General features: G+C 36.2%; 1 protein-coding gene across 1 annotated transcript; it reads left to right on the top strand.

The window, feature by feature from the left end:
- The first annotated feature begins 20,418 nt into the window (after positions 1–20,418).
- Positions 20,419–68,534, top strand: LOC145676493 (polyadenylate-binding protein 4-like). Its single transcript, XM_081747296.1, has 12 exons — positions 20,419–20,959; positions 25,675–25,868; positions 28,833–28,949; positions 30,521–30,682; positions 33,546–33,659; positions 39,046–39,456; positions 41,676–41,829; positions 43,227–43,337; positions 54,229–54,377; positions 56,652–56,759; positions 60,527–60,631; positions 66,970–68,534. Exons 1-12 carry the CDS (start codon positions 20,767–20,769, stop codon positions 67,036–67,038), a joined length of 1,887 nt encoding a protein of 628 aa, XP_081603422.1. The 5' UTR covers positions 20,419–20,766; the 3' UTR covers positions 67,039–68,534.
- Positions 68,535–72,089: the final 3,555 nt, after the last annotated feature.

The following is a 72,089-nucleotide window of genomic DNA, read 5'->3' as shown; positions in this document are numbered from 1 at the left end:
AGTTTTTAGCTCTTTTCCTTACTGTAAAAAAACAGAAGACTTTTCCGTCTGATTTTGATCATTTTCTTATGGGAATTTGGATTATAATTATCTGTATTTATAAGAAGAAAATATCACGCACAGCGTTCAAATTGCACCTTTAAAATGAGATGCATCATATTTAGTGCGCTACTGAGACATTTTTGCGAAAGAACGAAATGAAACCGTGATTTACCTAAAAAATGGTTGAGATCCCATGTTAAATTGAACACCAATATTCCGGCCGCTGTGACGCACTCCTTCTCCCTCTTAATCTTATGGGCTCAAAACTGCCCCTAAAATGTTGAATAGAACAATAACGGCACGTTTCTAGCACGACTTTAAGTCTGGCCAGAGTTGCCAACCTCACAGAACAAAATTATCAATTTTCGTTTCTAAAATTATCGTATATCACAAAAAAAATCGTATATTCGTTGTGCACGTAATAATTGTAGAATAATGTATAATAATGTATAATAATGTATACTAATAATGTATAATAAGCTTATTTAGCAATCTTCAGTTTCCCACTCCAAATCGGCGTCACTGTCCTAATTTTTTTAATCCTTATTAACACTACTGTACTTTGAACAACAACAATATTTCCATCCCTTCCCAAAAACATAGTTGAATTTATAGATTGGATGCAGGGTTACCATTTGCCACTTCGGAAATCGTTATCGATTTATTTGATTGGAAATGACTGTTAAAAACCTTAGTGTGTGTGTGTGTTTTATTATTATTTAGTGCACATCTGTAATTTATTTGCTCACTCGAAGACTGCAAAAATGTGTGCGCTCTAAAATTATCGTATATTCACCTATTATCGTAAGGGCATTATTGTATATATCGTTAAGACTTAAATAACCGTATATCTCGATAAATTATTGTATGGTTGACAAGGCTGGGTCTGACCCAATGCGACTCATATACTCTCATATTTTGTACACAGATGCCATTTCGTGTGCAAAAGGCTCAAATACATTTTAGACTAGCTGATTATAGTGTTTTAGTGGATATGTCACTTTACAAATACAATAGAAACGCATTTCTTTATAAGCACGCGTAAACTAGTTGTCATAAATGCAGAAATACCACCATTAGCAACTTAAGCGAGATTTAACTTGAAAAAGAAAAATTTCGTTTCGTTGGTGTGAAATTTGTCTCAGAAATGCCAGGAGCACTGCAAGAGATCAATCACAAACCTCGTAAGAATGTGTATTTTTTATGTGAGAACACACGAGAAGAACCAAAAAATTTCTATTACTCTAAACGTTGAATAAATAAACAACAATAGTTATGAAACAATAATTACATTTTAAAAAAATTCGATTTAAGAGAGAGAGAAAAAATAAAAATACAACAATGTTCCTTTATAACCATAGCGCCATTTTATTCATTTACGTACTTTCATTTTCCCTCATTGCTTACATTAACACTTTCTTTCAAATTTCCTTATTTTATCATTTTCAACAATCCTCTACACACACAATTAGCATTCTTCTACTTCATCATTCCCTATCCCTCTTTCTTTCTGATAACAAAAAATTTTTGGTAAAGTATCGCAGCAAAATTTTTGGGATCGAATGAATACCAAAGGGTTTGCGTCGTGAAATATCAAGGAATTTGTTAGAATTCTTCCCACCCTTCATTTCATCATCATCCACTAGCAAGTTACTTGATAAAGTATCGCAGGAAAACCTTTGGCATTAAAGGAATTGCAAAGGGTTTGCTAAGTGAAATACCAAGGAATTTGCTAGAATCTGGTTCTCCGGCGTAAGATCGTATGGTGCATATGATCTTACGTCCCTCTCCAGTCAAAAGTAGGACCTCACAGAGGTAGAGACCTTGACGAGGTTGTGGGGCTTTCAACCAACATCTACCTGCACCAACCTTCCTACTTTGCTTTGGATGAAAAATAATATCTTGTTCTTTTCTCTGCAGGAGAACAGAAGTCGACAGATATTTTAAAGATCATTACTTATGTATGACACAAGCAAAATATAGAACAGACCTATGCTAAATAGAAGGAATATTACCTGTTTGAAATTTATGGAATAAGAACAACATCGTATGATATATATCTGAAGGCACTGAGACATTCAGTCCTAACCTATGGAATGATACAGCTTAGCCACTTAATAGATGGAAACTTAAGTGCTTGAAATGCTTGGAGAAGACCGACTTACTCACTCAGTCAGATAATTGGATTATATTCATGAATAGTTGATTTTAAGATGTTAAAGGAAAACGTGCTCAAGAATCGATAGTTATCGAGAGAGTGGAGCTTAATCCTCTAATGATACCGTCGATTGCCGTGACTCATTACAAGTAAAATCAGAGTGGTCTTCAGGTTGCCTCAGAAAGCATTTTGTTCCTTCCTTTCAAAATTAAGAATAGTTGATATAGGAGGAAAATTTTATTCAGCACTACGAAGAAATTTACAAAACCAGGAAGGATCATTTTTCCCATTCTAAAGCATAAGGAAAAACATACAAGTTTTCACTCAAGCAGAAGTGTTGACTACAAGGAAAAACAAAGAACTTTCATGGAAATCAAAATTCTTACACTCACTGAATTTATCGTATTAAACAGTTATTTGAGCAATGATTTTCAAAATTTCTCTCCGAAACACACTATATTATAAATGTAACCTAGAAAGTTCTGTCGCTTTTTCACCCACCACCGTCGAACATCGAAATGTCACCTAACACATACCTGGAAGATCAAAAATGGTCCCGAGCGGGATCGACAACCTTCTGCCAACGTTCTAGAAGGCCATGGATTCCATCGCGTTAGAACTTAGTGGGCCGTGAAGCGAAGAAAGTATCAAGTGCATTTTGCACCTTTACTAGGGATTTGAACTGGCGTCCTCTAAGGTGATTGTCCAAGGAATGGAACAGGTGATAATCAGACGCGCAGTGTCCGAGGAGTATGGCGGATGCAATAGTGTTTCCCATCCAATGGATAGAATGGTGTCCCGGGTCATCCTAGCCACGTAGGGCTTAGTGCTGTCCTGTAACAAGAGGACCCCTTTGCGATTCAGAAGTGCTGGCTCCAGAGTTTTGAGTTTTTCTTGAACATGGCTCAATTGCTGACAGTGCACAATTGCATTGATGCTGTGACCAGCTGGTAGCAGTTCCAGATGCACGATGCCGCGAGCAGTCCACCAATCATACAGGAGGACCTTCTTCTTGTGAAGTGCTGGCTTCAACTGTTTCGGAACCGGTTCATGGGATGCTAACCAATGATGACGACGCCGTGGAGCTTCGTACAGGACCAACTTCTCATCACATGTAAACACTCTGTCCAGAAATGGCTAAATGCCTTCTTTCACAGACGAGAGAGCAAAGAAACACAGGTGTCTGCTCGCGTTGCCTTCTGGCCTGGAGTCAAATCATGTGGGATCCATCGACCTAATTTGTTGTGCTTCCCAAGTTGATGGAGGTGGTGCCGAATGGTTTCTCCACTCGCACTGAATTGTAGCCCAGTCCCTCACATGTCTGGCTACTGTTCGCCTTAGTTGCTGCGTGAAGATCATTTTGTACATGTGTTGATCTTTTGTGGTGCGTGTTCGTGTGTTTCGTCACCGTCCTTCAACTTGTTAAACCACCATTACACTGTCCGCGTAGTCCACAACACCCTCACCAAAGGACTGGTATATCTTCCGGCCCGTTGCAGCAGCGTTTGATCTCACTTTGAACTCGTACAGCATACATGCCCTTATTACGCTCTGTGGAGGTCCCATGTTCACTCTGTCCTTACGCAAGTTCACGGTGTAACTAAACTACTACAACCAGGTAGTATGTTGGATATACCTACATCAACAACTGACCTTCGCCTCATCTTCGTTTGTATTCAGCTTACTTCTTACCAATTGAACACAGACCTGCACAAATAGCGACAGAACTTTCTTGTTTACCTTTATATTTGGTCTAGGAATTAATTCGTGCGGTTTTTAATAAAAATTGAAGCTTTATTTCAAAAACAAAGTAAATGAATACGTTAACAAAAATATTGTCCATCGCTAGCCACTACTTTCTCCCATCTTTCAGGCAATTTACGGATTCCGTGTCGAAAGAATTCCTCATCTTTTGACGCAATCTAATCAAAGGTCCATTTTTCGATATTTTCTGAAGAAGTGAACCGCTGTCCAATCAAATCGTTATTCATGCAATCGATCAAGCAGTAGTCAGACGGAGCAGTGTCTGGTGAATATCGCGGGTGGAGTAACACTTTCCATCCGACATTTTCCAAATAGGTTTTGACCGGTTTTGCGACATGTGGTCGAGCGTTATCATCTTGATAAATAAGTTTATTATGCCTGTTATTCCATTCTGGTCGTTTTCAGGCCAGAGCTTGCTTCAAACGCATTAATTGTTGTCGATAGCGGTTTCCATTAATAGTTTCACCAAGTTTCAGAAGTTCATAGTACACCACACGTTTCAAATCCCACCATATATACAGCATAACCTTTGCACAATGAATATCTCGTTTCGGTTGTGAAGGACCTGGTTCACCTTGCTTCACTCAGGCCTTTTTTCGTTTAGGATTCTCGTGTTGAATCCACTTCTCATCACCAGTTACAATTCGATGCGAAAATCCCTTCCTTTTCTGTCTTTGAAGCAGCAATTCGCAAACGGTTTTTCTTCTTTCAACGTCTTTCTTTTCAATTCATGTGAAACCCAATAAGACATCTTTTGAATCATTCCTATGGCTTTGAGACGTTTGGAAACTGTTGTTTGCTCAACTCCAAATGCTTCTGCAAGTTCGTCCTGCGTTTGACACGATTCCTGATCAAGCAATGCTCTCAATTCTTCATCTTCAAATTCTTTTGGCTGTCCAAATTGCTTTTGGTCTTCCAAGCTGAAATCACCACCTTTAAACCGTGCAAACCACTTCTGACACGTTCGCTCAGCTAGAGCATGGTCACCAAACACTTCCACTAAAATATGATGACTTGCGGTAGCACTTTTCTTCATGTTAATGCAATGAAGAATAACTCCCCGCAAAAACACTTTATCAGGCAAAAAAAGCGTCATTTTCAGTTGAAGAAAAAATGTTGTTGTTTCCGCTTCAAGCAACTGACATATACTAAACAAGATGCTCAATGACAGCAGTTTTCAACGCATGTTTGGATCAACGAAACTATGGGACAATAAGCTAGTTACGCCATCTTTTGTAAAACCGCACGAATTAATTCCTAGACCAAATATATTTAGGAATACATCACAAATCGAGAAAAGATTGAAAGAATTAAGAAATATTGCGAATTTGTCTGGAATTGAAATCAATTCTTAATCAGACAGAATAGAACATTCACGAAACTTAACGTTCGAAATGGAGTGAAAATGAAATCTTTCAGTTTAACGTCCCACAATTTAGCCCTTTAGGGTTAGAAAGAGAATGAGTAAGACAAGTGAATGATGATGGAAGATGTGATGGAATGAAAAAGTAGGAGGAAATGGGAGTACACCGAGAAAACCCATGAACACGATGTTGCCAACCACAAACTTATTTGGCCGGGGACCGAGCTACGGCCTCCATGCACGAGAGGTAAGTGCTTTACCACCTTATCGCCCTCGAAATGAAGTTAATCTTAAGTTTAGGCAGTGCATATTAATATATAAATAAGTAAAAAGAATAAACACTAAAGGATATCATGAAACACGAATTCCAAAACACCACCTTAGAAATCTCAGAGTTAATATTTTAATCAAGTACTAACTGAACCTGCGTTGTCTACTCAGCGTATCGTTCTGTTATGATCATGAATCTCCTTAACACTGTGCATGTTTCCTTACTCACACAAGTAAAGGATGGAATTTTGATTGATTTGATTTTGAGTTTAATGTCCCTTTTCAGCAGCGAGGCTATGTGAGACGTGAACCTACTGATTAACCTGGAATCCGAACCACATGAGCTCCCGCCGTGAATCGAACCCGGATCTCCCACGCCAAAGTCGCGTACGCTAACCGCTTAGCCAGGGAGGAGCTCAAGTAAAGGATGTGAATTGCTATGTATAAAGATTGGAGTGAGTTTGTAGCAAATTTGTAGAAGTAACACGATATCAAGTGGAAATATATATATATATATATATATATATATATATATATATATATATATATATATATATATATATATATATATATATAAATCCATATCCGTCAGATACGCCTGATTGCGTCTCTTAAGGCCTTTGAAGTTGCCAGCATGCAGTAGGTTTTGCCATTCAGATTTAAGCAAAACGCCTGCAATTTCCGTCAACCCGCCATACGTAACTTCACTGCTGTTTGAATAGCACCATAGTTTCGGCCTACAACAATGTTAATTTTATGTGCTCAAAACGGCCCTTAAAATGTTGAATAGAACAAAAACGACATGGGTTTTGAAAAATTGAATGAGAACTAGACAATCTACACAAAATTTGGAATCGACCCGTGAAAACGGCACGTTTCCATCAGGTGTGGTTTTCGAGATCTCATTGTCGAAAGGATTGGGGACAAACATATAAACCTAGCATTTTAATATATAGACTAGCTGAACCTGCGCTCTCTACACAGTGCATCATTCACATATGAGCATGAATCTCCTTGCTATTCCTCACACCCGAGCTCCTGGCAGGCTGTGAACAGTGTGCTAGATGAAATGGTGGAAGCGACAGGCAGGCGCCCAGGTGGTCCTCTTTGCACTGTTTTGAAGGTGAACTTTGTGCCTCCTTTATGGGTCTTTTGGGGCTTTCAGATCCAGGTCTGGAACCGGTTCCTAAGATTCGGTTCTGGAACCGGGTTTTCGGGCCGCGAAGAACCGGTTCTTGGAGATCCAGTTCCGGAATCGCTTCTATATCTGGATCCGAAAATCCGGTTCCAGAACCAGATATTGCGAACTGGTTGCAGACCTGGATCCGAAAAACCGGTTCCAGACCTGGATCCGAAAAACCGGTTCTGGAACCGGATCTTCTAGAATCGGATCCGTTCAGACCCGAAAACCGGTTCCACCAGGAACCGGTTCTGGTTATCCCTAGCCCGGACTGGGTATATGTCGAAGAACTTTAATGCTGATAGCTGCTTGATCCCCGCTTCCATTTGTTTGTTAGTAGGGCTAATCTTAAATTTAAATATAAAATCATTGTTAGGAAAATCTAATAAAAGGTATTGTACGAACCTGTGCAATTGTTAACTTTCTTTGACATTTCTAGTACTGCAAACATAATAATCAGATTAAAATATTATAGTAAACTTGCCTTCAGCTAGCTGGAGACTTCGCCCCCAGACCCCCGCATTTGCTCAGCCTCTCACTTCTCGTATCCTAACATATATCTATTTTAAGGGATTTCAACATATGACAATCTTTTTATAACAACTACAACTCCACCATTTTTCTTCCCATCTTATTCTTCTCTCCCAAGAGAAATATCAAAAACTGCTGAAACACCTTTTTAGTTAACATGGCTCTTCTGTCTTCTTTTAAGAGATTTCGAGATATAGCCATATCATGTTAACTATTACAGCTGTCACTTTTTTACCTTTTCGCCTTTTTCTTCCCTTCTACGTAAATCCAACGTACGTTTTGATATTTTATATTTATTTCGTCAGAATTGGTGGAAATGAAGTGAAATGAAATCTTTAAGTTTTACGTCCCACAGTTATGCCGGCTAGGCTAAAGGAGATGGTGATGATGAGAGTTGAATGAAATGGTGGAATGAAGAAGTGGGTGAATCGAGAGAACCTTGAGAAAACCCACGTACTCGGTGTTTGTTCACCACAAAGCTGACTTGACGCGAGCTTGGATCCAACCAGGGACCCCATGCCCCAAAGGTAAACGCTCCACCACTGAGAAACCGCGACCCTTTCGTCAGAATTGGTGTTAATAGAACTGATATAAATACTAATTAAAAATAACAAATGATTGTTTACCAGTACATAGAGTGGTGGTAAGAATGAGTGTGTGGATATGAGAAGAGAGGGGGAGATGAGGACCAATGAATATTAATTATATGGCTGAAGGCCCAAGTTAATTTACTTATCAAAATTCAAATAAATCGGTAGAGCTAAATTAATAAAAGGATAAATTGATTAACTGAACAAAATGAAGATTAAATTTCGATGAGCATGAGACTCTAATTTAGCATGGTCCTCCTGCAGTTTTAACTCCAGGTGTAGTTCCAACGAGATTACCCACTCAACAACGCGAAGTTATTGTTTTTCATGCCTTATGGGCTCTGAGACATACCTTGAGTTTTCCTGGTGAAGTCCAAGAAGACGACTGGGTTCATTGGTGAATACGTTTAACATCCAGCACACTGAGCACATATACAAGAAATGCACTGAACACTGTGAATTTCACTTTAAAAAATAATTTTGAAAATTTTTAGATTTCGAGAATTTCATTTAGGCCTTTACTTTTCAGATTTTATACCGTTCAAATTCGTGCACGTTTAAATAACTTTATTCCTGGTCAGTCTTCCTCCTCTTTCCACTCCTTTGATGGTCCGCATCTCAGAATCCAATGTTGGTCTTATCTCTTCCGTTCAGTGGCGGCTAATGTTAGTGTTGCAGCGTTGCGCAACGACCAAAATATATCAAGAAAAAAATATGATTATCAATAGTAGTAAAGAACAGAAATATACTTTTTAATACTCGCATATATACACTTTAAATAACATATTTTTTATTTCTGTAACTGTCCGTTCCGTTAATCCGTTTTAAAAATCGAAAAATAATCCGTCATAGAGTCTCTAATTTAAATTGTGTTGCAGCGAGCATACAACGACCAGATTCCTTCAGCGCGGCAATTGGAGCAAATGTTAAGTCTCCTTTTCCCTATCTCAGAAGTTAAAGAGACTGGTCGTTGCAGTGCTTCTGCAACACAGCACGGTTTCCAGTGAACGAGAAGGTTTTTCGCGCTAAATAAGATTTCTGAATTTTCTTTCACTAGCAATTAACAAATGGAATTTGTTTTTATGCATTCATATTTTTAAATTACGGGACCATACTGAAGCAAATCAATATAATGACAATTTAAAAAAGTGATTGTAGAATTACAAAATAAGAAAGAAGATATCTAGTAGAGGAGAAAACAAATGAAAGTAGACCAATGCTCAGGGGCGTAGCCACGAGGGAGGTCCACCGGGTCCGAACCTCCCAAAAATTTCGAAACTTGACTAACATTTCTAGACTTTCTTAACGAACTATACTTGTTTAACAGAGAAACGATTGATGTAGGCTAAATATTTTATATCCTTCATCTGGCGAGTTTCGAGGTTTCTTTTCCAGAATATATCACATTGGTAAGTGTTGTTTCGCCTCATGTAGAAGTATATTTGTGTTTATCGTGCATTGCGTAACCACCAAGACGGATAATTTTGAATATAGTTTTTCCTTTTACGCACATACGGGTGTGTGTTGATGTATGAATATGTGACATTCGGAACTCATATACCAGTACCTCTTTTGTATCAGCTGGTTTGGTTTTTAATTTTATTATGTGTGCTTTAATTCTGTAAATAACCTACAAATTCTGAATGAATTGTATACCATGACTTCTGTAAATAACTTACAAAAAACATTGACCAGCTTTCAACCGAGGAAAAATTTGCAATTAAGGCTTAGACAAAACAAGCAAAGAGCAATTCAGGAGAGTGTTCGAAAAAAAAAAATCCAGTTTAATTTTACAGGATATCTTATGGCAATAGTGTTGTTTGCACCAGATATATATCCTCAATTTATTTTAAATTTTCCTGGATAAACTGTGAATAAAGTGTGTTCAATGTGCATTTTTTTATAACACTAATCTCTGCTACGAACTCTCTTCAGTCAACGCTGAAGAAGAATTCGGATCACTGTCAGGGACTGAGTTTGCTAGAATGAATCGTTCGCAATAATCTTAAAAAAAAAAAAAAAAAAAAAAAAAAAAAAAGTGAATCTACAAAGCTTCTGAAATCAATATTAACTGTACCTATGGCCTCAGCAAAAGACGAAAAGTTTTTTTCCACATGAGAAAGAGTTGACACTTTCAAGGAATTGAATGTCCCAAGAAAGGTTATGACCATTGGTTATGCTTTCCATCGAAAAAGACCTGACAATAAGAATACCAGAGTTCAACCAGCATGTATTCGACAGATTTGCTCCAATCAAAGAGAGGATAATGAACTTACTAATTAATTAAGGTGATTAATCGGATAAAATATTCTGCATTTTTTTATTATTTAAAAACAGAATTTTATTAATTTAACATATCACATAGCATTTGCATCTAAAGTTATGCTAATTAGTCAATGAGTCCACTTTATATCTTCTGTCTCTTATTGTTCGTACTTCAACACCCGAAACTACCATCCACTGGCCGCCACTGCTTCCGTTACGGTAAGACGTTCCCGTTGATTGACGAGATTCTTTGGTGTTATTTTCCGTAAATCCGACGTCTCACTGTTCCTGACGATACATACTTAGGGAAGTGTCTGCTTCTCTCAGAGATCAAGCTTTCTTCGTCGTCATCCGGTCTGGTCGTCTATATGTCGCTGTCGTAAACGACCTAGCTGTTGACGGTGGTGTTAAGAAACTGCACTTGCATTCCCGAGCACTTAACACTTGAGCACTTAATAACTATATATATATATATATATATATATATATATATATATATATATATATATATATGGGCGGCGATTAGGGGGAAAAAGGGGGGCAGTTGTCCCCCCACTTTTTTGAAGTAACCCATTAATGTATATGGTTTCATTTGGAAATGTAAAGTTTTTGTATGTATTAGTGGGTCATAGAAAAAATGGTGCCATATAATATTCGGCGTTGCGTGAGTACGTGATGGTTGTCCTTAAGTGGAGTTAAGAAAGCTGCAGAAATTGCGTTTCAATTGCCACGGAAAATTACTCAAAAATTAACCTATTGGAACACAACAATTCCAGCATACTTTCACTTCTTACAAGGATTCAATATATTAATCAGGCGCTTTGAATTTTAAGATGTTCATAAGCAAGGAATCAAATCTTTGTTTAAGGGTACAAAGCGCTAGTACCTAATTGCGTTGGTCTTGTCAATTTACTTAATAAAATATGAAATACGATATACGGTATTTTAACCAAAAAAAGATAGTATCCTATTAGTTATACAACCTCCCGTCAAGGCTTGCCCCCCACTTTTAACGTCCAATTGCCGCCACTGTATATATATATATATATATATATATATATATATATATATATATATATATATATATTTATATATTATATATATATATTCTTTATGCGTCAATACACGTCTATAATATGAAAATGGAGATGGAAACTATGCACTCGTGTTCTCTCTCAGAAAACATAGCTCCTGTACAAAACAAGGGTTTTGCGTTGAAACTCTTTTTTTTTTCTGCGTTTACCCAGAGCGAGAGAGACTGAAGCTATCGTCGTTTTATATGCTTTTTTTGATATAAAAATATTAAATGAGGACTTGATACAAAATCTAATGTACCTAATGAATAAAGTATGCACATATTTACATACTTCACCTCTTGATAAATAACAAAAATAAACATATGCAAATAAACTTAAGCCTAATTAGTACATCCACACCTAACCCTTTATTTATGAATAATTGTAAATATAATTAACAATCTAAATATCTAAATATGCATGTATGAAATGAAACGAGAAGTTTATACGCAAATTAGCTTTGTGAATAATATATGTATGCACTATACAAGTAACATGATTGAACAAATCTGACACATGTAATTATTGTAGATGACCTTTTCAGTTTCAATTTTGGATGCCCCTTCTATGATGAGTTTTAGTATTGCATGCTGGGAATGCACAAGCCCACCAACTGAGTGTCATACGATATAGACAGTATAAATACGTAATTTGTGCTGAGTAGACAATTTTCATTTTACTATCGAGGTGACATATACACAACTCACTTTAATATTTTGTCATTTATTTCATTTTTTTTAAAAAAAATAATAAAATGCAGACATTCACACGCAGTCGTCATTTTTTCATTGAACTTTAGAATAAGCTGAAAATAATAATAACTACGAAAAAATATGTTTTCCTTTTGGATTCCATAGCAATTTCTCTTCACTATTATATATAATATTTAGTTCTATAATATTTAGTAATAATCATGAAATATAAATTTTAAAAAATTCTCGAATAGAGAATAGGTACGTATATCAAAAATAATATTTACAACAAAACTACATACCGTCCTGATTCCTCTATGAGTCCTTGAGTTGATTGATTTTTCCTGCTGTTAATTGTGTTGTTTTACCTTTACATTTAAAAACGGGCGCCTCTAATTTTAGCAGAAAGAAAACGACTTATTAACTTCGTGAGTTACCGTACTGTGTGTTTTTAGCAGTATATAAAAATAAATTTGAGTAATATCCAGTTATGTTGAAAGGATAAAACATATCTCGATGTGACTCCTTTTTCTAAAGTGTATTCTGATTTTTTGTGTAACTCCTTCTGAAGCAATTGACTTAAATGTTGAAGAAAATATTTCTATAGTGTATCTATTGAAGCTTTCCTGGCGACGTATTGTGAACAGGTCTTCTCGGGCTAGTAGCCAGGTAAATAACGTTATATTGTGCGACGTTTCGAGGGCTGACATCGTCCTCATCTTCAGGCGAATATGATGGTGCAATGGAGTGTATGGAATATATATACTCATGTATGTATGATTGGACCTTTCTGATTGGTGGTTGAAATGGCGGCTTCTGATTGGTGCTTGAAATGTGGTAAGTCATATATTGGACAAACAGGACGAACCATTGAAGCCAGATGCAAAGAACACAACAGTTACATCAGACTAAACCAACCAGAAAAATCCGGATTGGCTGAATATAGCATCAAACAGCAACATAAGATTTTGTTCACAGATACCGAAATAATAGCAAAATGCTTAAGAGTTTGGGACAGGAGGATAAAAGAAGCTGTTGCAATCACACAAGAAAAAACGAACCTTAACAGAGACACAGGATTCTGGTAAAACATGGACACCAATCATATCCCACCATTTCAAGCACCAATCAGAAGCCGCCATTTCATCCACCAATCAGAAAAGTCCAATCATACATACATGAGTATATATATACAGTTCATACACTCCAGTGCATCATCATATTCGCCTGAAGATGAGGACGATGTCAGCCCTCGAAACGTCGCACAATATAACGTTATTTACCTGGCTACTAGCCCGAGAAGACCTGTTCACATATTTCTATAGCATCTAGTCTAAAAGTATAGTGCTAGTCTAAAATATTATATTTTCCTTACGAGAACTGAAAAGACAATTCTTTTTGATGTTAATATCAGAGGTCACAATTCTTTGTAACTTGAATCACGTAATTTGATTCGCTGAAGTTCCACTCAAGTTCCTCTCTTAACTTTTAACGAAATATATATTAGCGTTTTTATTTAAGCGGTATCGTATTGCAGTTTGCTACACAAAATCATAGAAATGCGATGCAAACGAAAAATTGTATCGCAAAATGCGATGCGTCTATGATCATAATTTATTACCAAACTGGGCTATTTTTGCAAAAGAACACAGTTTATCATAACCTTTCCTTTATGACAGAATGGTACCCTTTCAATCTTTTATGACAGAATGGTACCCTTTCAATCTTACATACAGTTTAAAGCTCAGTGATTAGTCTTCTTGGAAACCCGACGTTTACGTTTAGGTATCTTTTGGCTCTCAAGAAAACAATCTACTACTGACTACAAACCAAATTATTGGAAACAGACGGTAGAACGATGACAGAGACCATATTCTCTCCGACACTTTATTCTATCTGTAAAGGAAGTGCCTCAATCGACTTTCCAAATCCAAGATTCGAGCTTGCTTTTCAATATCTAAAGATTACTAGAGCCTTTCCATTTGAACAGTGCCCCTTCTGGCGCTACTGTCGATGTGTGTGTTCCTGTACCTCCCTCGAAAGAGGAGAGACAAGTTGTTGCCGCCGAGATCTTTCATTTGTTAGATGCGAAGCGTTGTCACAACGAATTATTTCACAGTCTTCGCTGTGCACTGTCTTGTTAGCTATTCTAAGTAGCCTATGATCTTCACTCGTCAACATCAAGCGACTGAATGACAAATCGGCAACACAGCTGAGGTCATTCACTTCTTTCCGTAAGCAAAGGGGGGTTTCCTCCGTCAGAGAGTGGCGGGGGTGGGGGCCGAAGTATAGTTCGCATAGTTTCCGAGGGCACACCTGAGATAGGCAGGCTCTAGCTAAACTGTGGAACCTTGAAATGAAATCTTTAAGTTTTACGTCCCACGTTATGCCGGTTAGGCTAAAGGAGACGGTGATGATGAGTAATGAATGAAATAGTGGAATGAAGAAAGTGGGAGGAAACGGGAGAGCCCCGAGAAAACCCACGCACACGGTGTTTGTCCACCACAAAGTTCACTTGGCGGGGGCTGGGATCGAACCCGGACCCCAAGCACCAGAGACTGTGGAACCTTATCAGTACTATTTTCTGCCACTTATCTTTTTTTGTATTCGTTTCACAGTATTGGCCTAGAAATATATATCTGTTTCGCTTATTTTACATTGAAGTTATGGGTAAAAAATAGTGTTCGTTTTAAAGTATTTAAAATAGGGAAAACGAATTGGATCTATGTAGAGTTGGCTACAATTAGAAATTGGACTTTGTGTGAAATAAGTTATTTTGTTTTATCGCAAAAAATGAAGTTGACTTCATGCTGTGTAATTCCAATTACCCGTTTCTTTGTCATAATGAATTCAAAACTAAAAAAAAAAAAAAAAAAAGAATTTATATGGATACATTCGAAAACAGTTACTATCTTAAATAATCTGTAGAATGTCAAAACTTTTTAGGTTTTCATTATCATACTTGTTTGTGATGCATAGAAAATGTGTACTATTTCACTGTGTGAAATAATAATAATAATAATAATAATAATAATAATAATAATAATAATAATAATAATAATAATAATAATAATAATAATAATAATAATAATAATAATAATATTTTTTGGCTGTCGACAGTGCTATACAAAACTTACAAATTGCGATCCAAATTGAAATTTATTTCGCATTTTACTACACAGTCTAAAGCTTAAAACAAAACCTGGTGTGTGTGTGTGTGTGTATTACTGTATTTTACGGACTATAAGACGTGTAAATGAATATAAACACACCTCAATAGTGTCTAATGTATTACTACCGACTTGTCCAGATCAATAACGCACTTAAGTATCAATGATCACTTTTATTTCTATACCTCTTATTGGTATACACTTCTTACAGAGACTATCCCAACATTATTCATTAGATAAACAATCGCTATTCCCATAACTAATATCAGGGTGTCTACTAAAATTCCAAAATGAAATTTCGTTACTTTTTCGTGACCTTTACCAAATCATAAAATTTCCTAACATTTTCAAGAGCGAATTTGGATACGAATTAGGCTGAATTTTCATCCATGTGATAGAAACGTACTTTGGTTCCGATTTGGTAGCGTCTAAAGCCGACCATACATTTTTGGTGACGAATTTTGACGTTTTATAGAACAAAACCTTCCAATCTCTTTTTACATTTGTACAGTTAAAAAAACAATCGTGACCCAAAAGCTAAATTTCGTGACTTTTTCGTGACATTTGTGGCTTTCGTGACCGATAGACACCCTGTAACATGTATCAAGTAATCTCAAATCATACATCCATTACTTACTTCGTAATCTAGCGATTCTTTTTCTTTCAGTTTTCTCCCTTACAGGAGATTTATAAAGGAAGTCCCAGCCTCAGGGCCTTGTGGACTACGTCACTATATTTGTTTTAATTATAAATTGTTTGAAATAATAAAATGTACTAAAATGGCACGACCAAGATGGCCGAATTTGCCTGTTTTAAATAAAATTATTTATCACACTATTAATGTAATAATAAAGAAGGATAAGCGGCGCATGAACATATTGAGGATATAGTATACGTAAGACCGTCTGAATTCCAGAAGAAGCTGGACGCTCATACTTTTAGGGATTATTCATTGAGTATCTACGAACTTAGAAAGGGGGTAACAAACCCACTTTCGTTTACTTATCCACTGATACGAAAATAAAAAAGAACGTACCTATTTGCCCTTGTACTTTATATGCTATAGCGCATTACATTATATGCAACAAAGATTTTGGTCTGCATCATGATATAAATTTAAAAATATTTAACATTTTTCGAATCGAAATCAACAAAATTTATTCTAGAAAGTAAAAATAGAATGTTAAGCACATATAATGAAGACAACGCAGTGATTTAATTTGGTAACGTATAAATATATAATATGAAGTATCCTCGCGCGCGCGCAATATGGGTAATAGTATACGCAAGAAGTTCTCATGTATACTATTACCCATATTGAAAATGAAATATAGAATACGAAAATCGTAACAAATAATAAAATAGTCCAAAGTAATAAATTTCAAATAGTAAAAATTGAATAAAAAATGAGAGCAAAGCTCCCCAATACTAAGTGTTTACAGCGCCATCTCTTATCCTGGTAGAAATTCTCTTTCACTATGAACAATACACATACTATTTACCTAACAACAGCTACATAATGGCATGTGTACAATTTCATGTAACTTCCTGCCCATACTACATCCCAACAAGACGTACTTTTATTTTTTCGAAAAGTTTCCTCCAAAATATAGGTGCGTCGAAATTAATATAAAACTGTCCAGAGTTTGATTTAAAATTCCCGCCAGTGTTAAAAATGACCATATTTTCGATGCTGAGAGAAACCTATCTCTATCTGGCAACATTGGATTCAACTGGCAGCAGCAGTGCACCGATGCGACGAACATGAGTTGAGGAGATTCACAAGCTTCCTAACACTGTCTCCCTCCTGCGCCGCCATCACAAACTCAGAACTACCAACTACAACTGTTTGTAGAATATACAGACTGTAAACTCTACGAAAAAAAAAAATGAAAAAATGTTACGGTATTTTTTGATTGTTTAAAAATTAAAGTGCTTCTTATAGTCCGTAAAATACAAAATGCAATTTGATTGCAAGAAATCTACCGAAAAGTTTTACTAAGATGACACTTTTTTCTCTTTTCTTCTTAAATTTGTGACACTGTCACTTTTCTTTATTTGATATTGACTATTGTAATTTCGCTCTAAAAGCTATTAGCGCGAAACAAGTTCACGATTCTTAAGTCAGCATACACTATAGGTGTAATGAAGCTTTTATGTTTACAGACCCTTTATTTTCGGAAATGCAATGTTGACTGGGAAACAGCAGAAGAATGTTAGTCCCAAAATCTGAGGAAAACACTCTACTTTCCCTATGTAAGAGTCTTTATAAAAGATATACCATCGAAGAAGGCTAGATCGTCTTTTTATTTATGCACGTATGAAACCAGAATGTAAAGAAGCAAAAAGAAACCGAACAGAAAATATTAGTGAATGCTGTGTTAGATAGTTGAAAAGAAGAAAAACTTCGGAAATAGAGTACGTAGATCCGGAGAGTGCCGCTACTTGCGTGGTAAGATTACTTCTTGTGAAGTCACAGCATTAGCCTTCTGGTCTTTTCTCTAGGTGGTTGAGTTGTAAATTGATTGCTTCTATCGTTGGGGTATGGGCTGACATCATAAACGAGAAATATGAATTTCACCATAATGCGCAACGTCTTAAAAAATATCATCCCGCTTGCATAACGGCTAGCGCGCGCTTCCTCAGGTCCACGAGGCCCCGAGTTCGCGATTCTCGATGAGAGAGCCTTTTGAAAATAACAAAGTGATTCAAGAACACCTTATTCTGTTGATCAATGTCTCTCTCATATAGCCTCGGTCCTGAAAGGAACGTTAAGCTCGAATTCAACCAAATATAGCAACATTTTAATCATTTTGGGTCTTATGCAGTTATTTTGACGTATGATTAACGTCATACTAAAGGTCTGACTACTACAGGAAACATATGTTAGTCGAACTCTTTAGTATGGCACTAATCACGTGTCAGAACGACTCTGCATAAGACCCTTTATTTCCCAGTAATACTTTCCACAGACTATTTTACCAAAATTTGGATTTTTGTTAGTTCTCCCCTCCCCATCGAATTTGGTAGATGGCGGCAACTTAATAGTTTTTTTCAATATTATTAAATCCCCAGAAAAATAATAATCTCAAAAAATTCGTACTGATCTGTACCTTAGTTTGAGTTGAGTTATTTTGATTTTAACGTTCCTTTCAGCAGCGAGGCTATATGAGCCGATGGACCTACTGATTAACATGGAATCCGAACCACATGAACTTTCGCCGGGAATCGAACCCAGGTTTTCCATATACGAGTTGAAATAAATTACAAAATAAAATATTTTTCGTGATACATGTTCATTATCATTTATCATATTAATTTCATCACTATGATACTTTTTGAACATAACACAATTATAAATATTTTTCTGCCCGTCTTCTTTTCCCCTCCCTCTCTCTCTCTCTCGAACGACGAGCAGAGGATCGAAGCTTCATGGAACTCCGCTAGTCACGTGTTCTACGCAGCCAGCCAGGGATGCCACTTTTAGTCATTTCGTACTAGATTTAGTGATTTTATCATTGAACTAGTGATCTAGTACGTACTTCGCGTAAATCTACACAATCTAGTGGTTTTTGGCGTTTCATTTGTCATGCAGATAAATGACAAGGAAATGATTTCTGAAATATCAAAGAAAAATTTGTTTCGGTTCAGAATCTTTTGTTCCACTCTGAGAGCAACCCCTGCGGTGAAATGACCATGGGTAAACAGAGAGTATCTTTGGCCCTCTGCCTCTTTTTGTTCGCCGATATGGGATGAGATTGCGAGTAGTACTTACTGTATCGTGAGCAGGTAGTTTTCTGAAGTAAGTGGAGAAATAATTCTCTGCTTCTACGCTTTGTCACGTACGGAGGCGCTGGCAGTATCTTACTTTGCTTCTTCCCAATGATTTTAAAGGACGAGGAGATCATACTAATATGCGTATTAATAAAATGTACCAGCAAATAAGAACAGCACCGATGAAAGTTCCATCTGTGAGACAGGCCCGTAGCTAGCCCAAAATGTAGGGGGGATGAAGTTAGGGAGGGTCCGATCCAGCCATATTATAGTTTATCACCATATTATAGTTCATTTGCAAGCCTACCGTGAAATTTTAGACTCCAGCCCCCTAGACTCCCATGGATACGGGCTTGCTATGACACACTTGTTGAGCATAAATCTTTTGATATTGTCACGTACAAGCACTCTAAACTTGTCCTATCTTTTCGTATTGTCTGTACAATTTTTAACCTCACTAATGTCTAACGAGAAAACTTTTGGCACATGGCATTTGAAGTCTGGACACTAGTACTTTCTTCTTAAGATAATGAGTAAACAAATTTAGGTTTCTAGGAAAGACATCAATAAACAGGAAGGTCAATAATGCTAACCGCCGCTGTTTGGTACATTTTCACAAAGTAAGATTGTTTATGTACATATACGTACATTTTCAATTTGTTGGGTATCTTGTGGAGTACGAATCCTTCGTAGGTTGTTCGCGTTGATCATAATATCCATAGCGATTTCCACCAGAACTTTGAGTTTTCCTTTTTCTTTCATAAAAAAGATGGATTTGGCTTCTGCAGGTAGGCAGGCTTTATATACACTTGATAGACTTTCGTATTTATTTTGTAATCAGTTCTTAATTTTGAGAAGATATTAAAAGTCACATTTATGCTAATCTTTCAATGTATTCCAAATGATCTGCTTCTATGTAGTATATAATAACAGCACTTCTGTACAGATGTAAAGTTAACTCAAGTAATCCAAAGGCTGCTCTTGAGGGAGGTCCATGGTAAATGTTTAAATTTTATCGCTTAAGCTAAGAGAAGAAATACATAATGTATTTATTCTTGTATACATTATAAGGAATTAGCGTATGGGATAAGCTTTCTTTTCTTAGCTTGTAACAATAAAATTATAGTTATTAACAGTCTGACTTCTCGAGATCCGCCACTGAATTATTCGCCCGAAATCGTTTCGAATATATGGTGTTAATATTTAGTGATTTTCCACTCTTTTCTAAGCTAGTACTAAATGTTGATTGTTCATTGGCAACCCTGCAGCCAACAAAGCACAGGCACCGACGGTTTGAAGTTGCGCCATGCCATGCTGTAATCTTGTCACAAAGAAATAAACAGACAACGCAATATTGAAGTAATTACAAGATATGTAATCAATATATGATTTTAGGAAACACGAATGCTTGAAAAATAGGTTATACATTTTGCATACTGAACCATTCATTGTTATGGAACCATTATTTCAACTTGGTACTATATCGCGTTGAGCATGCGTCGCGGATGAATATTTACGAAACCTATATATATCGGAAGCGCCCTACTTTCCCTGCCTCTTCCTCATACAGAGTAGGGTATGTTCATGTGTGGTTGTGTGTCTCCTATATAGGTCACACAACCCACCTACATTTCGTGATATAAATATTAAAAAACCCAAAAAAATCACAAAACTTCTAAAATCCAAAAAAAATCGTAAAATTTAAAAACATAAAACAAGTTTCTTGCAAGAAAGTGTGAGTGAGAGATCATCGTGTTGTTCGTCGTAGGCCTAACAGTAGCTGTGTGAATTGCGAAGTGATTTGTTCCATAAGAAAAAAAAAAAAAATATATATATATATATTTGCAACGTGTGTAGTTGTGTAATTTGTGATAATTGAAAAAATATCAAAATGAATCCAGGAGGTCCGAATTATCCTATGGCCTCACTTTATGTTGGGGATCTGCATCCGGATGTAACCGAGGCCATGCTTTTTGAAAAATTTTCCACAGCTGGTCCTGTGCTTTCCATTCGCGTGTGCCGAGATATGATTACTAGACGTTCTTTGGGATATGCCTATGTCAACTTTCAACAACCAGCGGATGGTAAGTTTTAAAATTTTTACGTAGCATAATTTGATACTATGCATGCTGGTAGTAACCAGACTTTATCTTTTTCAAAAACATTAAATGTGAGATTTCAAGGGCACTGTGTAGTGTAAACTTGGAAATAATTCCGGACAAGTCTTTACTTTAGGCAAGGCAGTGACAATAACCGATTCATCTGAACGGGCTTCCTCAGTTACAGTTCCCAAGAACGAAAGACAGAAAATAACGTGCTCTGCGGGGCTCTAACCCGCCTTCACTCGCTAGGCAATACTATGTGTATTAGGAACGGCACCGACATTTAGCGACGAATATCCATGTGAATAAGGAACAACAAAGAATCAGTGACAACCCGTGAATAATATTAACAGTGACAGCATATCACTGCCTTGCCCAAAGTAAAGAGTTACCAAATTCCATTAAGCTAGATTGCGATTACCTGTATTATGGTAACCTATGTAAAAGTTAAACTAACCTTGCCTAAGCTAACCTAAACCTACCTTAAGTTTTATAAGGTTGCGAGGGTCAATGTAATTTATGCCATTTTTGTGGTTTTCCTATTTCATTGTCGGTCAGTGTTCCGTTAAGGGGGTCCAGTAATTTCTTCCACACGAAACTTACAATTTATCCACTTCTTTCCATTGATTTTCGTTTGATTACATAATGTAACGTTATATTAGGTTAGGTTAGTTTGGACCCCCTTAACCGAACATGGACCTCTGTCTTACAAAATGATGTGTATGTCAAGTTTAAATTTGTGCTCTTACCATCATATTTATGATCTAATTGTGCATATTGCTACCGATATTCGAGACTGCCAGTGTTGAGTTTTGGTATAGTACATAGAGTGCACAGCATATTGAAATGAATTTTTTGAGTAATAGTGAAAATATTTTAAAGTGTTCTCTTCCACTGTCCTTTTTTATGCATGTGCCCCCCGTCGCTGACGCGCCTGTTCCCTACGGACTTACCTCTTCACTTCTGCCCATGCCCTCTGCTGCGTACCTGCCCTGGCTCGGTTAAATAGCATTCGTGCTTTATGCACTGTAGTTTTGTCATACGTCCGCACTGTATTTATACTAAGCCCTGCTGAAGCCAATCTACAAGTAGTGATGTGGTTCCCATTTGGTGAATGCCTTGCTAAAAGAAATGATGCTCTAATCTAACTTGAAAATGTAAGCTGTGTATCAATATATGCTAGAACCGTCTGCTCGTTGAGTTTTATCAGGTTCTGTTTAAAGCAGTTGTCATGACCGTAATATATGCTTATATATTACTCTGATACAATTCTGTAGGTTTTGTAAGGAGCATACAGTAGTCTGGTCCGACATGTTACATAAGTCTTTTACGTGCAAGTAGGGACGTACGTAATTATTTAATGGAACAAGAGGATGTATGTTACCTAGTAATAATAAACGTTCATCTTTCATCTGAAGCATTCGATTATCGAACCAATCGCAGACGGTTCAGCGATAAATTTTAGCCATCAGTATTTTGAAAAGGCGGCGGCTTGCTCGAGTGACGTTTTTGATAGATCATCTGTAGAGACTATCGGCAGGGTTCTAGAACACAGATCTCCCTTTCCAATAAAGACAGAAAACAAAGTCCTCTGCGGGGCTGTAACCCGCCTTCACTCGCTAACGCTCGCTCGACAATGCTATGTAATTTAAATATTATACTTCGGTACAGAAAGGAAACAGCCTGGCTACTAACCTGTATGGGGAGACCTGTGGGCTTAAGTTTAGAGTTGCCCCTCCAGTCTGAAGTTGCCCTTGGACTTTGCAACATACAAAAAACAGTGCTTAAAGTATTAAACATTAGTACATTTCAATTAATTTCAGTACTCCGTGTGTTTCACAAAAATTTTAAAGGTTTTCTTCATTATTTTTGCGTATCCGTTACACCTGTTCGCCATATTCGTCATATTTTACAACTACCATGCTTCTGAAACCTTCCGCATCCGGCAAATAGTGCTAACATCTACATATCTTTTCTCGTATTAAACATAGCTCTCCTGCCGAACTTACATTCCTAAACATCAAATAAAAACTTCAAATTATCATTTCTTACCTCATTTCTCCTGTAAATTTTCCTGATTTTTATAAAAAGCGGAGGGGTAACTCTAAACTTAACCCGACCTGTGTTCTAGAACCTTACCGAAATGATCCTGGTGGGCTAGTAAAATGTTTGGCTCTTTTTACTAGCATAACCAGTGTTGTCTTTTCATTACCTGCACCTAGACTTTTTTTGTGCGGAGATGTGTAATATATGATACACTTATCGCTTGTTAGATCTTGAATACATGTAACGGGGAGTCAACACGGATAAAGTAAAAGAAGCCGAAAGCATTTTTTTAAACCCGTAACCATTAATTCTATAGAGGTGATTGATCAGCAATGTATTTATCATAGGTGATCAGCAACAATGAGAGAAGTTCTTTAGTTAGCATTATTCAGGATTTGAACTTGATTCAATGAATAGTGACAGGGAGGTGAGGTATATATTTGAAAGACAATCACGAAAACTAAAAGCAAAAAGGAGGGAGAAATATTGTAAACAAGGAACTAATGTGAAGTCGCCGATCTCCGCAGGGTAGTAACACTGCAATGACATAATCATTTTCAGTGTTTTCCTTCAGGTAGGTAAACAACACTACTGTGTCATTATTCAAATAAACCATTTCTACAGTAGTAAAATACTTGCATTATTTAAATCTTGGAATACTCTGCTCTCCACAAACAAAAGGAGAAAAGCATGTAGTCGTGACATCTTCAGTGACAAATTGCATATAGGAGTTGCAACGCCACCATACGCATACGTCATACATAAACAGTATGTCACCAAGCAGCCACGATGCATGTCACTGATTATTACAAAATCGTGGTAATGCTTACAGGAACATGTCGGAGAATAGGTTCTGCATTTTCAAGTGTTAAAAATTATACGTCAGTTGTCAGGAAATTCAGTGTCAATTCCTCGATGCAATTTGTTTTAGGTAGGCTTTGTCCTTTTTCGTCGGGACATGTCCCATAAAAGCTAGTGTAAGAAACAAATCAACCTGTGCTAGATGGCCACAAAAAAAAGTACGAATGCTATCTAACCGAGTAAGGGCAAGATGAGGCTGGTGGGCCCGCAAAAGTGTGTTCCATAGGGAGCAGGCGCGTGAGCGACAGTGGGTATACACGTAAACGAGGATCTTGCTAAGAGCACTAGATTATATTAGGTTCGGTTAGTTGCTTTCATATACTGAATTCATTGCAGTTACTTCTCTCTGGTTTGCACAATTCCAATACCACCTCAACCCCTTGCACTGAAATGACTAATCTAGCTTGTCATGGCCTCCCAGTGCCAAAAATCACACAATGTTTTGAAAGTTATATAATGATAAACCGTTTATAATACACTTTTATACCTTCAAGATATTAGATGCAACGAAAGAGAGGGGGGCAGGAAATTCAGAGAATAAACCGTGGCGAATGGGGTTAATAAAACCATGGTCCATTGTGTCATTTGTTGTAGAGTCCTTGAATAAGTACTCTGGTGAATAACCTTTCATGTGCTTTTTTTCTATTTGGTTTTATATTTTCCGAATAACGGTATTGAGTATTTCACACTACACCACCCATTTCCTGTTTGAGAGTGAACAGAAATTTGCTCACCATTTAATTATTAATTTGTCATACGATTCGCTGCCTTCTACGGTACTGACAAATGGTATCGTTGGCAAGGTGTTTATATCCTTCATGGTTCAGACAGTCGTATGCTTTCTAATAATGAGGTAAGACCTGTTGTTGGATAATTCTATTCTTTATAACTGTGAAAGTAGTTTTGCTTGCGCTTTTCATTTACCGCTAACGCACCAAGAGAAACTGAACTATTTCCTCGCTATACGCCACCAAAAACCCACTCTCGACCTCTAATGCTGTCTTCTTCAGAATTTTAATCAACTATTCCAATTATTTGTCCTACGTCATCTGTTCGACCAGAATTTCTAACCAACCACCCAATATCTTTAGTTCGATCCTCGTAGACAACATCGTGTCCGTGGGTTTTCTCGGGGTATTCTAGTTTCTCATTGCACCAATTCTTCCATCATTCACTTGCTTTAACGATCGTCTTTCTTCGTCTAAAGGGCTTTAGGTTGAAATATTCCATTGTTTCCAGCCTTCCAATTTACACATCCTCTAAAAAAAAAAAAAAAAAAAAAAAATACTCGAATTCATCACTTAACGGCCACATTTAAGCTCGTGCCAAAACGTATCTTCCCGTTCTTTTCTAATTTTGCGCCAATAGACAATGTTGCTGTATCGAGAACTTTTTCTTCCCGAAAAAAAGAAAAAGGCGCATTTTCTATAGGCTGTTGCCAATGACACGTCACATCATCAACAGGATGTTAACATTTATCCTCGTAAAATTGTTGTTCCTTTCCTCGGAAACCGTTCAGTTGTAACTGTTGCCATGACGTTTATTTTGACAGGTCCCTTTTGGTGTCTTATATCCGTTTCTTAATTTCCACAGGGTTTGAACTGTGATTTAGTTCCAAAATTTGCTTCATGTATATAGCTTATATTATTCGAGCTCAATGTCTGAAGATTTTTGTAGGTCCAGTGCACTCAATATTCATATTTTTGCATCAGTATTTATTCAAAATTCTGCTGTAATTTTGTTGTTGCTGCTGTGTTTTACTTGTAATTAATTATATTCTTTCTTTCCAGCTGAACGTGCTCTTGACACTATGAACTTTGATCTTATCAAGGGACGTCCAATTCGAATAATGTGGTCTCAACGTGATCCGTCTCTTCGTAAGTCAGGTGTGGGCAATGTTTTTATTAAGAACCTCGATAAAGGGATTGACAACAAGGCCATGTACGATACATTTTCCGCTTTCGGAAATATATTAAGTTGTAAGGTAAGTTACATTCGTATAGATTAAGCTAATGCTATTCTCTAGGCCAGCGTTTCCCAACCTTTTTCAACCGGCGGCACACCTAATAGATTTTATTATATGTAAATATAAAATACCGTAATCTTTTTCTGTGATTACTGATCTCCTCACAGAGTAGAAAGCTCGATCACTGGTTTTCCACCGTGGTAAATCATTATGCTTATTTTTCATTCTAATTTAAAAATAGAAAACAATTGCAATGAAATATTGGGCTAAGTTTTTAAAAATACGCTTTCTTTTTCGAAAACTATCCAACATTTCACTAAGGAGGAAAATCACTAAATAACGAACGAACAAACAAATCTCTTATTTTTAAAACACAAATGTAAGTAATTCGTATGCTTTTTTGTCAAAAGGATTGAATATTTTAAAATTTCAAGTTACGAAATAGTCTGCAACAATAAAGAAGGAATAATGGTCATAACAATGATAACAAATACTTTTTTCAAAATTAAAAATGTACAGAAAAGTAACGCGGTATGAAACTTAAAATTGTAGATTAATCTTAGAGGTTCATAGTAATGTGAATTACAAATATACATTTTTCCCTAGGTCTTGCAATTTAATTGTTATAGAATTAATAATTTTGTTTCGATTTACTCGCGGCACACCGGTTGGGAAACGCTGCTCTAGGCCAAAAAAAATGGTTCTCAATCTTTTTGGACTTATTGCACACTTTACTCAACATCCACGAGATCGCGACACACTTGTTTGATTTTTGTTATAAATAATATCTACTGTAATAATGAAACCTGATAGTATTTATAAAGACTACGTAGCACTGAGCATTATTGCAACCACTGGAGGTGGTGACTGGTAAGGTCTCTCTCGATTTTAACTAACCATTATTAAATTCTTCATGATTTTTAAACTTTCGCGACACACCTTAGTTAGGGGACTGCTTGACACTAGTGTGTCGCGACGCACAGGTTGAGAACCACTGCTGTAGGCTCTTCTCTAATATCATGTGTCTGTTTTAGTTTTAGGGGTTAACTTACTAAAGAATTACAAACATTTACTAAGTGAGCTGCACAATTTCTGCAAACTGTTATGTGAATTAGTAGTGTAAGCGTTTTTGGCGCGGAAAACCCGGATCCAGTTTCCATCTCCCTGTAGACAGGAAGAGGCAGTTCTTTCACTTGAGTCTCAATAAACAGTAAAAAGCTCTTAAGGGAAACCTAAATAGTGACTTGTGTGTACATAAGCGTGCCACTAATATCGCTAATTTACTTGTTGATCGATGGTAATTTACCGCAAATTCGTATAATTGCCAAATTTTCGACATTCCTTTTTGAGGATGAGGAGCAGGGAAAAGAAACATTTGTAATAGAAAGATGATGTCCATATTGTCTCAAGGAAGTAAAGTATGATCATAAGGAGAGTGTGTGGAAATATTGAAGGATTCATTTCAAATAGTTCCTCGTAAATTTCCAATTCTATTATTACCAAGAAAGTGCTCGGAAGGTAGTAGTAGCTCTGTAGTTACAGTTGTAGTTAACGGGAATTCCATAAATTAAACAGTGGTAGAGCGCTCATGTTTGGTATGTGAGGTAGCTGATTCCATCCCAACTCGAGCAAGATGGGCTCTATTGTGGACGAGCATCTTGTACATGGATTTTCTCAGGGTTCTCCTGTTCCCTCCCACTTTCTTCATTATCACCTCTCCCTCCCACAATTTGTTATAATATTTAATAGTCTCTGTTTGTAGTCGTGGGACGTATAATTGAGAATTTCATTCCATTTTAATAATATACTTTAATTTGATGACGTGTGTGCCATGATTTAGTACATAATGACTGGTTTATTAGATGAATGTAGCAGGATTGGCAAAATCCATGGTTTTTATTTTTAAAAACTTTTTTTTTTGGGGGGGGGGGTTTCAACCAGGTTTTTTTTTTTTTTTTTGGTTGAAATAATTTGCTCTGTATTTATATCACATGTGGACAGAAATAAGTTTGTTTCGCTTTGGTGTTATTATGCAACAACCGGGTTATGCTGAAAGAAGTCACGTAAGCTTAAAGCGGAATCCAAACAGTTTCTCGACTTACATCCGAAAGAAACTGTCCTCCATTTGAACTCGAAACTGGGACTAATTGGCCACAAATGCGATACGTCTGCTGACTTACTCATGAAGGACTCCTGATAAAAATACATTGTACTGATCTTTACATACTTGTTAATGTAATTGTCAAGAGTCATTTCAGAAGGACAAAAAGATAAACAGTTGCACAATTGAAACCATTATACAGAATTACATATGAACAATTTCAAAGTACTACAGAGTACAAAAAAACTAACTTAGTCCAAGTTAGTTAACTACGACTTTTATTAGTCCAAATTAAAGAAATACGACGACTTAATTTGCATATCAGAATTTTTCTTTGATTGTAATTGCATAACAATAACAAACTAAAGAAAATCACAAAGGCAATATTCATAAACTTATAATTAAAAAAAAAAAAGCTGCTTTTGTAGTATAAATCTCTTTAAGTAATGAATGGGGAATTTAGGTCTAAATATAATACGAATAATATACAGGAGTGAAAAATTACCCACAAATGTGTGTTCATTAAGATTTTACGAACATTTTTCGTTTTTTTGGTTTAGACCAGTTTTTTATTTATTTTATTGAAAAGCCAGCTGGTTTAAACCAGCCTTCCCTGGAATGTAGTAATATGTAATGATTTCGTGTTGCTTCGTAGCATTAGTAGCTTCTCGTTACCAAACTTGAGGCAATTGTCATTAAATTGAAAGAATTGAGTGCATTTTATGTTGCCAGATCGTGTTAAGTTAGGAGACTAGCATTGCGTTGTTTTAAACATTTTGTGTATCTTTCCGTTGTACGTTTTGCCTTTCTTTTTGAATATTTTGAACTTCGTGTATCTTCTGTGGCAGGTCGTTGCTTTTAACATGAATTGTGTTTTGCAGGTAGCAACTGATGAAAATGGTAGCTCCAAGGGGTATGGTTTTGTACATTTTGAAACAGAAGAAGCAGCCAATAAATCCATAGAAAAGGTGAATGGAATGTTGCTGAATGGGAAGAAGGTAAGTTTAATGTATTCCTGTATGTAATCTTCTGGAAAAATGTATTGGCTGATATCCGCTGCAGTAGCTTTTCTGGCTTTCTCTTAGGAACTGGGTAATTTCTTCAGATAAATTGTTGTAAAGATAGGAAAGAAAAAAAATTGCTCACGGAACACATTTGAATGAATCAGAGTACTCAACAAGTCACGATTATGCTGCGCGAGGTTTTTTTTTTAAGCAATAAATGTTGGGAGTACCACTATTGAGACACAGGAAGACAATGAAACAACGCGTTGTAGAAAGGACTTAGGCTGTTCTGACCTGGAAGAAGAACGGCCGAGTGATTCATTCGAAATATATGGGTAGTACTATCCTTTCATGCAGGAAGTCTAGATTCGATTCCCACACTAAGCTGTAGGTTCACGTCTCATATAGCCTCATGTTTTCATAGTAATGTTCGTGTCATTTTATTTTCATGGTATTTTTTTCTTTTAAATATGGTGGTTGATATTGATCCCAGCTGCTAAAAGAATTATGTGGCCAGCAATAAATATATATTACAGGGAATAATATAAAGATTCCCATACGAGACCAAGGGAGAGGGCAAAGCAATCGCTGTAAATGGATATTGCAGTACACAAGAGTCTGAGAACCCTTGGACAGTTGTATTTTCTGATATGTACATCATTACCATTTGAGAAGTTTTTCACTCTTTTTCAAAAAATGGGGCCACTAAATATTAATATAATCGTTAGTGTAATATGCATCAATCGTCTGGTGTTACACGTTGGTGTAGCAATGGGATTTCAGTTAATTTTCCTGTCGCATAGTCCCAAGGAATAACAGGTTCCCATTTATTGGAAAGCCACTGTGAATGGAATTCACCGTGTCTGTGAATGGAACAGTTTTGTACATGAAATTGGGGGTCCAGTAGTAAGTTGTGCCTGCCTAGTGCAAGAGTTTGAGGTTCGATTTCCATGTACATATGTTTCTGATTTTAGATCTTATTGTAATTGGTATTTATCGCTTTCCTTTAATATAAATAATGTCTATACGAGGTCCATTTAGTTACGGATTTGATTTTTGAAAATTTAGCGCACTGTTTTGCAAATCAAAATTACTTTACTCAACCAAGTAATGAGTTCATAAGTAGGTTAAGAATATTCCCATCATTGACACTCGATGGTTTGTTACCTAAAATGATACTCTTACTAAATTGAGGTATTTGACACATCGAAGGTTCAGATTGCCCTATTGAATATCAGGAATTAAGGAGAAAAACTAGACGCCAAGCATGTTTCGAAACTTTGTCCGTATTCCGCCCTAAGATGTAGATCCACGTCTTTAACCTTGGTACTGAAAGGGACGTTAAACTTCTACCCAACTAACAATTTAAAAGATTCAATAGAGTTGTGTTAAGGTAATAAAATGTCGAATGACTGTATAAGCACACTCCTCTTTCATATTATGAAACCTGTGAGAAACAGGTACGTAAATGAAAGGTGAGCATTCAACAAAAGATCTTTTGAATTAATATTCAGTGATTGCAGCTATTTTGTTTGTACGATTAAGTTTATATTCTTTACTTACAGGTCTACGTAGGTAAATTTATTCCTCGTAAGGAACGCGAGAAAGAACTGGGTGAGAAGGCCAAACGCTTCACAAACGTCTACATTAAGAACTTTGCCGATGACCTGGATGATGAGAGGCTACGTGAGATGTTCGAGAAATATGGAAGAATCACCAGTCATAAGGTAAACTTTCTTGTTTCTGGATAATTATTTGCCTAGGAATATAATTCCCAAGAATTAAAGGCTTCATTATTATAATTGAGAGATCTCCATAATTGTAGATTTAAAAGAATGTACTGTATCTTAATCGTATTCTCACTCTCATCTACCTACCTTTTCCCTGCTCCCGCCAAGTGAACTTTGTGGTGGACAAACACCGTATGCGTGGGTTTTTCCTTTTCCTCCCACTTTCTTCATTCCACCATTTCATTCATATCTCATCATCACAGTCTCCTTTAGCCTAACCGGCATAACCGTAGGACGTAAATCTCAAAGATTTTATTTCATTTTTCTATCTACCTTTTACACACATTCTCGTGTTTCTGCAGTTCTTTTCAACGTGAAGTTAATTAACGACGTCCTTTAATGGCATTGTTGTAGGGATGGTGTAGCTTGAATACTACAATATTTAGTGCCATAAAGACACGTGAATATACTCCGCGTCACCTGAATTGGCGTGTAGCATCATCCAATAAGCTCGCAGTGCTCTGCTACTAAACCTTCAAGAAGAAGTGTAATCATTTATAATTGATTTTGTTCGTATTTGTGGGTAGTTAAGAATGATTCGATTCGTCACTGAAGGTTTGGTAACAAGCACACTGCGAGCTTATTGGCTGACACCATAGGCCAATTCGGGTGACGCGGAGTATAGTCTCGTATTGGTAATATTAGTCTTTTCGCAGAAATGAATTGCTTGACAAAGAAGTACGTTACATCGTGAAAGTTGAGTCAGCAAGTTATACGTGAAAAATATTTGGTATCTCAACTCGTTTGAAACAAGCAGACATACACCCATGTCCAAAATTATTGTCGCATGTCTATAAATATGTTGTTATAGGAATATAATTTGATGACTTAATTCGCTCAGTATTTATTGTGTTAGTATGTGTATAATCAGCAAAGACATATATGTGGCAAATTTCATGTCAAAGGAGTAATGAATAAGGACAATAACACTTTCTTGTCCATTTAGCAACATTTTATTTTACTCATTCTAATCTGCGTATTAATAATTCTTTTCGTATGAAATTTACCACAAATATACATTTCCCGATTATACACGTATTACTAGAATTCAAAGTACCCTGCAAATTCATCAAATTATATTCTTACAAGAAGACACGTTATAGATAATGCGACAGTAATTTTGGACATGAGTGTACCAAGTTCTGCAGTGAATGCAACTCAGTCCTCTTAGCACTAATCAGTTACTCAGTAGAAATTGTTTGGTTGAGGAATCAACAGTTACTCACTACACTGTTCTTCAAATGCGCGTAGGTGCGGATCATGAGGTGTATGTTCGAATAAAATTCCTATCTATACATCCAGAGAGAGCATGAATTAAATATACGGGATTCGTTTATGTTTCTCTTAGTTTTCATTACTTGATTAAGAGTTGATAGCAATCTTTGCGTATAGTTGTAGAATCTATGAATGCTCGCAGTTTCACTGGCGGTGGCGGTAACAACATATTTGCTGTCTGTTGGATTGGCAGCTTCTGAATAGATTCGGTAAATCCAGTGGTGTCGAAGCTTCCGGTAGCTTGGAATTCTGAGTTAAAACATGTCCTTGCTTTTGATTCAATTTGTTTATAATTATGTATAAGTAGTGGTGTTAGTGAATGTAGTCCTAAGCTTTTGTGTAATGCACTGGTTGCTAACTCCAGTGCGTGTCCTTGGTTCGAATCTCAGTTGATGCAGTACCACAGTTATGTTTCGTTTACTTTCTGACAAATCCGTGATTCATGATCCCAGGTGCATAATTGGTCGGTCTGCCAACCTTGGCTCGTGTTTTTTGGTGCTGGTGCATCAATACCATCAATATAAGGATAATTATGAAAATTACTGAGAATATTGTGGTATTGATGCACAGTCCACTTCTGAAAACTGAAAACGAAGTAGCATATAGTATAGTTGGGGAATGTAATTTACTTAAATCTAAGTATAATACATGTAGAAGTTTATTACTTGATTGATGTTTGGCTTAACCAATATCACTATCGAAGTGATTATATGAGTACAATGGCCAATTAATACCTAATATTTAATATGATTTGCCCATGTTCGATCTCTGATAGGACTGTTTATCTTAATCATATTTCGTTTTAATTATCCAAAATTTCGATGCATGTTCTTATGATTGATTCTGAGAATCATATTTAAGAGGGGTGGGTTGATTTAAATCAAATTCCGAAATAAATTTAAGTGAAAATGAATAAAATCCCGTTTCTGTTCAGTTATTTCGATTATGGAAATAATAATCATAATACAATGAGAGGCAAATATATGTAACAGGGTGTATATCGGTCACGAAAGTCACGAAATCAGAAAACTGTCATGAAAGTCACGAAATTTAGCTTTAGGGTCACGATTTTTTTAACTGTACAAATGTAAGTACAGGTTGGAAAATTTCGTTCTATAAACGTCAAAATTCACCACCAAAAATACCTGTGATCGGCTTTATACGGTACCAAATCGCAAGCAAAGTACGTTTCTATCAAGTAGTTTTTGGACCTTGAATTATTCATTTTTTACAGTGAGTCCTAGTTTATTCATTCATCGCGACAGTAGACTCTGTGATATGTAGATGAACTAAAGTAGTCAGTATCTTATATTGTAGGGCTATAACGTGTGGTTTAGTACCTTGGTATGATGTAGATTTCTTACTAGTAGGAAGGCTGGTTTATTTTCTGAAACCTGATATTAAAAAAAAATCTATGATTGAGGAATTATTAGTACACTAATAAAATCTTCAGTACGCTTACGCATGATCATTCCTTAGAATTACGGTTACAATTTATTCTGCATGTAATGGTTCTCTTTTCCAGGTTATGACCGCCGACGATGGGAAGTCCAAAGGGTTTGGATTTGTTGCGTACGAAGATCCTGAGTCAGCTGAGAAAGCTGTAGAAGAAATGAATGCTAAGGAACTTAATGGCAAGGTAAGTGAATTGAAATACTCTCGAAAATTGATATATAGGACAAACAGGTCGTTCAGTTAACCTCTTGTATTATATCAAATGTGTATAGTAGATAGATCCAGGAAATGTTCATTAACAGTTCTGATATAAATCTGCTTCATTCCCTGCTGTACGTATTAGCAATGTAATTAGTTGCGAGAGGGTTTTCTGTAGATAACATGTAGTCTCAAAATTTACGCTCAGGTTAGTGATAGCCTGTTTTCGCACCCTGTCGTGTATAAAAAGATCTTTTCATTGGGACGATTTCCACCTGTAAACACGAGATAACGTGTTAATGTGTCGACTTTTAATTATATCATGAAGTGTTTCTTTCAACATATGATGAAATTGGGAATTGATTACGGGATCGTTTGGAGATATTGGGTATTAGATAAGAAGTTAATGTCTGGAGGTGGGCTTTTTCCCGCTTCACCCAGCCAGAAGTGATTTATTTGCTTGTTCATAGCCTTTGGGTTGTAACACTACGGAGTTGTCTGGGAAACGGATCGGATGCCTTTTAATAACACTTTGCCTCCGCTTGTCAGCATATACATACACAGGCCTTTATCACGTGATAGGTGACGCTGACACCACAGAAATATAAACACAATCAACTAAATAGCTTCTAATACTTTCTATGACATTTAACCTTGAATTATGACGTAGGTGTAAAAGTCTCACATGATTATCAGAGATGAAAACACGGCATTATTTAATCTACCTCCACATAGGCCTCTGTTTTTCTCTCGAAGAAAGTGCTTGGAATTCCGATTTGCCTTGAGTTTTCCGCGTTTCTGCATCGTATATTACATGTTCTTTCCGTATTTTCGTTTCGTTTTTGTGTATCAGAAGAAAGTGGACACTACCAGCACGAGTGGAATACATCTTTAACCCTCATACACACGCGCTAAATTTTAGGACTTAAACACACGCGCGGGGTGTTTTGCACCCCATCTGTTATATTTGTATTAAACAAAATTTATTGTATGTATTTGGGATGTAAGACTAAATTTATGTAAAATTGACCTTTTCTAGGAGATGTGATCATTGTTTCGGTAGATTTTTGATTTCATCAGCATTTCTAAAACCAAATATTTTTACTCTGTTTTTATGTTTTACTTTTTATACGTTACTATAAAATATTTTAGTCCATGTGTGTAAAGTTTTGGTGTTTCTAGTGTTACGAGGATGAATATATTACACAATCCCGTAATTTTTTTTATATGTTCATTTGAAACATTTTCAGAAAAATAGCATTAAACATTCATTACTTACAAGTATTCAACACAATATGTACTTGGACTTCCTCCACTACATGAATATAAAAAGGTTACTTTAATATCATGTAGAACATAAATAGAATAATATCATATGACATGAAAATAGAAATTTTTCTAATCGTATTACAGATTTGCCGTCATTTCCCACACGCATCAAGTGAAAGAGCAAAGTTTTAATCGGGGCACACTCTTCACAATACAGAAGGATGTACTTCCTGCAGATCAGCTTGTTGCAATTGCGGCATGAAGATTGAGTTTTCGTGTCTTTTTGACGCGGGCATATTGAACACCGTCTACAAGTTCTCTTTTCTTTCTCCATTTTGGGTTTATTTTCAAGAGTAGTGATGCTATTGACTGCTGCTTTCAGACGAAGGAGCAGGAAATGCAGATATAGCCTAGTTGCAATATGGGCCCTGCAAAGTTGCAAACGCAGTAGCTTCTGGCTACTTAGTTTTGCACTCCGATGTAGTATTTGAAAATTGCAAGAGCATTTATTCTTGCAACGTTTATCATGCCAAACAGCATTGTAAGTGGCCAACGCTTACACTTTCTTGAGACAGTATGTGTTCCGCAGAGCTTGTGAATAACATCCAATGCCGCCTATATGTAAATTATAAGCAGTTATCATAACATGATTTTTTTTTTCCCTCACCTGTGTCTACATCAATTTTGTTGTCATTAAGCATTGTTCATGTCACAACAACTCTTTCGGGCTTGAGAGCATAAGAAATGATAGTCATATCCTTAGGAAAGGCGAATAGGCTTGAATATTTCCTCCCTTCCCCTTTCTGTTGTTCCTACGGCTCGTACCCGTACAAGTTAGTACTCTTGTTCAGTATTTGTGGCATGTCCACTTTCATGTGAATCATTCGTCACTAGAATCGTTATGAATCAGTTGTTCATCACTCTCAACAGAATCAAAGAAGTTCCTTATTCCCTCTTCCTCTTGCGCAACACTGTCCATTTTGTGTCCTCTCCCTTACGGTAAATTTCTTTCAAACGTTTACCAGAATAATATTGGCCCATATGACTATATATTAAACACATGGTTTTAGAAAACATAGGTTGAAGACTTGGCAAAAAATTATATTACACAAACACATGCGCGGAGTGTATTTCACCCCATCCAAAGTTTTATTATCCATACACCATGATCGCTTAATAAAAACTGAATGTTGGGTGAATACAATCAGGTGTTCCAGCCAGAAAGGTACCTATAAGCACAGGGCGTTACGACCGTTTGTGTTTGGCTAGCAGAGAAATCAAATGGCTTTGGGTGGATTTTACTCCAGCGCGTGTGTTTAAAGATTAAGCCGCACCATTCTCTCCGTACAAGACAACTTGGAGATAGAGAACGATTGCGCTGTTGTGACAGGTTCAAAAGAGGAAATTTTATAGGTTTCTGAAGAAGAAAAGAAAAAAAAAGTGCCAGAGGAATATTGAAAAAGAGAGAGAGAATTAAAAATAATGACTCCTTAAAGTGTGTGGCTCAACTTCTTGTCACGTATCTCATAAACCTGTTTCGTATAGTTCCTCGATAATCGTTTAGAAAATAGTACACCTATTAAATTATTTCAATACTTCATGTTTGATGAATGCATAAAAAGTATAGTGACTGAGACTAATAAATATATGTAACAACAAATACGAAAGAGGGGGCGAGATTGACTGTTAAAACATCAGTGAAAATGATCACTTAAGTTTGTAACATGCTGAGTCTCGCTACATTACGGTAAGGTACTAATTTTTTAATTGAAAATAGTTTTATCCTTTTTCTAACAATCTGTCAAATTTCATTTAATTATCTTTCAAAACATACGGTCCATGGCTTTTTATTGAAAGCTTTTAAAACTGCCGTCACCAGGAATTTACAGATTTAAATACAGGTTCAAAGTACTGTTGTGATATACTGTATCCAAACTTGCATACACATTTCTCTTTTAACACATTTTATGGATATGAAAAGAATTTTAAAAAGTTCGTTCACAGAATAGTCACTTCTTTAAAATGAGCTTTAAGTAGTTTCTTGACTACTAACTACGGAATATACAGGATGTAGTTTGTAGGATGCCTATCGACATCGTATACACATATCTACATGTTTGGTTTGCGATCTTTGGTCAGATTTTTTTTTTTTTTTTTTTCTTTCCCTGACGGGAAGATAGGTAATGAAACCTGCAAATGGGGTAGGAAATGATAAACAAGCGCAAAAACATGTCCTTTACTTTAAAAGTATGGCAATTTTGGCAAGCTTAAGATTGACGAACATTTCCGTGGCTGTGTTCATTTACTGTTAGTGTGGTATGTACTTCTCCCAGCTAAATTTCAACCCTGCAGTTCAATATTTCAAGAACCTCTTTGCATTATATTGCAGACTGTCGTGTGTTGGTAATCTGTTTAGTTCTGTGCAGAATATAATATATATATCTAACTCCTACGGAAGTCTTTGCAAATAATAAAGATCATCAAATATTGTCACGTGTTGAAGGTATGTTTAAATTTTCATTCATGCTAAATACGTTAAGTTTCCGAAGGATAAAATAGAAAGGGATTGTTAGATTGCTAGAAGTATTAAGAAAAGCAGCCAAACTCAACGCTTACTACACTCATACATTGTATTGTATTTCAGTTAACTAAACTCTTCTAATATTCGATCGTTAACCTTATCGTGATGGAGACATAGCCACGCTGCTGGCATCTCCATCAAATACCCAATAATTTCGAGTATTTTGTATGGTTAGTGTAAATTGCTCTGTGGATACTTTGAAGGAAGCATTTTCTGCCTTAAATGGCAATTTTAATACAGGATTGTCCAAATGTTCGTTAGGGTTACAAACAAGCACTGTATAATTAAGGTACATGGATATAAACTTACGTGAAGTGTCAGAAAACACATTGTTTGATTGTGAACTAGTGCAAACGTTCAATGTGCTCTGCTGCGCCAATACTTTTCTGAAAGTCCTTTCTTCCATACATGGCCTAGCATGTCTCGTGTGACAGCATTGATAGCACTGCCTATGCTCAAATTTAGTTTGTCAATTGTATATCTTAATATTAAACTCCATTTAGTGTAACTTCAGAGAATAAGATCTCAAAAGATTGGGAGAAAATTGCGGCGGTGACAGAAGTCACTATTTTCGCACCCAATCCAACGATATGATAGGCTTCACCTCGCTGTAGAAATGTGGGGCACCATCCAATTGTGGTACCATGTTCACGTTCAGTTGAGGAAATATCACTTGGTCAACATGACAAGAAAATTGAATCTCGTAACTACTTCCTCCAGGAGAAAGGAGGGACCGAGCTAACTTAGTAAGTTCGCGTGGATTTTCCGTTTAAAAAGAAAGAAAAAAAATGCCTCCTTTCATTAATATATTTCAATATATGGACATTGGATTGTCCAAGCACAGCAGCTAGGTTGTAGTACAAGCCACGTGGCCTGAGTAGAGAGCACAGACTTTAGGAGTGAGGAAGTATGTGGCTATTATGGGCAGCGTAGTGGTTAACACATCGGCACGGCATCCCGAAGTCTTGGTTCGAGTCTCCGTCCTGCAGGAGCTTATTTCTTATAACTCCATAAGTAGTGTGCACGAACTTTCTCAATCACATTTCAGACACCGATGGTCTACCACTGCTTGTGTCCTTGCAAATGCAGCTGCTTTCCTTGAACTGTGCATACCTCCTCCTAATGGAATTGTCACGCAGTGCACCTTCGTCCTTACGCGTACGAAAATGTCGTTGTGTAATATTCAAGGACACAAAAAACCTTTTTACTAACAGCATCAACTATACTGTAGGATTGTAAAACTACCTAGCAGCAGAATCTGAAAGTAGAGGTATCGAAACAAATGACGGACAAAAACAGCACCGTTATAGTACACTTACACGCTTTGCCGTTAACTGTATCAATCACCCACATCTAATTCAAGAAGTCGAAATCGCGATAATCATTTTGAAAAATCTTGTGTATGAGTCTTCTTTCGATTAGAGCAAATAATCCCACACTTAGCGTAGCTTACAGTAGACATCAGCTACTGGTTTCATTGCTTCTTGTAATTACTGTTACATTTTATTTCTTTTTTCTCCAGATCCTGTATGTTGGAAGAGCCCAGAAGAAAGCTGAACGCCAGCAAGAACTCAAACGGAAATTTGAACAACTGAAAATAGAACGTATGAACCGTTACCAAGGTGTCAACTTATACGTGAAGAATTTGGACGACACAATTGATGATGAGCGTCTGCGAAAGGAGTTTGCACCATTTGGCACTATTACCAGTGCAAAGGTGATGCTTGAAGAGGGCCGAAGCAAGGGCTTTGGTTTCGTTTGTTTTTCATCTCCTGAGGAAGCCACGAAGGCAGTGACTGAGATGAATGGGCGGATTGTCGGAAGCAAGCCGTTGTATGTAGCATTAGCTCAGCGCAAGGAGGATCGAAAGGCTCACCTCGCTTCTCAGTATATGCAGCGCATGGCCAACATGCGTATGCAACAAATGGGACAGGTAAGTTCTAGTATTTTAGGCAACAGTTTTTCGTAACTTAATTATTGCTTGGTAAGAAGCGGTAGATTTTTCTCTAAAGTGTGTGAAAGAAAACCTCTTGGACATTGTTCACATATTTAAACATACATGATTATTAATTTTATCTTCGCTAACCACTAGTTCACCCATTGATTACATGTGAATTACTGTCATTAATTTTGCTAACTTACCACAAGTGTCAAGTTATTTACCCTAGTCTTAGTAAGTTATTAGTGGGGGAGAATTGCTGCGCCCAGAATTTCCCACCCTGGACTAATCAATAACGAATAGAATAAAGAGCTTGATTGACGAGCTTGTATGATTGTTTAAAGGGTAGGTAGGGGATAAATTTTGCGTTTTCACCAATGTGAATTTTTGTAGCATTTCTTAGATTCCTTTACATACAATTGCATATGTTTTCTTAGCTTTAGCTTCAACTTTAAAAATAAATAACTAACCCATTTTTAGTCATCCAATGAATATGTTTAAAATATTATTGTGAATTAGTAGTAAGATGTTTTTTCTTTTTCTTTCTTTCTTTCTTGACACCTCCGGTGTTTGGGGTCCTTGATTCGATCCCAGATCGCACTGTTTGGACTTTGGGGTGGACACACACCGTGCTCGTGGGTTTTCTCGGGGTTCTCCCGTTTCCTCTCACTTCATTCCACCATTTCTCATCATCACAATCTCATTTAGCCTAACCGGCGTAATCATGGGACGTAAATCTTAATTTCGTTTTTTCTTTCTGGAATTTTATGAAGTAACTGATTGTACAGTCTTTTTATTTTATTTTATTTTTTTATTTTATTTTATTGGCCTCCTCCCACTTAAAATCCATATTTACGGAACTACACGTAGCAAATACATTTGGCGTAAAATAAACATGATAAGCTATAAAAGTTAAGTTTTATTGAAGTCCATTTGCGTATATAAGAACAGATTTTTCACAGAACAGGTTTCAGACAGTACAGTATAGCGAATTTTTTTTTTTTTTTTCTCCTCCTCTATTTCGTCCACGTGTTGAACTGGTGTTCTGTTTAGAAGAAGAAAATTCCTAGATCTAGTTAGTCACATACTACTGGTGTTGTCACTTCGAACCTCTTAAATCGTTACATGTAACGTTATTATAGTATAGTTCTGCAAGCATCTTTAAGATTTAGTCCCATTATACTAAACAGAAATTTTCAGTTTCCTGAGTCATTACATTAGTGAGGAATAGATTAGCCAGTCGTTTTAACTCCAACTTTCAGTATCTAAAAAGTATTTTAAATTGAAATAAATGACTGACTCGGGTATCAAATCCAAGTATGCGATTAGTCTTGGGGTCGGTGTTCGAATAACTTAACTGGATTACGTATGTCTATAATGATGGGTGTTCATGTGGTCATATAGTCCATTGAGCTAGTCGAATATATATATATATATATATATTTCTGTTCTAATCGGGAGATGGATTGTTAATGCAGTGGCAAGGTTACCCAGGCCCGTATTCAATACTTACTTGGTCCCATATATAGCTTCTTGAACTTTATTATTTTTATTTTTGTAAACTTTGATTATTGATTGGATTGGAGATAATTACTTTCAGCTCTGAATCTATTTGAGACATGACCCTACAGTTTAACGTGGATTCCGGATCACTTGAGCTTCCGCCGGGAATCAAACTGGAGTCTTCGCGTTGAAAGCGCGTATGGTAACCATATTGTGAACTTAGAGAATTCTGAAACAGGTGTTTAATGTTAGATTTATGTATTTTAAGAGTCGAGTTCTTGAGAATTTGATATATTTCCAGAGAAAGTGTTTTCATACGTTTTGTTGATTTTTTTCTTTCTTTCAATTTGAAGCTAAACAATGATAGGAAAGAATTGAAGTGTCAGGATTTTCTTGTGCTGTCATTAATAATGAGAAAGAGCTGTTTATACGGTCAAATGAGTTTTAAATATAATTTGGGACAATATAAAAAGATCCTTAAAATATTCCGACTGTTAAGCAGTGATTTTTCAAATTTGAAACTAAACAATGGTAGTTAGAAAAGAATTGAAAGTATCGTGCGATTTTCCTGGGTTGTCATTAAGACTGAGGGGAGAGAGACAGAGAGAGCTGTTTTACACGGTCAAATGAGTTTTAAATTTAATTTTAAACAATATGCAAAATTCTTGAAATATTCAGAATGTTAAGCAGTGGTATTTTTTGGCTTTCAGATATTCCAACCTGGAGGGGCAGGTTATTTTGTGCCAACAATGCCAACACCTCAAAGATTCTATGGTCCTGCTCAGATGGCACAAATCAGAGCGACTCCGCGCTGGCCGGCTCAGCCTCAAGTTCGTCCGTCAGCTCAGCCAGCTGCCGCTACTGGTAAGTTACTGTAAATGTTACAAGTTTCTTCGTTTTGGGAAAGAAAACATCTTTGATTATTTTAATTATGTAAAGCTTCTTGACTGTGCATATTAATCTAGCTTATACAGTAGTTTTCCTTTTTGACTTTAAAGTGCCATAGCGTTTTGTCAGATCAATTTGGTGGTTGTGTTCGCTCACAGTAACAGTGAGTTACATACAAAGTGTTTCCACTTAGCGTCGCATCTTATTTTTATTAAATTAAATCGTTCAATACTGAAACTTTTTCAGATTTGGAAATAAGTAGGGCAGGGATTTTCAGATGGAGAATTGCAAAATAATTTTAGAAGTGTAAAATGAATTTTATGCCGCGCAAGGGGCCTATAAGTCAAGATTGTGTAAGACTATATATACATATATAACTCAGTAGTTGCAGATATCACTCGGGGCAGTGCGTCAAACTTTTTCAGTCACAAACTGGTGTAAATATTGCATAGAAACAATCTAATCATTAGGACCTAGCCAAACGGAATAGACATTTGACCGCGTTGAAAAGCAGTTTCCAATCTGTATCAGTTACATCTGCATACTTTGGAAACTACTCCTTCGTGCAAAAAATATTGCAAAATCGTACTTTTTGTGAAAAACAGGGCCAGTGAATAACGGGAGAACGTATTCTGGATTTTGACGAATCCAAATCTCAGCTTCTCGTTTCTCGACGCCAAATATTTATGCGTCTCCTTACATGCTTCTCGTAGGCTGGACGTAGCTGAGCTGGTTGCTAACAGATTGCGGTGGAGCGCCACAGGCCCGCGAAGGGCTATCACGTTAGTGATCATTATATTGTCGAAGCACTAGCACTAGACATTGTTTACTAGATAATTAAGTAGTTTAACATTTTCATATCTAAAGCACGTAGGGGAGGGTTAAACACCATCGGTCCCGAGGGTTAAACTCTGAATATGCTAGTGTCCTGTTTAATCGAATGTGATGAGACCGATGGTGTTTCGATTGAACGAAAATTTTGTTAAGCCGGGATAAAATTTATATACAGGCTGTGCATTTATATACAAACTTCAACTGGCAGGTCACTTGACGTTTACGTGTACAACACATGTGCTGAAAATAGACGGGGAAGGTAATACAGCTAAGATAGATACTGCACTCATTGTTCTTTTGAAATAAATGTCGCGCGAGAGGTTTTTTTTTTTTTTTTTTTTTTTAACGGGATTGTACTGTATATGTAAATTAGACATTAAGTAATTTCCCTCTTCCGGTACAGTAAAGATAATTATAAGCAGTGTGTTAAAGTGGTAAGATGAGTTGAGATAGTGCATAATTTTAAGAAATTGAACAATAAAAATTTTACTAATATTCCGAACTTTGCCATTGCTTTAAATATTTCCTTTCTGTTGTAGGCTTCCCAAGTATGCAAGCTCCTTTCCGCACTGCGCCGAGAGCTCCAGCGTCACAGCCAGGTTCAATTCGCAATGCTCTGTCTGCAAGACCCATCACTGGACAACAACCAGGTAAGTACAGTTTAGCTTTCCGAGAAACGGGAAACATTTATCTTCGATTATGTATGAAATCAAGAGTGGCCATTTCTTTCCGAGATCGTAGTTAGCTTCGAGTTTAGAAGAGTAGCTGACACTGTTTTTCTCTCATAGTAGATATGTTCATTTGAGAGAGAAATTTTATGATACTGCACGGTTCAAATCCCTTTATCGGTATTCAGTTTTCAAGATTGGTAGTGTATTACCTTGTAGTAGTCAGTTATATTATAACCGCTACCAGGTTATAGAAGGATTTTTTGTGGACACTCTGTATATTTCGTAAAGACTGTGATCATTATTTTCGATTTATACTTTATTCTGCAACGCACATAAGTTCTTTCTTTGGTGGGAATTGCTTCTTTCCCACACAATTGGACAAAGAAGTCTTTCATCATTTTTTCATATATATATTTAAAACGTTGCTTTCGCTGAGAACATTTCAGTTAGTGACTAACCATTTCAGTGTTTCTCCCTGACTCATTATATGCATAGTATATATTCTATAGTTAATGGGAACTGAATTAAGTGTTTTCTTTAATCGCTTATGGAAACATTATAATAGATTGGAGAAATACGGACTGACCAGATGTTTCAGTAACCAAAGTGGCACCAACTGTGTTGTTTCGTAGCCCGTTATCTGTACTTTCTCACGCCAGTGTTATCGCCGTGTCTAGTGCATTATGGGCAGTTGACTAAAATTAACAGAAATTGTTTTCTATATTCTGTTTGTATGTGCATACAGGTGAGTAACTGAGTAATTTTTGAAATGAACTGCCAACACTTTTCTGTTGACCATTGCAACCCGTAGCTTGAGCTTGGACGCTCGAAGAGTTTGACTACAGGTCTGGAAGATGCAACCACGCATCTCGCGTTGAACTTCAAACATAAGTTGTGTTAAGGGGCACAAGCTATTTAGCCGATGAAGGACGATTACTTACGGCTAGCCCCAATCAGTGAAATCCCAGGTCCTCAGACCTTGTGCGTTTAAAATGTTATATACGCGCCCTCCAATATCTGTATTCCATTATAGAGATCTTCTTTTGTGTGTTTACTGAAGATTCACCTTTACGCTGCAGGGCTGTTCAGCGTAACAACTGGATTCATCGTGGGACGATCCAGACAACTTTTTCCCAGTGCTAATCCCCCAAGCGTGTTAATGGTGTGAGCGAAGAATTTATAGTGATATCTGAATTATAATCATATATATATATAAAGGGCTATATTTCCCAAAAAGGGCAAAACGTAATTTCAGCGGCAAAATTTATTAGTGTCCAGTGTTGTATTCATTTCTCTTCGTTATTTTTTTTTCAAAATAGTGTTCTAATAAATAAGTATAGTGTCATTTAACCCAGTGTGTTTTCGTTGTATGTATGAGTGGTGTTTGTGTGCGTTATGGTTTGGATGACCGTCTGATCGTCCGTGAGGTTTTCGAGACGAGACACCCGAACCTCTCGGCGCCTAACGCTCATCTCATTATTGAGACCGACGAGCTTTTTGGGAAACAGTTTGTAATCTTCTTTGGAGAGGTCTTCGTCGTCCTGTCCAGGTAAGTTAAGTATCAGGAGTATACTTATTGGTAATACCACGAGCCAAGGACAGCGACCAGAACAACTACTGCCGGTTACAAATAAATAGCTGCCCGAACATGGACCCAGACCTCTAATCGGTTACAAATAAATGACGCCCGAACTACCGACCCGAATCGAGACCGTTGGTGCTCGAATACTCATAAGATTAATATTTTAATTTACCATTTCTCTTTCAGCTTAGTACCAGTAATCTGAAAAAAAAAAATCTCTTTCAGGTGATTTTAATCATGTTTTTGTGATAGCCTAGTTTATTTTTGTCCAAGATGGCAGAGCAGGAAGTAGATTTTCTTACTAAGATAGATATAAATTTTGATAAATTAAGGGAAAATATTATACAGGAACTTGAGAGATACTTAATAGAATGTAAAGAGTACCGTGCTGAAAATAGAGAGAATTTTGATAGGTTAGAACGAAAACTAGATAAAAATAATGAAAAAATTGAGAGATACATAAAGGAAAGTAAAGTTGATTTTAAAGAGAGCTGTGTTGAGTTTAAAGAGAATTGTGCTCGCTTGAAAGAGAATCTCGTTGAGTCAAAGAGTGGATTAGGTCAAAAAATAGACGCTTTACGGGACGTGTTTCGTGAAAATAGTCAGCAAACGGAAAATGCTGGAAACAAAACACCGGAATGCGAACCCCAGTTACAGTCAGACGTTCCCACTGGATACGAAACACCGGAATTTGAACCTCAGTTAGTGACTCATATTCCTAGTGTAAACAAAACATTGGAATTGAAACCTGAGCTAGAGACTAATATTCTTAATGAAAAGGAAACGCAGGAATCTGAACTCCAACCAGAGACAGGTAGTCTAAACCAACCTCGTAACAAATCTGGCAACGATTTTATCTATTCAGAATCTAGTGACGCCGCTAATAGTAGTAGTAGTGACAATTGCGAACATATGATTGTACACGACAGAGGTCGTAAGCGCACAAGAATTACTACCACAAACCACAGAGAGAAAAGGCGCAAACGAGATTACAGTTATAGCAATAGGCAAAGATACGCAGACCGGAGCGTAAACAATACGAAATTTAAAGGGAATCAGAACCAAGACCGCACACGAAAAGGTAGTAACAGAAACAGAAGGAGTCGTAAATCACGGCCACGTAGCCTGAGTTATCACAAACGAGATAGGAAACGCAACTTGTGTGAGAACATTAAGAGTATTTCTGTACGTAGTAGTAATCACTGTAAGATGTAAGAATAGACGAACAAATCGTGATTATCAAAGTCGAAATAGTAATCATAGGAAAAAAAAAAAAGGTAACCAAGACTGTTTGATTTGATACAAATTTTTCTCCAGGATTAGCGACTCATTTCTAGGCAATAAACATTCATTCATTTTTCTTCCTTTTTGCTTTTAGTTTTGGATCAGAACACCTGGATACGAAAAGGAGAACTACGCATTTCTTTTAAACTCATTTTTGCTTTCAGCTTTTAACTGTTCAGCAAGAGAAGATAACAGTTTTCTTTCTTTATTTTGATAAGATAGTCGCTGCATTTTCGAACACCTGTGTTATGTTACGAATAACGGGTGATACACAGCTGATTAATTCTTTTCCTCTTTTGTCTTTGCTCGTGTAGCACTTCATACCTCAGTCAGCTGTGTATGAGTGTTGCAAACCTTATCACTGACTTGCTATTAGTTTAATGTCATTATTTTTTTCTTGTTTTCATTCAGATGTTTGAATTTAGATTTTTTAGTAAATAATTAACGTATCACATACGTAGGGAGATTGCATTTATCCAAAAGCAATTTGAACTAGTGGCGCAGTTCCGTATTCCTAGCTAGTGGGAAGATATTTTGGCGTTATAATATATATTTTTATTGTGTTTTAAAATTTAAAAAAAAAAAAATCTTTTAGAATCCCTTCCCACTTTCCAAATTCTTAAACATGTTATCATACGTATGACTCACAATTAGTTTGATTTCCCTTTAAGAAAAGTAGAATGTATAGATAAGAAAATTTTAGTTGTTAATTATATATACTGTACACGTGTATATTTGTCATTGAAACTTAGTATGTAATCTCATGCGTAGAATATGGAATTTTACACTTATAATCAATGTTAAATTTATTTTTCAGTGTAATCTTAGATTTTCGTTTTCATTTTGAAGTGTTTACTGTAATTTTATTGAACCTCATTTACGTCATTTAACCCGATTTTGACTTATTTGAATTTCCAGGATGTGACATGATATATTTTGTTCGAAGAGAAAAGTTTAGAACGGAAAGTAGGCTAAGCCTTAAACAAGTGATAACAGACATTTCCTTGTTGGTAATAGAATGTGTAGGAATGTCGTGTGAATAGTATAATTCTCCGAACGAAAGCAGTAATCTTTTTATTGTAGAAGGAACTATATGAACAGATATTCTGATGGTGAACGGTCGTTTTTCCCCTCATATTAATATATATGCGGAAATATGTTTAACTTCTGTATTTTCTTGTAATTTCTAATTAACTTTTTTTTTCGTCTTCTCTAGACCACTGAACGACCGTAGGGAAACTTCTTCGGGTAGGATATTTTATGGGGATAAATATAAATATTTTTTTTCAGGGAGGCAATTTTTCTTGGAATTGCAGATCTGTTGCAAAATGGATGTGGCTAATCCATTGGATATTCCATAGCTAACTGTATTTTCGCCATCAATCGCAAAATATAGTTTTTCATTTCCCTTCTTCTTTATGGTACCCGTAACTAAGCATGCGTATTCTTAGGTTAGATTTTTAGAGTATATTTTAATGTCTAGTAACATTTCAGTGAATATTTTAATGTTTATGAATCGTAACTATATTGTGTACTTGTATGCTAATGAGTTGTAATGTTTATTTTTCATGTTAATTTTGAGAAAGTTATATTTTAGTCACTGTATGTCCCAAAACTATTTGGAATTTTTTTAGTAAAATTATTTTGTTATGGAGGATTTAAAAAAAAAAAAAAAAAAAAATCAACATGGCCAAAGGTTTTGGAATACAAATCTTTAGGTTTCAGCCATACTGCCAATGACGGATGATTTTCTTAAAAAATCGACATGGCCCATTATTTATGAGGTTTCAGCCGTCTCTGAGATATTGAAATAGAGCTTGAAAAATAAACTTATTTTCTTTCTTTCCAACAGCATGAAGCCATAATGTTTTATGAAAAATTACTTTGTCAATTATTTCGTATGCTCGATGACTGAATTTTTTTTGCGTTAATAAGACCATTTTGAAAATTTTGTAGCGAAGATGCCTAAGGAAGCTTGTTACAGCTGTTTTGTAGGGAATTTAATTTGGATGTTTTCAGACCGACCAGAAATTTGTAATGTCGTTGACTATACTCTTGTTTGTATCTCATGTTTTTCTCTTAGTAGGTCTCATGTATTTTGTCTTATAGAGACATATCTTTACGATGCTACGAGAGCATTTGTATTTTGTGTGTTTACACATTTTTTCTAGGTGGAAGACGTATGTTATGTTCCAGGGAACATACGCGTAGTTTACTGAATATTAATGTTTATATTTCAGTTTTGTGCAGAAACAATTTTGTAAGTGCCTAGGGTTGCAGGCCTTCCTCGTTTCTAGTTTTTTTGCCTCGCAGGTGTCGATGGCATATTGTGTGTGTAAGTACGTGTAGTATTAAACATTTTTCCCACCTATGGTTTTGGTCAATTCATGGCATAATGACCATTTATTTTCAGGAATGTTTGGACTAGTGAGTCAACTTCCTTGATTCAGACCTTTGAAAAACTTGGATCAATATTGAATAGTTTTCAACGCTTTATTAACAAATTTTTTGCAGATAATACCCATCTATTTTGATAACCCTACAATGTTTACGTTTATGGAAGTGAACAACGACCATTATTCTAGGCCTAAGCTAATAATAACTTTGTTTCAGAATGAAACCATTTGTTGTATTGAGCATTATTGAATTAAAGTCTCGATTTTCACGACGAGCAGATGGCATTTGATCTTATGGCGTGCCGAATTTTCTTCATACATGTCAACGAAATCACAATCTTTTTCTTTGATATGCAGAATCATGCTTATTTCTTGGAATTACTATGAACGTCAATTTTGACACTTAAGTTTATTTTTTTTATTTTTGAAAAACGATTTTTCGTTCTTTTCTGCCAAACAACACGAGGCACAGTTAAAAAAAAAAAAAAAAAAAAAAAAAGGGACATACAGGTGAAAATCTTATTTTGTTTAAATATTGTCAGTTTATCATGTGTTTACATTTCCATTCATTTTACTTTTTTAATGATTTTCATATTTTTCAAATATATTAGAATGATATCGAAACTTTAACAATAATTTTAATATTTTAGTACCTTTAACATGTTTTGCTATTTGCTTATTCATTCATATTATTATATTTTAAATACAGATATCAGTATATTTACTAATTTTTATTAAGATATTTGATAATTCTTCAAGTCGATGTTTTCATAAATAGTTATCGTGTGTGTGTATTTATTTCATATTACACAAAATAAAGTGATCGAAACGGAACACTTAAACATTTTATGAAAAGAATTTATTAGTGTTAAAAAACAAAAAAAAAAAAAAGCATTTAAATAGCCCTATAACGTATTTACTTCATATTATATCAAATAAAGTGATCGAAACGGAACACTTAAACATTTTACAAAAAGTATTTGTGTTTTTTTTTTTTTTTTAATAAGAATTTTAATAGCCCTATAAACGCTTTCTGCGAACTTAAAAAAAAAAAAAAGTTATCATACAGGTGTTATAACCATGTCTCGTTTCTCACACCAGTGTTAAAAAAAAAAAAAAAACCCTTCTCCCCTCATCAACTCATCGTTGGAGAATCGCGGAGGATACTCAACACAGGAAGACAGCATGGTTTCAACATGTGAAGAAACGGAAGATAAGGACACTCAACTGCACCAATTGTTCAAGAGGATCTTATTACTTTATGGAACATTCGGATTGGACATTGCTCATGCAGGAACCTCATCATGTTGTAGTGAGTGAACAAGTTATTTAACTATTTTAATAGCCCTTTTTCAGGTGAAAAACCATTCAACGTTCATACACGTAAGTCTCACACCATATGACAGTGTTGCCAACTAACCGATTTCAAATTTTGGTGAAAAACCTAATTTTATTCATACTTCGGCATACGGCCAAGGGTTCTCAACCTGTCTACGTGTGCACTTGACAGGTCGTTCCACGTTTCAGACGCCATATATAACCGCTACCAGGTTATAGAAGGATTTTTTGTGGACACTCTGTATATTTCGTAAAGACTGTGATCATTATTTTCGATTTATACTTTATTCTGCAACGCACATAAGTTCTTTCTTTGGTGGGAATTGCTTCTTTCCCACACAATTGGACAAAGAAGTCTTTCATCATTTTTTCATATATATATTTAAAACGTTGCTTTCGCTGAGAACATTTCAGTTAGTGACTAACCATTTCAGTGTTTCTCCCTGACTCATTATATGCATAGTATATATTCTATAGTTAATGGGAACTGAATTAAGTGTTTTCTTTAATCGCTTATGGAAACATTATAATAGATTGGAGAAATACGGACTGACCAGATGTTTCAGTAACCAAAGTGGCACCAACTGTGTTGTTTCGTAGCCCGTTATCTGTACTTTCTCACGCCAGTGTTATCGCCGTGTCTAGTGCATTATGGGCAGTTGACTAAAATTAACAGAAATTGTTTTCTATATTCTGTTTGTATGTGCATACAGGTGAGTAACTGAGTAATTTTTGAAATGAACTGCCAACACTTTTCTGTTGACCATTGCAACCCGTAGCTTGAGCTTGGACGCTCGAAGAGTTTGACTACAGGTCTGGAAGATGCAACCACGCATCTCGCGTTGAACTTCAAACATAAGTTGTGTTAAGGGGCACAAGCTATTTAGCCGATGAAGGACGATTACTTACGGCTAGCCCCAATCAGTGAAATCCCAGGTCCTCAGACCTTGTGCGTTTAAAATGTTATATACGCGCCCTCCAATATCTGTATTCCATTATAGAGATCTTCTTTTGTGTGTTTACTGAAGATTCACCTTTACGCTGCAGGGCTGTTCAGCGTAACAACTGGATTCATCGTGGGACGATCCAGACAACTTTTTCCCAGTGCTAATCCCCCAAGCGTGTTAATGGTGTGAGCGAAGAATTTATAGTGATATCTGAATTATAATCATATATATATATAAAGGGCTATATTTCCCAAAAAGGGCAAAACGTAATTTCAGCGGCAAAATTTATTAGTGTCCAGTGTTGTATTCATTTCTCTTCGTTATTTTTTTTTCAAAATAGTGTTCTAATAAATAAGTATAGTGTCATTTAACCCAGTGTGTTTTCGTTGTATGTATGAGTGGTGTTTGTGTGCGTTATGGTTTGGATGACCGTCTGATCGTCCGTGAGGTTTTCGAGACGAGACACCCGAACCTCTCGGCGCCTAACGCTCATCTCATTATTGAGACCGACGAGCTTTTTGGGAAACAGTTTGTAATCTTCTTTGGAGAGGTCTTCGTCGTCCTGTCCAGGTAAGTTAAGTATCAGGAGTATACTTATTGGTAATACCACGAGCCAAGGACAGCGACCAGAACTACTGACGGTTACATAGATAAATGGACGCCCGAACAGCGACTTGAACTCCAGCCGGTTACAATATAATGTCAGTAAATTTGTTTTTCATGTATACTATTAGATTTTTTTAAAAAAAGGAACAATTTACACTAAAACCTTCTAGAAAATAAGCTGGCTATTGATATTTTCATGGTCTTCTGTGCAAGTCATATTTCTATAATTGTTTTTCTTTCTTCACAATACATGTGGAAACAAATTTAAAACCAGAAAATTATGTTTTTAACCAATAAGAAAAATAATGTAAGTGAACTGCAGAAGGAAATCGTTATTGGAGGTTTTTTAACTGGGCTCTTACAGCAAAAATCTGCTTCGACTACCCCTATCTACCTTAGCCAGAGTGAAAGAGAAACATGGTGGTTTCATTTTACAGTTCCAAGCAATTGCTCATACCTCGAAGGAACTTAGAGTATTTTGATAGATTATTGCAATATTTTGATTATATGTTATTTCGGAATACAAAGTTGAAAATAGGTCCAATTGGCGAAGAACTAGTGAAAGGCGAACTCTTGTGAACGCGACACTCAACCTTCAGGTTCATAGGCCAAAGACTTACTTGGTTAATATGTTATTTCAGTAACCTGGACATCTAGGTCATAAACCAATGGAGAAGCGTCTTTAAGGATTCGAAAGAGCAAAATGCTTAAAATGCGTAATGTTGAAAGTAATTAAGCTCTAAAAAGGTTTTAATTGAACAATGTGTGATCACTGACAAATTGTAACGAGCATCACATCTAGAAACTGTTTTCGTAAGATTTCAGTACATTGTCAGTCATTTCTTAATATATGGGGAACATTAGTGTATGTAGCATTCCTCGACTTGCTCTTAGTTGTTTATACATCCATCCTTAATTTACACTACAGTAATTAAAAAAAAAAAAAAAAAAAAAAACAGTAATGGAGTAATATGGTGAAAACTTATATTAATTCCTTCACAAGTGGTATGCATATAGGCGTCTCTTACATTCATAGTTTTAGATTATACCCTGGCCGGCGAACGATGATTTCTGACAGCTCAGCTTGCGAGGACGATTGAGGAGTGCGGTGTTGCCATGTGCTTCTCGCGCAAGGGAAGAATCGTCTGCTTCCTCGTTGAGGTGGAGAGGGGGTGAGTGAAAGTTTGGCAGTGTGCAGTGGTTACCATGGAGACGCGACAGATTCTGAGCGTAAGGTTGGCTGACCTGCTGTGTTTGGTCGCTAGCCGTGGCCTTGTGCAAAGCTGTCAGAAATCCTCGTTCACCGGCCAGGGTATAGTTTGTTTCTCATATGCGTATAGGTTTTTCAATAAAATTCAGGAGATACATTAAGAAGGATGTAAAAGTCTCTTTCGATACGTATGTAACGATTTTGTACATCTTGCATAAATCAATGATCTACTAACAGCCTTATAATATGGTATAAGTAGTTTATTATTAAGTGAGTTTTAATTTTCGGATTTTGCTCAGACGATTTTGTTCCCATTTCATAAATTACCCTGTCCACAAACGGTAGTTACTTTGAGGCGAGTGTTTTTCGCCCGGAATTTTCTGGAAACATAATTTTGTTAGTATTTTATAAATGATTGCTTTAGCATAACATGATTTAGTTCAAAAAATTAAAGCGAGATTTAGTGAGGTAGTCCGTGCGTTTTATTTTCATCTTTCAGGGCTCATAGCGAGTATTTTTTTTTTTTAACAGTTACTTTTTTCAAGTTGGTCACTAAAAGTTACTTTTTTTCAAATTTGTCACTAAAAGTTACTTTTTTGGGAGCTAAAGTGACATTTTAGTATGCTTTTATGTTTTGCATTGGCAGTTTTCTAAGAAAAATATTATAAAAATAAATGGATAAAAGCAGAAACTTGTTACTCCTTACTCTTCTAAGCTTCAGTACTTGCTGCCACATGTGAAACAGTCAGCTTTTATTCTTTCTAAAGCAGTTAATGGTTGGTGGATGCTTAAGTTCTCAAGGTGGGGTTGAGAACCCTTCTGTGTCTATTCTTTCTTCTATCATAATAGTCTTTTAGTTTTCTCTCGTAATACTTGTAGTTAACACTCCGCTCAACGTTGTGTGTGTTTGTGTGGTTCATCATATTCGTCTAGTGTTATGCTTGCATGTTCTTAAGAAGAGTAAGTGATGAATTGGAATATTTCATGGCTTTGAGAACTCTCAAAGCTAAGTTAAATATAATGTCTGGGATGAAGAAATTTGGAAATAGGCCAGAACTGGTTCCACCTACTGAGAAGCTTCTTAACATCTGCTAAGTCTGCTTACCGTAACTACAAAGCATACTTAGAAAACTTAAGAAAAGAGGAAGCTCAAAAAGTAGTAGTAAAGAAGAAAAGATAAAACAACAAAGGAGGGAGAGAGGTGGAGAAATTGACAAAGGAAAAAAGGGACATTATGAGATTTTAGTCACTTTTCAACTATTTACAAGAGACCAGACCACTATGAGCCCTGATCTTCTGATTGTGTTGTGAACGTTGGAAAGATCGGAAGAAAGTTAGAATAATATACATATTATCGTCCATTGAAAATATTCTTACTATCCTTTTGGAATAGACGATAATATCTAGTACCGATATGGATTTAAATTATAATAGTATAACGTAATTAGTCAGGTATGTAGTGTCATTGTTAATAAGTTTTTGATTGAAATATTTGTTTGTATTTCAGTGGGTGCAGCCAACATCCCAACTGCACGACCAATGGGAGCACCAACTGCAGTCTCTGTGTCTGCTCAGGCTCGTCCAAACTACAAATACACTCCGACAATGCGGAATCCACCACAACCAATGCCGGTTGCTCCGCAGCCAGTCCAACAGGTTAGTAAACACTTCAGATTTCAAGTGATGAATTGTGATACATAAAAAGCGACCAGTCCTCAGTTGGTTAATTCCAAAATATTACGAGGCCGGATCAATAATTAACCCACAACAATGTATGAAGAAGGAAATGTAATGCATATCACATCAAGAATGTATACAAAGTAAATGCTTACTCTAAATCTACTTTTCAACATAGCAGCCAAGTCTTTCAACACATTTCTCTCACCGTGGTACAGATTTCAAAATAGCCTGTTCATAAATTAGTCTTTTGGGAATATAGCCATTTGTGCGCAACCGATATCTTTGGAATTGAAACTTTGAATATCTTTATCGGGCCAAAAAGATGTAAAGATGGATTTGCCGATCATTACGAAGTACCTTTTCAATAGCCGTTCTTGGTATGCGTTCTTAGTTTGCTTGATGCTGCTAACTGGACATCCGGAACGTGGCAAGTCTGCAGTGTTCACACGGCCCTGGTGATGTTACTTTCCATACGATCTTTCTCATACATGCATACCAAATTCCTTTAAGTTTCACTTGGATTTCGTCCTGTTTGCTCTTCACAAGTAGATTACTGTTTCGCGCGCACCATCTTTGGTTATAGTCCGCGTCACCCGAATTGGCGTGTGGCATCAGCCAATAAGCTCGCAGTGCGGTGTTACTAAACCTTCAGGGAGGAATCTAATCATTCATAATTGATTTTGTTCGTATTTGTGGACAATTATGAATGATTAGATTCCTCCCTGAAGGTTTAGTAACAGGGCACTGTGAGCTTATTGGCTGATGCCACATGCCAATTCAGGTGATGCAGACTATAGTAGTTAATGCTTCTGATCGAAACTACCGACTGCCGTGTGAACTTCAAAGTTCTTCTGTTTTCATGTCCCAGAAGAATATATTTCCTCCTGAAAAAGAATATGCTTTACCTGTTGAATCCTGTGGTTGAAAAGTTTTATTGGTTGAAGAAAGAAAGAAAAGAAAGAGAAAACACCATTGAGATTATCCAAAATAATTCGTAAGGTTTTGAAGCACTGTAGGGTTTTCGGCAGGTGATAGAAATAGAAAAGAACGTAAGATTAAAAGTACATGATTTAGGCTCACGTTATTAGAAAGGAAAATCAAAGTTATATCGATCTCCTCGTTCACCAAAGTGTTTTTGCGTAGGCTATTTTTCCTGTCACCTTATATCTTCTATTCCTTTTCCCTGCTAAGAAGCCCTCCGTTCTTCGAAATGTGAAGTTATTTTCTGCAATCTGAATGATACATGTATATTTTCTTGTTGATGATCTTAATGAACGCCAATGGTTTCACCCATCAGAATTAAAATTTTTCAGTTTGTTGCCCCTTATTGTTTTTAATAATTGAAAAGAGCAATGTGAGCTCTTCTGTTTTATAGGAGCATTAGGAAAATTCCGCTATAACCGTTATGCTTATAGTAATAAGATGTGATTATTGGGATCATGTACTTTCAACTACGTCAAAAGTTTCATACAAACTACCTAGTGTATATTTATAAAGAAGGAACACTAAATGTGTTAAACTATTACTTCTCACCAGTGTGTGAATTTTTAAGCTATTATGGGCCAATACTTTGTGTACAGGTAAAACGCTTGACTTTGCGTGGTGAACCACTCACCAATACACGAGGAAACTAACAATTCATTATGTTCAAAGTTAGCTTTCCAGTGTTTCATGCATAATTACGCTAAGTTATTATAGTCGTGTAGTGTGTCTGAGGAAAAATACTAGAGTCACAGAAGAGCTAAATCTCATGATTTATTCTTTTAAAATCAGTTGGTGATGCCAAAATTGGTCACAATTAATGCAGCAAATTCCCAAAAGTTTTTGAACTGTTTCTATAGCTATTAAATCTGTACTCTGGTGCAACAGGCACATAGTATAAAATTTCCTAATCACGGGACTAGCAAGGTACAATAACAGCAATTACTCGGTTTTCTTTCTTTCTTTTCTTTAACCTACATAGTCATCAGAGGATACGAATCTGTAAGATGAACATTTAGGTGTCCGTAAAAGTTGATCGCTTCTGCGTGTGTGATAACTGTAGATTTACATTTACAGCACACTTGAGTGCGATTTTCAGGGAATTGTTATTAAAACGTCAGCATTACAAGGGTTAATGTCATGGGTCATAAATTCACAAACATTTTTTTTTTTTTTTTTTTCTCAATTTGTGTTAAAATATTGGATATATTAATGTTTTTCTTCAATCTGTGAGTCCTCTTGTAATGCATTCGTTTTGTTTCTTTGTAGGCGGTGCACATCCAAGGCCAGGAGCCTTTGACAGCGTCCATGTTGGCTGCAGCACCACCACAAGAGCAGAAGCAGATGCTGGGAGAGAGACTTTTCCCACTTATCCAGGTACGTTCATTTAAAATTAATATGTGTGAATTCGTAAGAATTTCTAATTGTTCAACTTGAATGGTCGTTGCTGTAGCAATTTTGTAGTTCTTTAAGTAATAACTTTTTGAAGACCATCATGATACCGATGGCTAAGAAATCGAACCCAAAAAGATCTGAGGATTACAGAACTATTAGTCTCATATCTCATGCTGCTAAAATTCTGCTCCGAATACTGAACAGAATGTTATATGGAAGAACAAATGAAGTTGAGGAGCAGCAGTTCGGGTTCAGAAGAGGCAAGGGCACAAGAGATGCAATTGGATTATTAACGGCGAACGGTGAAAGATTTATAGAAAAAGGGAAAGAGGTGTATGTTGTATTTATTGATCTAGGAAAGGCTTTTGACTGCTGAATTGCGAATTGTTGGGAGGGTGGGAGTGGAAAGACCGAAGACTCATAAGAAACTTATACATGAACCAACAAGTAAGTGTTAGGATAGGGGAAGAACTGACAGAAGACAGTGCAATTGCAAGCGGAGTTCAAGGATGCTGCCTCTCGCCAACACTATTTAATGTGTATCTAGAAGAGTTAGTGAAAAAGAGTTTACATGATGTTGACGGCATTTCGGTAGGAGGTAGAATGATTAGATGCATAAGATTTGCAGACGATATGGCGCTTGTTGCAGAATCTGAAAAGGAAATCAACAAAATGTTAGAAAACCTGAGGATGGGCTTTGAAGAATATGGGATGAATATAAATGTTAGGAAGACAAAAGCCATGGTGATAGGAACGAAGAGGTCTGTGTCAAATATAAAAGTGGGAGACGAGAAAATGGAACAAGTAAATAGTTTTCGATATTTAGGTACTGTTCTTAGTAATGACATGAAGTGTGAACGTGAAATAAAAGCAAGGATAGGAATGGCGAAAGGAGGAAGAAAAGTGTTTTCTGGGACCTTGAATAAAGAGTTGAGAAAAAAACTTCATAAAATGCTTCATGTGGAGTGTTGTACGGTATGGGGCGGAAACGTGGACATTACGTAAGTGATGAAAAACGACTGGAAGCCTTCGAAATGTCGGTGTGAAGAAGAATGGAAAGAATTAGTTGGGTTGAGTGGAAAACGAATGAGAGGGTGTTAGAAATGGTGGAGGAGAAAAGAACACTTTTCGATATTGTTAAGAAGAGGAAGAGAAGCTTGTTAGGACATTGCCTAAGAAGAGATTGTATCATGAGGGACGTCCTAGAGGGTATGGTGGCAGGAAAGAGAGGGAGGGGCGAAGGAGACTACAATTAATGGATGATATAAAAACAGAAAGGTCATACGTGAAGACGAAGAGGTTAGCAGACGACCGTGGAGCATGGAAGCTTCTCAGCTGCGGCAAGTGACCTGCCAATAATGGCAGAGTACCGATGATGGTGATTAAGTAATGAGCAAGGACAGAAGCTGACAAAATCGCAAATTTGCAAAAATTTCCCAATACTTTGAAAATGTTTCTTCAGTGATCACGCTTTGAAATATTATTTTATTATGTGATGGACTCTACACAGTATTGCAAATACTATAAGACAGTTTTTACGTTTTTACTGAAAAGTGAAGTCACATAGGTCATTTGCTAAATTTCAGGGATGAGCTGAAGTTTGAAATCTTTATTTTTTTAAATATTTTAGCATATTTGTGCTTAAAAAAAAAAAAATCCTATTTCTTTAAGAAGGAAATATATAACCGTGGATTTCTTTTTTTTATTATTAAACAAATTAACGAATTTGTACGAAAACCCCAATGCAGTTTAATTACTATTATTAAAATTTCGTAATTCGTACTGTTAGTTTTCAGAGTAATCCGAAGAGATTAAGAGGTTAATAAGTAGTTTTAGCGAAAATGATCAGTGATATATGGTTGAAAACTTTTCATGGTATTTTATAAACACTGAATTGATAAAACACTTGTTCCCACCAAGTTTAGTGTCCATTTTTGAAAACACAACTGCAAAACTAAACGATATAATGAAAAATACATATGAAGTTTCCCATTGCTGATATGACTAATTTAAAATTTTATATTTTAAATAGCATCACGCCCACTATTTTCTGATTAGCAAAAGAAAGTTGTGCACAGCTACTCACTAAAAAAGAACTAGTGCTAAAGTGGAGCGTAGTTTCGCCTGATACTATATGCGCGTGTAAATTCAATTTATTATTATTCCTTCCATTCTACCCTTGGATCATTCCATCAGCTTCATCAATTCACCTGTGCTTTCGCCAAATCGTTGCATATGACGTGCAGATACCAACAGTTGAAAGTACAATTCCGAACAATGCCGTCTTGGGTCTACATATCTAACAGTGACTTTATGAACTAAATCATTTCTTAAAGTACAATGTGTTGCACACTTCAAAATAAGGGATGTGCGGTATACACTTGTAAATATCGGACTTATCCAGTTTCCTTGGCTGACTTTTGAAACTGGTTTAGCAACTTACTAATTTGTCCTGGATAAGAACCTCTGTAGGAATGCCTATTTTAGGTGTTAACTACTATGAGGTAGCGCTGAGAGATTCGGATTGGATTATTGATTAAATACTATTTGATCCAGAGTGTCTGTCGGTCACGAAAGTCACGAAATTTAGCTTTTGGGTCAATTTTTTTTTTTTTTTTTTTTTTTTTTTTTTTTTTTTTTTTTTAACTGTACAAGTGTAAGTACAGATTGGAAAATTTTGTTCTATACAACGTCAAAATTCAACACCAAAAATGTCTGTGGTCGGCTTTAGAAGCTACCAAATCGCAAGTAAAGTTAGTTTCTATCGCATGGATGAAAATTCGGCCTAATTCGCACCCAAATTCGCTCTTGAAAATGTTAGGGAATTTTATGATTCGGTAAAGAAAAGGTCACGAAATTGCATTTTGGAATTTCAGTAGACACCCTGTGATCAATATTTGTAATATAAAGATATAAAAATTACATTAAACATGAAAATATAACACAGTCCAATCGTGAAGTCCTTACCAATATAGTATTCAGTTAATGAGTTGTTAGGGAAAGAAGTAAAAATCATGATGTTGGGTGTAGATATGCTTTAAAAACGTTATTGAATTGAATGCTTGTCATCCCTAGTTTAGTGAGAACAGGGCATTTGTTGATCAGTAATTTGAAAAGATAAGCTATGTGTTAGTAATAGTACTTAGAGTTTAACAGACCTAGGCCTAATTTTTAGAAGCAATGATTTCACCCGGTGTGCTGGTTTTGTCACAAATTAGTTACTATAAAAAAAATTATACATAACTTCAATGTGAAAACTATAGACGTCTTCAGGATAGTTTCATTGTACCACTCGACCTCCATTGGTCGAGGAAGGGAAGTTTAAATCTTAATTCTAATAGAATTTTATAAAGAAATAGTGTATGCATTTTTACACGAGAGCAACGAAATTTGTAATTCAAGAACAGACCTCAAAGATTTTAGAGGATTGTTACACATGTGACACACGTATAACAGCTGTTGCGGGATAATATTCGGAATCAAGTAAATACGCTTTTGATTTTAGCAAACTTCATTCTTCCCATGTTCTTGAAAGTTGCAGGCAGAGGATCATGATATGGACATGACATGAAGATTTCGGAGAATCCTGTGAATGAAACTCAGTGCACTGTGGAATATATTGGATAAAATAATGTTCCTTGAAATGTTTACGTAAATTTGGAAATAAATTATATTACATAGATCTGCTGTATTATCACATGTGTTAAAGTAAATAACTGTAAACCTTATTTTTTTTCTTTCTTTTCTAGCGCATGTATCCGGAACTTGCTGGCAAAATTACTGGAATGTTGCTCGAGATCGACAATTCCGAACTGCTTCATATGTTGGAGCATCACGAGTCCCTCAAAGCCAAGGTAAGTTTCTATGAATGACGTACGTAATAAATACTGTTTAAATAGCATCGGAAGTACGATTCATACATGAAGAGGTTTTAATTTTGTTTTTGAAAAGTTTCAAATGTTACACCGTAGAATAACAAGAAAATTACAATCATAAGGTCTGTTGAAGGAAATAGCGCAATTGAACCACACGTATAAGTGAACATGAGAAATCTAAATTTGTACCTCATACGGACTAACAAGCTTAATGTAAGAAGTAAGAAAAATAATTCAGCGTAGTAAGAATTAAAATGGCTGAATGTATCGCTTGCTAGCCATTTAAAAAACGAAAAAAAAAATAATCCAGCGTAGTAAGAATTAAAATGGCTGAATGTATCGCTTGCTAGGCATTTAAAAAACGAAAAAAAAAAATCTGGAAGAACAGTCTTGTCCCTTTCTTTAAAAAAAAAAAAAAAAAAAAATACATGAAAAAGTTGGAAACTGGCTCTTGGCTCCCTTGAGCTTTATGCCTTAGAGAAGAGAAGTGACCATATGCTTGGATATTAACTGTCATAAAACGTCCGCTCAGTTTCATCTTTTGTCTTAAAATCGAAGGGATAGAAAGGGTTTCAAACGCTCTCAACAGATCAGAGGAAAGTAATCTCCCATTTTCCTTGTGTGGTATTGAGGTTACACACTTTACGGCATGTGCGGTGGCTCAGTGGTACATCTCAACTCTGGCGCGTAATTCGATTCCAGTTCGAGCCAAGTGAAATACTGTGTGATGCGCTTTCTCTCGTTTCCCCCACTTTTTTTTTTTTTTTTCATGCCAGCATTTTATTCATAATCACCATTATCTCCCTTATCCTTAGTGCATAATCATCCGAGCGTTCAACTTAAAGAAATAGTTACTCTCTTCATTATGACCTGTCCTCCATCTTATTTTACATTAACTTTCCAAGAAATCTGCAACTCTCTCCTTTTCGGGTTGCTTCATTCACGTGTTGAAGAAATTTGTTAATTGTAGTTTTCTTCTCTGCATATTTTAGTTTTACATTTACTTCGCTAGTAATGTGTGTTCTTCGCTAGTTTTCCCAGTGGCACGGTGCGATGAATAGAGTGCTTATCTGGTGCATGGAGTTCCCTGGTTCGATCTCTGGCCAAGTAAGTTGGTGGTGGACATCATCGTGTCCGTGGGGTTCCTTCCACATTCTCATTCCACCAATTTTACCGTCATTCACTTACCTTAAGGTAGATCACCACTCGGAAGTCAGTACATATTTCAGCTCGTTCCCTTAACTACTGCGCAATAAAACGTTACATATTTTAAATATTGTGTTATAAGATAAAGTTATGTTTCAACTACAACACAAGACACTGATTCATTTGGTTGTGTATTCTGATAACGAAAAAGATAAGAAATAAAAGAAAAATATTTGATTCGTTTTGCAATGAGCACACAAGATGGCACTTGATGTTAGATCTTACAAGAAGTGCTCAATTTTATGAAATATTTATTTGAATGTGTAAAGTACTTTAAAGTAACGATCTTGTTACGAAATAGATATATTGTTTGACCATTTTTCGTGTTATGTTTCACATTTTATTTAAGCATTAATTTACATTTAAGGAAATAGATTTTGAGATGAAACTTGCGCAGAATGCCATAATGCGTTGTTGCCAAATTTGTACGTTTAATTCCTGGGTTCTAGCGTTGCAGTTCGAGAAGCGGAACTTAGCTGTGAATTGCGGTAAGGCTCAAAAATTAATTCCTCCAGTAAATATTCAATCAGAATCCCATAATTATCTGGCACCAGTAAACACTCGACACTACCTGACAATGCCACACTATTCAAGCAATTTTTATCGTAGCATCGGGAACACCTAGTGATCCATTTTAATCATCCCTCTCCCGTAGCAAAAGGACATACTCGTGGGACGTTAAACTGAAAGATTGGATTTCTTTGCAATTTTCTGTAATTAAACTTATCCATCTCTCCACGATGCTCATGTCAGTGTTATCGTTTTCGTAAATATCTTGTAGCCTTCTGTGAACATTGAACAGACAGTATCCTTGTCTCGTCAGGGATTCAATGGTGACACGTTTGTATATAGTGTGTATTACTTACCTGTAATAAACAAAAGGATTATTACATACTTGTATCAAAGAGGGATTCTAATAACATTAACAGTTTGGATTATCTTTGTTAGTTACTTCAAGGGTGGGGTAACGGTTATTGTTTTTGGAATGGTTTTCAAAAATTAGAAGAAAACTTGGAAGATTTCGGTATTGCTACATTCGGTATTAGATAACGCGCCTTCCATCATACCGTAAAATGGAACTATACTTGCATCAAACTAAGATACGAACTGTCATTTGGAGAATCAAGTGTTGCCATGGTTCCACGTTGTAATCCGATGTAATTTCTTCGCTTCGATTGACACACTTTTGAACATGTTACAAGACGGCAATATTGCGTTGTAGTTGTTGTTCTCTCTACCGAAACCATACCGCAACGTTTGATTGCCCCTCTCTGGATAATATAACAACACCATAGCGAAGCTTCCCTTCTCACTACAGATTTCTACATGGTTTTGAACTGTTTCTAATTGACTCCGTATATAGTTTTGGTGAAGAGCTAACAAATGCTATTACATTTGAGTAAAAGTTACTATAGTCTCAAGTTCGGTGAAACAACTTAATTCGTAAAGAATTTCATAGGTCAGAAATACGAATATCATTATTATTTGCTGATTAGCTACAAGCGATAAACACTAAAAAATGGTATCACTTACGTATTAGAGTGCATGTAGGAATGTTCGTATTTGAAGTACTGTAAAAAGAACTAACTTAATCCAAATTGTTTGGGATTCATGAAAATATTCTCCAACACATACATTTTCTTGTCAAAAGTAAAACGGTTTGCCGACTACAAGAAGAGTGACACTTAGCAACGAGCATTATCGACATAAAATTCATGACCTAAGTCTCCGCAGCGTAAAATGTTGGAGCTTGCTGACAGAGGCGTTTGTGCCTTTACATTTAGTTATTTTGATACTTGAAAATTGCATAAATCAAGGAACGAAATTTCTGCTTGCCATTGACGAACAAATATTTATTTGGCTTCGAATTGCAGTTTTTCGTGCATGGAATGAAACTAACTACCAAATTTCGGAGTAAAATATTAGCAGCAGTACTGACATTAACTTAGTTGTATATCTGTTGGATATGTATTAAGTAGGGTTGGCAAAAACCATGGTTTTTATTTTTATTTTATTTTATTTTATTTTTTATTTTTATTTTTTTTATTTTTTTATTTTTATTTTTTTTTATTTTTTTTATTATTATTATTTTTTTTTTTTGTCTAAACCAGGTTTTTTTGGTTTAAATAATTTACTCTATGTATTCATATCATAGATGGACAGAAATAAGTTTGTTTCGCTTTGATGTTATTATGCAACAACCGGGTTATGCTGGAAGGGGTCACATAAGCTTAAAGCGGAATAAAAACCGCTTCTCGAGTTACATCCGAGAGAAATTGTCCTTCATTTGAACTCGGAACCAGGACTAATTCGCCACAAATACGATACGTGTGCCGACTCACTCACGAAGGAATCATGATAAAAATACGTTGTACTGATCTTTATATGTTTCTTAATATAATTGTCAAGAGTCATTTGAGTCCACTTTGGCTCATTTATACATAAATAGATACCAAAGATACTTCTCATTTCACTAAATGCCTCTCGTGGGTTTAATGTCCCTCCCCCTTCCCCCCACACAGACACACAAAGAACGGCATTTCGATGTATTTTATCAGTAGTAAACTTTATTAAAACGAAACAATATTTAGAATTTTTCTTTGATTGCAATTACAGAACAATAATAACTACAAAAAAAATCACAAAACAAACATTTACAAATCTATAATAAAAACAAATTGCTTTTGTAGTATAATCTTTTTGAGTAATGAATGGGGAATTTAGGTCTGAATATAATACGAATAATATACGTGCACAAATGCGTGCTAATCAAGATTTTACGAACACTTACACTTTACGAACATTTTATTTATATTTATAACCACAGCTGGTTTAAACCAGCCAACCGTGGAATTAACCTTATTGTCTTCTTGCTGTTCTTGCATGAACACCCTTGCCGTCTGTCGTAATAGGGGCACGGTCTTCGCAGTATAGATATTTTACTAATTTTTTCCCCGTGAGTTTCTGGTCCGTTGTACACTGTACGTTACAATTGTATTTAATTAAGCTCTAATAATGCACCAAGAGTGAAAAAGTACATATCTGGATCGAAACTCAAACCCAGATCTTCGACGTACCGTGCCGGTGCGTTAACCACTACGCTACCAATTCCACTCCTAAAACAGCCATACACGCTCCTATTGTTTCAAGTGTATCTTCTGTCACTCAGACCACATGGTTTGTACAACAACTTCTTGTTGTGCTCTTACAAGCCAGTAACACCTGGCGGTTGTATTATTATTATATAATCGACACTACACCAGAGATCCAGGGTTTAGTCCCGGTCTAGCCATGCACTTTTCACTCTCTCATTGAATTCGCAGTTACAGAAGTTCTGTGCGAGAGACAGTTGTGACCACTCTCTGATCTGGCTACTGAATTCAAGCCTGAAATTGCGTGAACTCCTTTGGATTTGGTAATGCGGAAACCCTCCCTTCATAAAAACTGTCAAAATAGAATCCCCTAGTATACCAAACCCTGATTTGAATTTAAACTAGGGAGCAAGCTTTGTAAATATGGGAAGCAGATCGTTCCCTTCCATTATGTGGACTATTATGTTAGTGCCATTAAAGATGTGTTAACATATATTCCCAGTCGTATGTTTGAATTCCCTTTCCCCACGCAAAGAAAAGAAAAAGAAAGTGTGTCATAATTATAATAGAAATTAACTCGGATGTTTGTAATATATTAAAACTGTATTCTAGAGCTTTCCTATTTCAAGTGTCCCTCGGAAAATATATGAAATATACTTTGGCCTTACCCTTATCGCCCTTTTACGGAGGAAACCTTCCCAATGAATGGCCTCGATTGTGTTGCCAATTTGTCATTCAGTGGTTTGGTCTAAGCGAGTGAAGATCGTAGGCTGCTTATACAGGGTGTCTATCTGTCACGAAATCAGAAGACGGTCATGAAAGTCACGAAATTTAGCTTTTGGATCACGATTTTTTTTAACTGTTCAAATGTAAGTTCAGATTGGAAAATTTTGTTCTATAAAACGTCAAAGTTCACCACCAAAAATGTCTATTGTCGGCTTTAGACACTACCAAATCGCAAGCGAAGTATGTTTTAATCGCATGGATGAAAATTCGGCCTAATTCGCACCGAAATTCGCTCTTGAAAATATTAGGAAATTTTACAGGGTGTCTATCGGTCACAAAAGTCACGAAATCAGAAAACGGTCATGAAAGTACCGAAATTTAGCTTTTGGGTCACGTTTTTTTACTGTGCATATGTAAGTACAGATTGGAAAATTTTGTTTTATAGAACATCAAAATTCAACACCAAAAATGTCTATGGTCGGCTTTAGACTCTACCAAATCTCAAGCAAAATGTCTATGGTCCGCTTTAGACGCTACCAAATCTCAAGCAAAGTACGTTTGTATCGCATGGATGAAAATTCGGCCTAATTCGCACCCAAATTCGCTCTTGAAAATGTTAGGAAATTTTATGATTTGGTAAAGAAAAGGTCACGAAAAAGTCACGAAATTTCATTGTGGAATTTTAGTAGACATCCTGTTTTATGATTTGGTAAAGAAAAGGTCACGAAATTTCATTGTGGAATTTTAGTAGACACCCTGTTTTATGATTTGGTAAAGAAAAGATCACGAAATTTCATTTTGGAATTTTAGTAGACATCCTGTTATAGTGGCTAAGACAGTGCACAGCGAAGCCCGTGAAATAATTCAATGTGGCAACCCTGTCCGCATCCAACTATTGAAGGATCTCTGCCACTGCAACTTGTCCTTCCTTTTTCGAGGGAAGTACGTCTAAGCTCACATCGACGGCAGCGCTAGCAGGGGACACTCGAAATAGAAAGGCTTTGTCACTTTCTTCGGTGACATCTAGAAATAGATAAATAAGATATATTATTACTTATGAAACTCTCCTGATTAACAAAAGTAGATAACCTTACTCCTCATTTTTTCTTTTTTTAATGTACAGTTCTTCACGAGTCTAAGATTAAAGGTAAGATTGTTCTTATTTGAATTCTGTATCCTATAGTATCAGCAAATAGAACGGTATAGATTAGTATTAGTCTAGACGGGTTCTTAATCTTGATTTGCTGCAGTGTGATTAACAAGTAATTAATGCTTGATTATCTGTCCTTGTAGGTTGAAGAAGCCGTTGCTGTATTGCAGGCTCACCAGGCCAAACAAGCAGCGCAAGTGAAGAAAGAATAAGTTTACCTTCAATCCTGAAGACACTACATTTTGCCCACGTACTATTCACTAAATTATAATTAATGAAATTGTTTTAAAAATTCTGGGTTGGGTAAAAAATAGGATAATTTGTTCACCGTAAAAAAATATATATATTGCCAGGTTTGCTGGTTGCAGTTAGCGTAACACATTCTAAATATGTAAAACAGCATAATATATTCTCACTGCTAAAGTAATTAGTTAATTTGCAGTGGGCACTTTTCAAACATACAAGTAACAAGTGGAAACTTACGAAAACCAAATAAATTAAAGCAGACCTCAAAATGAGACAAATTTTGAAAGTGGGGAAAAAATAAAATAAAATAAAAGCTACAATAATGTTATAATATCATCTAAAAACAGCTGAGTAAGGACCACACCATTGGGCACAATTTTTTTTTTTTTTTTTTTTTTTTTATTTATTCTTGTTTCATTTCCATTTCATGAAAGAAGAGGGAAAAAAAATTGTCTCGTTCGAAACAACAAATAACTTTTAAATGTTTGTATGGATGAAGGCAATTTTATTTCAGTGCATCTACAATCTATTTCAATTGAATCTGAGAAAAATTGGCGTTACTTTGAGTTGGTCCAATGGGGAAAGGGAAATATTAACAAATTAATCATACGCTTTGAAAGTGAAAGATGATAAATTTATATTTAAAAAAGGGAAACGTGTTTTGAAGAAACTTCGCTTAGCATAATCATTATTAGTAAGTAGTAATTCCATTTCTGTTACTTGGAAGTTTTACACTGTGGTGGTAACTCCTTTTATCTGTTTGCACTGATTTATTTTTATCATGCCGTAGATAAGATATTTTTTGTACAAGTTTGTGCTGTTTTCCACTTAATTTTCAATTCTGTAATTTTTTTTTTTGTCCCAAAATTTGTAGATGATACAGTGTAAAATTGCTTATATCTATATTGATATATATATATATATATATATATATATATATATATATATATATATATATATATATATATATATATATATATATATATATATATAATATGTATATTACATTTTAAAAGACGAAAAAATCGCAAAAAAATAGTAAAAAAAGAAAACGGCTGGAGTTACAATAAGTATTATTCATTTCAAGCGTTTACCTTGGTCTTGAAGTGATACTTATTGTGTTCCATCGAAAATTTATCTACGTAGCGTGTAACAGTTGAAGTATATACTACTGAAGAAGTTATTTAAAAAAAACCAAAAAAATAGAAAAAGTGGCTCAAAAGAGCCCCAAAAATCCCATAACAATGTCAGAAAATCAAAAAAAAAAAAAAAGTAAGAATGTTTAGGCCAAAACGTAAAAAATTTTTGAAATGAAAAAAAAAATAAACTTTTAAGACTTTTTTTTTTTTTTTTTCTCTATGTAGTTTAGTTTTGGGATTTACTTTTCACTTGTGGGGATAGGATTACTTATTGTCTATAACGAACTTTTGGGAATAAAAATTCTTTTTCTTTTCCTATAGTATTTGCTGTTTTATTTCTTCTCTCGTTACAAAATACTTAGTGCAGTAGGTCTTACAATAACAGTTCTAGCGATAAGTGGATCTAGAACAGTGTGAACCATGAATGGATTTGATATTCTTGAAACTTTATTTCTATTTTGTAACAGTTTCCCCCTTTACTGCAAGACATTGCCTTTTATGTTGACTGGTTGTTCCTTGCGAGTCTTCGGTCCATCGTACACATAATTAATGCGTCATCAAGGAGAAACATGAAAATAGGTGCGAGCTCCAAAGTACTTCAATGCCCATTGATTGCCCAGCATCCATGAACAGAATGCTGTTCCACAAGTGCATTAATGCTCTCAAATATAAATATGGTTATTGCCCTTGTATACAGGTTGACAGTTGCTACTTAGCAAGTACATTTTCAGCCATGACTTTTGAGAACGCGGCTCCATGGCTGTGTAGTGGCATAAATATTTCATTAGAACGTTCTAAGATTAGGGTTGCCAATTGAGCCATTTTGTGACTAGATCTGGCCATTTTGAGAACCTGGCTAGCTACAAATTTTCGAAAAAGCCACTAGTTCTAGCCATACGGTTTTTGCTGCTGGCTATTTCCTGACTTGAGCTACTTTTTGATGTATTCTGTACGTCATTTTGCTATTTTCTGAAGTTTGGTTCATTTTCTATTTGGTCTAGGAATTAATTCTTGCGGGTGGACCGCGTATCGTTCGTAGTATAGGGCAGTGGATTAAAGCGTCAACAACACCAGTTTGTAGTTAAGTGAACATGGCGCAATTTGTGCCTGATAAAGTGTTTTTGCGAGGTGTCCTGCTGCATTACTTTAACATGCAGAAAAGTGCGACTGAAAGTCATCGTATTTTGGTGGAAGTGTATGGTGACCATGCTCTAGCTGAGCGAACGTGTCAGAAGTGGTTTGCACGGTTTAGAAGTGGTGATTTCGGCTTGGCAGACCAAGAGCGAGCTGGACAGCCAAAAAAATTTCAAGACGAAGAATTGACAGCATTGCTCGAGCAGGATTCGTGTCAAACGCAGGAACAACTTGCAGCAGCATTAGGCGTTGATCAAACAACAGTCTCCAAACGCTTGAAAGCCATGGGAATGATTCAAAAGATGTCACATTGGGTTCCACATGAATTGAAAGACAGAGACGTTGAAAGACGAAAAACCATTTGCGAATTGCTGCTTCAACGACAGAGCAGAAAGGGGTTTCTGCATCGAATTATTACGGGTGATCAGAAGTGGATCCATTACGAGAACCCTAAACGAAAAAAGGCCTGGGTGAAACCAGGTCCATCACAACCAAAACGAGATATTCACTGTGCAAAGGTTATGCTGTGCATATGGTGTACTATGAGCTGCTGCAACCGGGTGAAACTATGAATGGAGAACGTTATCGACGACAATTAATGCGTTTGAAGCAATCTCTGGCCAGAACACGACCAGAATGGGAGAACAGACATGATAAACTTATTGTTCAACATGATAACGCTCGCCCACATGTCGCAAAACCGGTCAAAACCTATTTAGAAAATGTCGGATGGGAAGTTTTACCCCACCCGCCGTATTCACCAGACGTTGCTCCTTCGGACTACTACTTGTTCGATTGCATGAACAACGATTTGATTGGACAGCAGTTTACTTCTTCAGAAGATATCGAAACATGGGTCTCTGACTGGATCGCTTCCAAGGATGAGGACTTCTTTTGCCACGGAATCCGTACATTGCCTGACAGATTGGCGAAAGTGGTGGCTAGCGATGGACAATATTTTTCTTAAGGTATTTATGTATTTTGTGTTTGTACTACAGCTTCAATGTGTGCGTACCAACCGCACGAATTAATTCCTAGACCAAATATGTGGTAGTGTTCTAACTTCTACTGCTAGAATTGACTCCTAAAAGTAGCGTTAATGGCCATATTGACCCCTCCCCATATCTTGATTACACAGCAAAGGAACTCGAAATCTGTAAGTTACCAATATAGACGTTGAGGAAAATCTTCGGAAAAGACTTGTAAGATTTAGTAAAAAAAAAAAAAAAAAAAAAAAAAAAAAAAAAAAAAAAAAAAAAAAAAAAAACGTTAAAGAAATTCAGAATAGACTTCCTTGTAATATAGACACCCTTTAGAAAATATCGCTTTTCAGTATCACTGAGAATGGAAAACTGTGAAAGTATTTTACTGGCAGCTTAACTTTCGAATTTGGAGATAATATCGATAAAATTGATAATGAGTGGCGAACATAAATTTCATGAAATGGGTTAATAGTATTGAACTGATGAATTTCCGCAAGAGGTAAATTAGTTCACATGCTGGGGGAAAGAGTCTATTTGCAGAATTAGTTTTATTTCATACTAACATTCGAACATGGAAGTGCGAACATGAAACTTGCGTTCAACCAGGTGAATATAGTCAAGAAACACTCAGGAACAGGTTGAAAACAAAAACTCTTTGTTCAATTTTGAGTGGGATTTGGGTTGCACCGTGTGGGGAAGTGTTCGAAATTTTAGCGACAGTTTTGCAAATAATGGAATAAAGAGCCCGGTACAAGCAACGGAGATGAAAGAAGCTTCGCTTCAACCTGAAGATGATATCGACTGCATTTCTGTTAGAAGAGTTGCGTTGTAATTTTGTTATAGGAAATTAATTTATTTAGGTTTGACTCTGTGTGGAGCCACTTTTTCTCGCTAAGTGTTCGTAACAGTAAGAGGCATTGTGTCCAAGAGAGGCAGCCAGGCGATGCGAGGTTCGTGCTCAAGGACAAACGCCAGGCTGCGTCAGAAGGTTACTGCAATGGCTATCGTGCTTAGTGCTATATTGCAGTGCAAACTAGTTATTCTGTGGAAAAATGATGCAAAAGATCGATCTGACGTGAATGATATGATCGTGGAAGATCTGTCGGTCGTCTTGTGGCAGGGCAAAGTGTAACAGGTTGCGGATGTGATAAAGAGTAGCAAAGTGTTATTTTCCTACTGAAGAAAACCTCCACTACCAGACAGTTGTACGCGAGCATGGTGAAGATCTGGGGAGGAGTACGACAGCTAGACAGGATCGCTACATTGGCCAGAAGGAATAGACGGTGTCACCTCTACGCAGGCTTCTGGTGAGTGTGCTGAGTCGTCAGTGTTGTGTGTTCTCCGAACAATTTTACGGTGACTCAGTTGTCTGGTTGTGCGCACAGATGCCCGTTAAGTGTGTTCCAATGTTCCCCACCCTCCACTGCGCCAAATTACAGTGGTATATGACATTGTGACGGACGAACAGAACTGAGTCAGTGGCGTCGTCTTAGATAAGTCACAGTTCGTGAATATCCTGTGATTTCTGGCATCGGTTGGTGTGGCGAGAATGAGGAGGTTAAGATATGTGTAGGCCCGAGGTACAGCCTGCTGAACTGGAAACACTTGTTTTCTCATTTAATATATGGCATCCTACCGGTGTAGAGCCTCAACGGCTGGTGCAATTGGGGAAAATTCCACCATTTTAGGTTGAGAACCACCTATTTCAACAACTTTCCATATCTTTACCCCTTAACCTGTATTCAATAACGTACTTTGAAA

The sequence above is a fragment of the Thermobia domestica genome, unplaced genomic scaffold, assembly GCF_964235325.1.
Source record: "Thermobia domestica unplaced genomic scaffold, izTheDome1.hap1.1 HAP1_SCAFFOLD_168, whole genome shotgun sequence".
Lineage (NCBI taxonomy): Eukaryota > Metazoa > Arthropoda > Insecta > Zygentoma > Lepismatidae > Thermobia > Thermobia domestica.
The sequence above is the reverse complement of the archived record's forward strand: the minus strand, read 5'-3'. Positions and strand labels throughout refer to the sequence as shown.

Bases quoted from the DNA above. Each gene is read 5' to 3' on its own strand.
- LOC145676493 (XM_081747296.1), top strand. From the start codon at position 20,767: ATGAATCCAGGAGGTCCGAATTATCCTATGGCCTCACTTTATGTTGGG. The intron at 20,960-25,674 runs GTAAGTTTTAAA...CTTTCTTTCCAG, and splicing joins CTTTCAACAACCAGCGGATG to CTGAACGTGCTCTTGACACT. The intron at 30,683-33,545 runs GTAAACTTTCTT...TCTCTTTTCCAG, and splicing joins GAAGAATCACCAGTCATAAG to GTTATGACCGCCGACGATGG.